Raw genomic sequence first — 57,406 nt, 5'->3', positions numbered from 1 at the left:
ACTAGAGATGATATTCGTGATTCACCACTCTAGTCTCTATGTTCAAAAAGTTAGGTTGCCTCACCAACTAATTTGGGTGTCAATGCACAATGACATTGAGATATAGTATCTACTAGACAACAAGAGAAGATATCTACTTAATACTTGTTATTTCTTCGAAGAACTATTGTAGATCCATTATGTGTCACATATCATATAGGACTCTAAATAATATGCTCGAAAATATCTTGTTGTCATATCTATTGAAGGAGTCTTCGATGGGAGGCAACAAGTCTAGAGTGTTATATGCTCCAAAAAAGATTTTGTATCTCCTCACCGAGAGGGCACCTAACTGTTACTCATGTTTGCAAAAGCAAGTGATGATCATAAGTTGTCAACTCTTGGTAAGTTAAACTTTGCACCTTGAGAGTTACTTATATATTGAGTATTGACACCTTTTCATCACAAATTATTAGTATGTTATTTCAACATGGCCTTCCTTGCCCTTTTTTTCTTTTTTTTGAGAAGTCTTAAAAGGGCCCTCTATCCAATATTAGCAATTTTTGAATTCTACCTAATATTATGATACGTTGGCTTTTTTTTGTGGGTGTCCTCCTTTTAGCGTCAAACTGTTGATGAGATTTTACATTATCAATTAAAATATATAATTTTAAGTTTTACATTAGATAAATTATAATAATAGTGGTTAAAATCAATTAAACAATTTTGTGTACGTTATACAAGAATCAATGAGAATATGAGTGAATTGAAAACAATAAAGTTCTTAACGTGGTGCAGTTAGTTGTTCAAAAGCCTATGTTTATAGTTATGTCATTGATGACTGGGAAAGTGTTATAATAAAGTGCAAACAATATTTACAAAAGAGGTGTCCTGAAAGGAATATATTTTGAAGGGATCTCTTAGCCAAAACAGTTGTATGTATCTAAGAGTTTTCTTATCTATCCTTAGGTGATTATTATGTAATCTTCTATGTCAAACTATAACATTTTTTATCCCTAATGCTTTGGGTCATCTTTTGTATTTATAAGATGAAAGAAAAGGCTACAATATTATTGATATAATTTAAATTTAAATTTTAAAAAATCACCTTCCTTTTTTGTCATATGTGAGATATGGTGACATATAAACCCTAATTTGATAAGAAATTATTGTTTTCCTACATTGACATGAGATAAAGATGAAGTATAGGTTGACAAGTTCGTTTTTCTAGGCAAGGAATGTTTATCTATATATCAAGTTATTGGTCTCTATTTCTATAAGAGGTTGTTTAATTTGATGCCTTTCCATAAGTTGTTTAAAGAGAATTTTTATTGAATAATGAAAGTCGAGGAAATTCCACCTCAACTACATCAATTTTCTAATTTATTTTTTCCTAATTTTAATTTTCTAGTTTTTGTTAGATAAATTTTATGAATAATGAGTTTTGGGTTATAATTTTTAGAATATGATTGGATGATTTATCTTCGTATAATAAGAGCGAATGTTACAGAGATTGGTTATATGCATTATTAAATTTTTTTGATGGGTTAGATGTAAAAAGAATTATATAGAATTTTGTTTGATCCATTGGAAAGCAAACGAAAGGTAAGTGATATAAAGTTGTACTGAAATTAATTGAAAATCAAAAGAAATAGATGAATGAAAACATGGAACGGATTTTGGAGAGAATGAAAAGATTATGAAGTTTGTGTGGGTGAATAAGACAATTTCAACTTTGTTTTCGGTTTTTAAAAATATGAAAGTATCATTTTATTACGTTTAAGAAATTTTTATCAATGGATTTTGACCGTATGGGAATTAACAGTTGCACTTCTAATACCAAGGGAAACACATTACTGAATCGCATACACATGGGTTTTTTGGTATTTATTTTAATTAACAATGTTATATGTATATATTTTTTTTGTATAAAATTTGAGTATCATGTAATTAAGTGTTACTTTGTCTTTAATTGAAAATCATTCAATTATATAATGATATATTATCTATGTACCCAAATTGTGTATCAAAAATATATAAGTATGGTTTTATTATATTTTAATTGCCCAAAACGATTGTTCCCACCCAAGGTTTAGTTCATTGTCAACTTCTACCCATTAAGTTTTGAAAATCTAAATATTTATCTATTAACTGTTAAAGTTAATAAAATCTATTAGTATTAAAAGCATAATCGTCATTTAACTAGAATTATTAAAATAAATAAAAGTTTATCTCATTTCTCCACCTAATTTTTAAAAACTAACAATTTTTTCCTAGTCTAAGTTTTGAAAAGTTACACTCTCTGCCACTCCTAACAACCTATCTTCTCTGGAATCTCCCATATGGTTTTATTTCGAACAAAGACAAAGAGTTGATTCATCTTTCTCATTGACTCTTCACTTCGTCTTCGACATTATCAGCCAAAGATAGACAAATTAGCTCTTTGTCATGCATGAAGACAAAGTTATATCAGGGAGACAAACCTAAACCTGTGGGTAATAGTGATGTCAGGATACAACGCAATATCAGAAAACACAAATCAACTCTTCATCTTTTTTAAAATAAAAACCCTAATAGAGATTTCAAAAAAGATGGGTTGTTGAGAGGGACTAAGAGCGTCAGAGAAAGAAGGTTGTTAAAGGCAACCAGAGCGAAGAAAGAATGTCACTAGAAAATATGTTTTGAGTTAACCGTAATAGGGGAAAAATATAATTTTTTTTAAAACTTAGGTTAAAAAAATTGTCATTTTTTTAAATTAAGGTAAAGAAATAAAATAAAATTTTTTTTTAATATTACTAATTAATTGATAATTATATACTTAATTTTAATAAATTTTGTTAAATTTAATAATTAATAAATAAATAATTAAAATTTTAAAATTTAATTAATGAAAATTCGATAATAAACAAAACCTTTGGTGTCAGGAAGTCTTTCTATCCTATTTTAATATAACCAACCACAATATCTAAATAAATTATAAAACAAAAAATATTATTTATTATTTCATTACAAAACAAAAATTTCCTTTGAGGTTTATTATTCTTAAATTCCTTAAGAGATAAGGACAGGCCCAGAGTTTAATTTCAGTGAGTCTAGTTTAACGAAGATGTATATAGGGGAGTCAAAGTTAAAAGTAATCAGGTAGAACTACATTAAGCAAAATTAATGATTTTTTTTTTAAATGGCCTGAGATATTTTCTTCGTTTTTTTTTTTTTTTAAGTTTGGTCAGTTATGGCCGGAGACACTTTTCACATCTTAAAAGAGAGTAAGAGTACTTGAGGGAGGTAACGGTGGTTCGAAGTCATGAGTTTAAGATTGCCAGATGGCAGAAGAGAAGAGACAATAAGAATAGCCTTACTACATCTCTCATACGTGTAATCCAATCACAACCTTACATCAATATTCCACTTAACAACTCCTTATCTTAAAGAGCGGATGGACGTTGCCGGAGTGTCGTCTTCCTTAGCCAAAAGGACACGTGGAAGCAATATGATGAATGTTAAAAATAATTTAAATAAATAAGAGAGAGAAAGAAAGAAGCTTATGGAAAAGACCTTAGACCTCGCACTTCTGGCGCCTTCCTATCCTCAGTTGGGACCCACCTTCTTTGCCCTTTTCTTCCTTTTTCTTTTTTTCTAATCCACTTTTTATTTCCCTTTCCTTCTCGAACTCACGATTTCTCTTTCTTCCCTCGCCTTATCATTTACTCCACCTCGAACTTTCTAGAAACAACATAACCTAACACGCACGCTCACCTCTCTTCCATCGTCTCCGAGATGAGTCAACGTCCTCTTTCAATTAATCAGGCCGTTCCGGTGTAAGGTCTTTGATTTTGAAGGTTTATGATTGAACTGAACAAAGTTCGTTCGAGTTAATGAAGGTTCTGCCTATACCAGGTACAAGAAAAAAACTATGTTACAGTTAAATTTCATTTATTTGTTTGAATGGTGTCTGATAAAAGTTTGTGATAAGTTAGATTAAGTTAATAGCAAAGTAGAGGAAATAGATTAGAGTTGCGTAATTTGGTTTGAGGGGTTGGGATCTGAAACCTAACCCGATGGCACCGGGTGAGCAAACGAGCGAATCTCCGGCTACCACAGCAGCAGACTCGCAGAGATCTCTTCCGACGCCGTTTTTGACTAAAACTTATCAACTAGTTGATGATCCATCTGTGAATGAACTCATATCGTGGAACGACGACGGTTCAACCTTCATAGTTTGGAGACCGGCTGAATTCGCCAGAGATTTGTTACCTAAATATTTTAAACACAACAATTTCTCTAGTTTCGTCCGCCAGCTCAACACTTACGTAAGTCATTAACTAATTATTAGTTATTTATATATAAGAACAAACTTATCATTCAATTGATACAGGGATTCAGGAAAGTAGTTCCAGATCGATGGGAATTTGCCAATGATTGTTTCCGACGAGGCGAGAAAAGTCTTCTGCGTGACATTCAGCGACGTAAAATCTCGCCAGTAGTCGCTGCAAGCACCGTTACTGTGGCTGCCGTTGCAGGTGCCGTTTCTCCGGCGAACTCCGGCGAGGAGCAGGTTATATCAGCGAATTCATCACCTGTGGCGGCGCCTGTTACTACTATGATTCCTACGACGAGTTGCACGACGATGCCGGAGCTTCTGGAGGAAAACGAAAGGTTAAGAAAAGAGAATATGCAGCTTAATCATGAGTTGTCTCAGTTGAGAGGATTGTGTAATAATATACTTTCGCTAATGACGAACTACGCCGCCGGTCACTTTGATACGGCTAGTTTACCGGAAGGGAAAGCGATGGAGTTGCTGGCAAGGAAGGCTGAGGACGTCGGTGCGAAAGCTGAGGAAGCGGAGGAAGTAGACTTGACGCCGAGGATATTTGGTGTCTCAATTGGAGCAAAGCGTGCAAGGAGAGAAGAAGAGGAGGAGAATAATCAGGTGCATCAACCGGAGCACGAAGGTGTATCAAATGTAAAATCAGAGCCGCTGGATGGTAAATCTGATCATCATGAGGATCCTAGGTGGCTTGAACTGGGTAGTAATTGATAGAAAATCATATGAAAGTGAAAATGGATTAAAATTGATTTGACACGTGTCGGTTAGATGGTTGAAATTTGCCAAATGTAGACGGTCACATGTTTGACACGTGAGGATTATGGTAATGTCTGGGAAAGTAGTCCTTGACTAGTTGTGTTTTGCTGGAAAAAGCATCCGGCACTTTCGATCCAAGAAGGGGCTGGACCATGGATTACAAAATGGCGGAAAAGCGGAAAAGGACCTACAACAAAAAGCCAATTTCTTCAACTTGGGTTTCGAAGATTAATTTTTACGGGTAATGAAAATTAGTTAATTAGCAGGTTTAAGCCTAACAATCGGAGCTGCAACCTGTAATTTGTTGGAATTACTAATGTATCCCTAGCCTAGCTTTGAGTTTGAGTTTGTGTTTGCAATTTCCAGTTTAATTAGATTAATAAGAAGTCAATGTTCGAGTGGATGGTGATTTGAAAATATTCTTTTCTTTTTCCTTTCATTTGGTGTTTTGTGTATAAGCCGTACTATTGCATTTCAAATAGCCTAAGATGGTAACATTGAGGATATGTTAATGGACATTCGGTATGTGTAAGATAAATTAAATGTAAAAAGAATAAATACACAAATAAAAGCATGATTTATCTTAGTAATCAAAGATCCTATACTCATGTTATTTATTGATGTTGATATTATATATCCTAAAATTTGATTGTTTCGTATAATTTTTTAGTAACAAAATTAGAAGATAAGCATAAAGATAGATTAATTTGAACATTAAGGGTGCATTTGGTTGATGGTTTTTAAGTTTACCTTGGTAATTTATCTTTTATTTCCTTATTTGGTTTATCAGTAATAAAATATTACAGTAATCTTCTATTACAAATGCTGACGTGGCAGGTAATATAGGTGGTAATCTGATTACCACTTTCACCTTAGGTATTTAAAGATTACTAGGGTAATCTTGAGTTTATTATAGAAAAATTATTATTTATTAATTTTTTGAGATAAAAATAAATTTATTTTTAATTAATATGATAAATAATATAAAAAATATTTAAAAATAATTATATTTAAAGGCATTTAAGCAAAATAATTTACTAGTAATCTTTTATTACCTTTAACCAAACACAATAATTATTTATACCTATCAAATTTTATCAAACATAGTAATCATTTATACCCAGTAATCTTCTAAGTAATTTATCTTCAAGATAATCTTTCTATTTTAGTAATCAAACATTACCCAAATCAAACGCCCCCTAATGGGTATATATTAATAATGTATTTTGGGTAAATTGATATATATAAATAATGTATAATAGTGTTTATATAGACATCTTTTACTAACTTATTTATATAAATTGATATGATAATTTGTGATTGAGTAATTTTAAAGTGAGAGAAAAAATGAACAATCACATATATTCATGTGAATTTGTAAAGAAGGGTAAAAAAAATCTTTGTATATATAGTATTATTCATGAATAATTGAGTGATGTTATATATACTCATAATGAATATCAATTTTAATATTAACGATGATGTATCATTATATGATTAAGTGTTACTATATCTTAATTAAAAATTATTTAATTACAAAACAACAAATCATTATCGGTATTTATTATAAATAATTATTGTATTTGGTTGATAGTTTTAAAAAAGCAATGAGATATTATTTTGTTTAAATATCTTTAATAAGTTAAATTAAATTGATTAAGTGTAGGTAAAATTGTAATAAAATTAATATTATCTTTATAATTATTCATTATCGACTAATCAAATAAGATAATATCAATAATAATAAATAGATTACATAAGTAGTCTCTTATTCTCCTGAATCAAACGAACACTAAGAAAGATGCAAATTCTAAATGATATATTAATTAGCTTTCTTTACTCTTTCCTCAATTATTTTCATCTTCTCCTTTTTTTTTTTTTTTTTTTTTTTTTTTTTTGGGTTGGGGGGAGGGGGGAGAACACGTGCTAACCCTTTATTTTGTGCTATTTCTTCCTACTTATAGGGAGGAGAGAATGAGTGTTATTCAAATAATAAAATCAAAATATTTCTAATTCAAATAAAATATATTCTTGAGATTGATTCTTATTCTAATTAAAGAATAATCACATCAATGATATGATCCCATTTATGAAAGAAAAGATAGTTTTCCCTGTAGGCATAAAGGAAAGTATGAAAAGTATCATGTTGATGTTAAGGAAATTTCTTATCTTGTAGAGTTCTTGTTGCTGCTTCGGAGTATAAATTTTATTGTTTTTCTTAGACAATTAGTGGATAAAAGTTGTTTCTAGTCACAATTACTGTAGTTAATCGCTGAGCATAATTGTTCAAACTTATTCGAGTAACTTCTCTAATAGATGTTTTACAAATAGGATTTTCTCATATAACAATTGTCTGACAATTTTAGGAAGGCATGGAGAATTTCAAAAACTCTTTGTTTTTCTATATAGGTAGACATATAGAGAGTCAAGGTAGATTATCAAACATTATGATGATGATAACATTCATACGGGTATTCCTACTCCTCTTGATCTTGGGAGCTTGGTGATGACGGTAAGTTGTTTCGTAGCTTTTGTCTTGTGACTTCAATGATAAATGAGTGCATCTCAAGGGATGATAAGGCAAAGTTACAGATGAAGCAAAGAATACTCGTTTAGGATGGCTTCAGGGTAATGTTTTTTATGCTTGTTTTATTTCCATTGGTTATATTGTGAGTGTCAACCTCACTGCCATCTTGATTTTATTTTATCTGCAAGTCCTAAGCATGTTGCCTCTCCTCTAAAAAATAGGGATACCCACATCAATGATAATGGCTCACTCAAAGATAAGTCATCTACCTTCAGAAGGGAACTTCAAGTGGTGGAAAAAAGTTTAGTGGTCGAGGCACAACGTCTTAGGGCCAAGGAGGAGGTTGTTGCGATCAAACTTGTTTCATACAGGCAACGTCTGCTAAGAAGGATTAGTTTCATCAGCCACATTTTCAACTTCATGATTTGAGCAAGAAAGTTTAGACTAAGAAGAAATGTGTTGATAGGTTGGACACTCAAGTGAGTCAATTAGGGCTACTTTAAAAGGTTGTTTAGTAGGATAGCGAGCTGACAAAGAGTGACCATGATCGAAGCCAAGGTGGATGTATTGGCTTCATTTTATGATGTCTTTTATGTTGCTTGGCTTCATTTTCCTAATTGCGACTTCGCCTTCCTTGAGATCTCTCAAGATCGATGCAATAGCCTTTTTTTACGTATATATGTGTGTGTGTGTTTGCTTTAAATCAAATTTTTGTTTATTCCATTTGCATCTTTACGTGTTATGTTAAATATTTTTGGGAATATTATTGCTTAAATAGGCAGCAAATATACAATAGTGAGCCAACTTGATGTAGTCAAACATATCTTTTATATTGCTTTTATCATGAATTCACCGCATTAGTCTAAGAATTGCAAGTAGACATTGCCAAAGTGAATAGTGAATTTAACAAGAGTAAATAAAATTGGTTTATGATAACAAAATTTTTCGAGTAAATAAGCATACAAAATTTATCCTTTGGACATCAAACCTATATGCATTCGAACAACATAATGGGAAGAATATGGACGCCTCTTACCTTCAATTGATTAGAGGTGTTCGTTGCTGAGAGTGAAAGAAGGCAATGCATCTTACTCGTGCTCCCTCATTCACATTTCCTTGGCAAAATTCATGTTGAGGTTCATTAATGCACCACAAGTGATGGATGTTATAACATGCCACCTCAAAGGTCTTGTCTCACGAGATAAAATGTCATTTAGTTTTGTCAAATACAAGGAATCATTTAACTAAATAATCCCAAAATTTTTATTAATAGAGAAAATCAATAATGAACAATCCCAAGCATCTAACTCAAAATCAATGCAAAATAATAACCAATGTGTGTATTAAATGAAATCCAACATCAATGATAATCATGATAATAATAATAACAAGAATTAAGTCTTAAAATGAGTATATCTTTTGCATGTCACTTCATTACTGACCAGTTGTCTCATCATCATCACCTCTACATCTCTCACCTGCAAAATCAAAGGAAATGGTTGGTGACAACACTCAGTAAGTAAGAGTAATCTATCATAGTCAATCAATCATATGTCTCCCTTTCTTTCTCTATTATGTGTTTCCTAAGTTTATTTTCTATTAAATCCTAAGATTGATCAAATCCTGATCAGATGAGAGAAAATTGGTACCCACTCTTATAACCAATCTCTAATGCTCTTTAGTTTTGGTTATCCTATCTACTTGTTAATTGACAGACTCGAGGTCCTAACATTTCAATCTATCAATTGAAAGACTTTACATCCCGGTAAGTCTTAAGCCAATTAATAGACTCATAATCTTGGAAATTATATTTGTGAACACTAATCGATGAACTATCTCTTACCTTATGTACAAGTGTATGCCAATGTCACAGATACTCCTTCATGTCAGTCCAAAATCTTATGTTTCACTACTCTATGGGTGTCAATTTATCTCAGGTTTCATAGGATTATCTAATCCCTAACGATACCCAATCTCCCAGAATCGTATCTTGAATCCTTTATTCTTTTCACTTTACATAGATTCATATATCAATTTTATGTGTTTAGTTCATTTCTCTATATCTTGAGCATTTCTCTACACTTCAACAGGCCTTAATTTCCTTGTAAATCATTTGGTATGGAATCATGCATGACCATTTATAAAGCAATCACAAGTGTAAACAATTTCTTCTATATATGATTGCATATTGACTATGTATGGGCGTGTTCATCTTCTTACATATACACTCACCTTCAAACCTTCACAGGCGTACATGTTATAATCTTCTATGTATAGGCATGCCTCTTCCAAGTGCATGACCGTACATCCTATTTTTATTATTTACTTTTTTCTTTCATTCTTCCAAGGTAACCTTAAGGTTACTATCGTAATATCTAATCACGCACAGTTGTATAGAATCTTGATATACGAACGTACATTACCTCATTTAAACCATATTCAAGTCATGGATTATTGTGCAAGTTCGTCCACCCATGCACCATTATACATTTAATAAGTGTACAATTGTTATATGTCATATAATCTTGTGTTTATGCACAGTTGTTGATAGCCCTAGCATAGTTGTGCATGTTGTCCTAGGTTCAGATATTTCGACTAACCTAATCAATTTTGGTTTGTTTCAATATTACAACCATTCCAACTTTTCATTAAGAATATAATGCATAGAATAATGCAAATAAACATTATGATAACACCACTTAATTAAATATAAATTTGGGTTATTCCCTACTCATCAAGATTCACAATTTAGCATGCTAGTATAATAGTATAGAGGTCAAGTTCATACACAACACAATACCAAGCTTTACAAGATTAACCTAACATGACCATTGTACCAAAATCACCATATTTCTAAAGTAACAGTGAATGTTCTAATACATTTCATCCCTTACACAAGAACTCATGTTATAATTGATATCAACATTATAGTTTCATTAATCAAGATTCAAACACATCATTTTTTTTTTTCAGAATCACGCAAAATCAAGAATCTAACAAAAACCATAAGGTTGACGAATTCCCTACTTACGTCAATTTTCATAACAAGATTTTGCCTTCGTCTTACCTCTTTTGATTCTTGATCACTAGAAACTCGATCACACCAAAACTTGCCACCGACACCTCCAAATGGCTTTCCTCCCTCAAGGGTTCTCTCTCTTATAAGGTTATCTAGTATAAGGTTTATAAAGATTGTGATTAAAATTGGTATAAACATGTCTTTAAATAAGACTCAATCAATAACGTCATGCACAGTCATGTGCTCTAAAGACGCACAGTCGTGTATTTACTTAATTTGCCAATGTGGCAATCCCCATAGATTACTTCCATGATGAGCGGATGTACCAGTGTGCACTCCTTGTTGATGCATAACACCATGCATTAACAAGAAATCTAAAAAGGGTGAGCTAGAAAATACTATTCACTCCAAATTGCACTACTTTATAATTTCTTCCAATTAAGCCCCAAATGTAATTTCAATGCAACCAAGCTTTATACACAAACATTTGTAACACATTAAATTATCATATCATCAAGTGTTGTACAAATATTGATCAAGATAAGGAAATAAAAAATGGAAGAAACCAACAATGGTAATTCTATAATTTTTTATGCAACTCTCTGCCAAAACAAGGAAAACAATTCACACACACACAAAAATGGTACCAAATTGGAACACAAGCACAACCAAGGCATAAAAGATAAATCCACTAACCTTGGAGCTCCACCAACTCTCCCTAAACACAAGAGAATAGATAAAGGAATTGAGAGGTATAAAAGTTTCAAGCTTTTACACTGAAAATGACAAAGTTCTCAAAAGTTCTTTTACATTGGAATGTCTATCCTTTATATAGAATGGGCTTGGTGACAATGCTTGCATAATTCTAGTAAAAAAAAATTTCATTTAGATAAACTAAACTCTTCAAATTAAGCTAAGTCATTCACTTTCTATTTGAGTCATGTCTCATTAATTTGCATGAAGACAAAAGTAGTTTTCTTTTCCTTAAATCTAGGGATTATGTCCCTTAACTTTGGCAACTAATTCCCACTTGGTTCAAGAGTAACTAAATTGCATTGTTTTGGGTTCAATGGGCTTCCTTGTTACCCTTGGATGACTTGGACTCTTGGAGAGGCTTGGACTTTCTTTGGGCCAAGGAAGTAGCTTATTTACTTGGGTCTTGAACCCATTAAAGAGACTATATCCAAAAGAGAGATTGGGCTTGTCTAAGGCTCGAACTCTAACCTTCATGGATACTTGGCTTGCTATGAGGCTTGTGGCTTGCTTGTAACCTAAATTTGGAGAGGGAATTGGATATGCATCACATATACACAGTTGTACCTGAGGTCAAAATCATATCTCAATTCTATATTTAATCATTCCTAATTCATATTTGAATATAACTTTAGGGAAATAACTAAAATGCCCTTAGAGTGTACCTGATAGTGTTACATATACATGGATAAGCATATGAATGAAACAAAAAATGACATTCCATATGTTTAGACTTATGCGCATGTTGTTGACAATGATCTTTCCACAAGTTCACCTCTAAAAGCCTTGTTATGACTTGTTCTTCATCTAAATGATAAGGTTTTATACACTTTTTGTGACGTTAGAAGTAGTGAATTGCTTACATCACCACAAATTGAAGACTTCACTAGACCATTCAAGTGGTATGAGTAATAAGTGGTTTGTACAAAAGGCAAGACAGACAACACAAGCTAATGACTCGTGGCTACTTGAACTTGTTATCTAACGCTATAGACTCTTTCAACTTTGCACGCTTGCAGTCAAGGCATAATGAATCTATTATTTTCTTAAACTGTCTTGACCTAAGTGTTTATAGTCCCTCTAAGAAGTTGGCCACGAAGGGTCACCTTCACATAGATAATGAGCAAGGTAAAGTCCTATTCGTTAACAGAATAAACTAGAAAACTTGTTCCACCAACTAAGAACGATCTTGCACCATCACCTATAGAATCAAGAAAGAGCTCTCACCATGTCAAGCTTTATTATTTCTACACCTAGTATGTTTCGTCTTATTTAATCAAATTATGTTGCAAGTTTTACTCTTGGTTTTATCCTTATATTAATTCCTTTAAGTTTCATTTTTGTAACCATACTCCCTTCATAACCCAAAGACTTTGATTTTCAGTATGGTGTCAAAGAAGTTTTAAAAGCAACATCCACTAATACCATACCAACATTGTTTATAGTTGAGACTAAGATTGTATTTGATCATCTTTTGGCCCCTAATTTTCATTCTTAATTAATAAAAACATCATTGATAAATATTTTTGCAATTGTTTATCTTTCATAAATCCAAGAATTTCACCTTTGACTATGATATATGAATGCCCTTGACTATCCATGCTAATCATTACTTTGATCATTAATGCTAATAGAATAAGACCAAAACCTCGTGATGTTACCCCATGTTGATACATTAATGAATGAAAATTAGGCACCTCCAACCCCAAAACATGCAGATGACCTCAAACCCAAAACTATTGGTCAAAGCTTTGATGTTGGGCATACCATTTAAAACTAGGGTTTCTTTTCTTTTGTTATGTAGTCCTGCATGTTATACTGAGGTGCTAGTGTTGAAATTTTTAGGTCCTTGTCTTCTCTCAAATTAGGAAACTAAAATAAAACTTTATGTGTTGTGTTCTATGAGATTATCATTAATTCCATCACAAAAGCTACTTAAGTACAATAAAAGTAATTTAATTGCTATAATAAACAATACAATGACATGTTTGCCCTTTCAAGGTTGTGGAAAATGTCAAGCATCAAGGTCGGGTCGAACTAAGACAAATAGGAAAAGAAGATTTAAAGAAAAATATATTAATAACAAAGCTAGAGAGAGAACAAAATACTAAAATAGCAGATGAGTTGACCTAAAAAGTATAAAAAAAATAACATACCTACCAATTTTGGAAAACATATTCTATCATGACTCAAAGAAGACACATTAAGCAACAAAGTGAAGACTGATTTCAAAAACGTCAACTACAATGTGAAGATTTAATCTGACAAAGAAACATTGATTCAATCGAGAAGAACAGCTTACCAAGAGTGAGGATTGATTCAATCATCAAGCAAGGAGTAAGTAAGTGAAAGTTAAGGCAAACAATATGGTTCAATCAACAATGTTATTCAACGTTTAAGTTTTTTAATAATAGGAACAAAACGATATCGTTTTCAAAACCACCCAAATTATAAATCGTTTTTCAAAAAATTTTCGACCTAAGTCAAACTATTTTATAATCCAAACCAAAATTTTTGAACGGTTTGATCGAATTTTGCAATTTGAACCAATTTATGTACACTTTTAATAATTATTATTATATTAATAACAACAAGAAGAAGAAGAATTAATAAGATATTTGAAAATTTTCTCAAGTTAATAATTCAATAAACTTGGGTGAGCTAATATGCACTAACACAATAACGTCACTATTGACAAAAGTAATGGAAAGTGCAATAGAAAATGTCTATGTATAATTAATAAAAGCAATAAACAAAAAAAGGAAGAGTTTTTTAAGTAATTCAGTTGTATAAGCAAAACTTATATCTACTATAGTGTTATTACATTTTTTTACAATGAGTTCTTTTGGAACAATATGTCTTTTCGTCTACACAATCATCGTGACACTTGGAGATGTGTACAATGATAATTTTAGAGCTATTTGTTGGATCATTGACACAAGGTCATATGGATGATAAGGACTTTTTTTTGCTTGTAGGTCTTTACTTATAAATTGTCTATTAGAGTAGTTTACCACTTTCATGTTGTCTTCGAAAAGACATTAACAATTCCCTTAGTATTCTGACCTTTAGGTATTGTTATTTTGTAACTTTAGCATTGTGGTTTTAACAATCTCTTTCAAAAACTCCTAAAAAATAACTAAGGTAAATCCATATGGAGTTCATCCACCACTTCTTTAGTTCTCATGACTTTTTTATTTCCACCTCTTTTTCCCCTGTTTTTAAATTACTTAGGGTTTTCCTTACAGTACTTTTCCTAATTTCAAAGTCAACTAGGATTTTTGGTTGAACCACTTTTTCCTAATCTCAAATTTATTACTTTTTTTTTTCCTTTATTAGATTCAACTCATCATGTGATTGCTTTCTCCGTAGTATTAATAATATGTTATCATAAAATAAAGAATTATTTGAAAAACAATATTTCAATTATTTAAAAAAAAAGATTTAGGGTTTATATAAGAATTAAATGTTGAAAATGAAAAAAAATAAAAATTAGAGATGGAGTCTATTTAGAAATTATTTAGTATGTCAAAATATATCTGAAAATGAGAGACTCTAGTAAATTTGGCTTGGGTGAAAAATCACTTCCCATCAAATTAAACAACAATAAAATTATATATACACACTTTTGATACACAATTTGAGTACACAAATGATATAATTAAATGATTTTAAATTAAAGATAAAATAACACCCAATCACATAATGACACATCATCTATATATCTAAATTATATATAAAAAATATATACATATAGTATTATTCTTGTTCATCAACCAAACACAATTATATTACAGTCCATGTATTAATGGATGAGGGATTAAGGAAAGTAAATTAAAGGATGGCTAAATGGGCCCAAGTAATTGGGTCAACCCGCTCGAGACCCCAGAGAGCCGAAACATGAGACTCTTGATAATTCAAAGGCACCCAATTTTCACTACTCATGGGTAATTAAATAAGAGCTACTGAGGAACTTACGAACTTGATCTAAACTAAAACAAATCCACCATCAACCAAAATCAGAACAAAAATATTCAGTGCAACTCTACGGCAACAATGGAAAAACTTTAAATCAGCATCTATATACTGATTAAACATCCAGCAACATTATCACAATGCCTTAACTGCGTCACTATATCTTGGAGACTTTATTGTTAATTCTTGTCAAAGAACAATTCTTTGCATGCTCTTAAGGGATAGTCTGGGTGGCAGAAATATGGGCTTTCATGGTGAAGAGTTTGGATTCAAGTTTCTCCGATGATATATCAAGATAATACTTTTAACTTATCTAATTTAATAATTATAAAATTGGTTCCGATTTAGGTGAAGTTCCTTGCCCAAAAAAAAACACCAATTCTTTGCATGATGATGTAACTCATCATTGTTGGGTAATGTGCGTGGGATGAACAAAAGAGTTGAGTTAGGCAAGAGATGGAAAATTTGATCACTTAAAACAGTGACCTCACCAACCCCTAAAGAGAAAGAGAAAAGAAGATCAGAAGAAAGCCTCAAATCAAAGACGAAATTGGTTAATTAAAAAAGAATTTCCAAAGCAAGTTCACTTCTTTTTAAAAGATGATTAAGTATGTCTGTCTCTATTCATTGAACAAGCCAAAACCAGACATGAGGACCATTTAGCTCACATGGCCGCAATATGTTGCTGCTATGGATGCGTTCACATATTCATAGAAACATTCAACAATTGATCATTTGTAATAATTTTCCAAGTGGGTGTTTGTTTCAAGAGATCTTCCTAGATTCTCCTTTTCCTTTGAGTCAACAAGTCCATGAAGCAGAAAATGAATATAGAGAAACTGATGTTACACGGAAGATGAAAATTCAAGTGGACCATATTGGAAATTGGAAAATGAAATCAAAATGATGTTTTTAATGTATTTCCAGAAATAAACATGCTCCCCATTTTTCTCAGAAAGCGATTGCAATATGCATAGGATAATGTATTTTTAAATGACGCCTTCCTTGTTTTCTTTAATTTGACTTAGTAAAAGCTAATACACACACACACACACACACACACACACACACACACACACACACACACACATATATATATATATATATATATATATATATAGAGAGAGAGAGAGAGAGAGAGAGAGAGAGAGAGAGAGAGAGAGAGAGAGAGGTAGAATAGAAATCAAGTGTAGATGAAAATATGATTAATATAAAATATGGATCAACTAAAATTTAATTATAATTTTGAATATGTAATTGTATGCAATTGAAATATATTAAAATATTAAAAATAATATTAAAAACTAAAATACTTATTACTTGCTAATTTAAAATCTGGAATGAGAAAACTTTAGAGAATTTTATTGAACTTGTTAAAGGAAAGTTAGGTTTTCCAACGAGAACTTATAATCTATTTATAATATGAAATTTGAACTATTACTAAAATATCATTACTACAAGTTTTAATCTTTGTAGGAAATAATTGCACATCTTCGAGAATCTATTTTTGTCAAATTCTTGAAGGCTAACATGGCAACATTGTCAAATTCTCGAACTATGTTTGTCATTATGCATATTTTACCTAGTACGCTTATCGGAAAACATATGTTATATACCCATGAAGCTAAGGGGGGCTTATTAATTTGACAATGCGTTATAGAGGTAAGTGAAATTTAATTACCCATATTTGAGAGGTTTATTGTAATTTTAGTACACGTAGTGGGGATTTAATGCAGTCTAATTACGCAAAACAAGGGTATTTTATATTTTACTGCAGGTATAAATTTTCACCGCACGGATTAGGGGGCTAAGTGTAATATAGCTAAATTATGCATGTGATGACAGTTAATAAAATTCGGTCAATAAAATTATGTGTATTCATTTTAAATATAAAAATATATACATATTTATATATGTTATCACGTGTTTTTATATCTTTTTATATAATTAGATGATTTTAAATTAAAAATAAAACAACATCAAATCTATTTTGCATAGTCTATGTACATACTAGATTTTACTTAACCCTTGGTCATTATTTACCCAATATGCAGACTAATTAACTTTAATATTAGCCAATCAAGAAACCAGTAAATCAATAAAAAAATAAATAATAGAGCCGATCAACCTAATGGATTGTGTAATTTACAGCTAATATTAGTTTTAATACTTGATTAATTTTGGATTTTAAGTTAAAGATATTACTGATGAGACTTTTAAATTTCATAAGTTAGAAATTATTCTATGGTTTTGATACAAATTTAGAGTTGAGGGCATTATCGTATATACAAATTTAGAGACGAGTATAATTCTTGGATTCTCGGTTAGTTTTTTTACCAGAAACGACTTCAGCATCCCCGGTACAGCTGACTGGATGCAAGTTTGAAGGATTCAACGGCGGCGGGCATATACTTATTTTTATGTTTATCATAATATATAAAAACAGAAATAAATATATTTTTTAACGTAATATATTTATTCATTACAGGATATAAAATCGAAACATGTCAACTATAAAAAAAAAAAGTCCAAAAGACTTATACTCACCCTAGGTTTAGTGCAAATTCTAATTTATATTCACTAATTTTTAAAAATATAAATATTAATCTATTTATTAAATTTTATTTTTATTATTAATGATAAAATTGTTATTTAATAAAAATATTATAAATTTATCACTTTTTTAAATTTTGATAGAAAAAATTGTTTTTTTTAATTTAAAGTGAAAATATAATAAATTTATAATTTTTAAATATTTTAATTAAATAATATTTTTATTTTTAGTAATATTAATAAAATTTTACAGTATTTAAATGTTTAAAGATTAATAAATATGAGTTTGGGTTCACACTAATGCGGGTGGGATGGAATAGGTCTTTTGGCTAGGAGAAATGTTAACGTGAATAGTTGACTCAATTTTATAGCAGTGCATTTATTCAACGAGGAAACCGCAACAAGTAAACCTTGAAGCTCCCTAGAACTCTCTTCTTTTTCTCACTCATCCAGTGTAATTTTATTTTCTACACGTTTGTGCTTCTCCTACTTTTATATATATCCAAACCAAATCGCTCATTCTCAACTCATCTTTTCTTCTAAATCCTTTTCAAGAACAACTTACACTCGTACAAACCATCACTTGCCACAATGGAGATTACAGTTTTATCAGCTCAAGGCTTGAAGAACTCTTCTTCTACTCTCTTCTCAAACCGTGTCAGACCCTTCATCAACATCACCACTTACTCACCAACCACAACCTCCGGCGGTGATAAACAGTGCCACGTGTACAAAACAAGAGTTGATGATGAAGGAGGAGTAAATCCGACATGGGGTGACAGGTTTCATCTACCTACAGACAACACCTTCTTTACCAACAGATACTCTTGCATATACTTACAAGTATACACCAAAAGGCTCATTGCCGGTCAAACTCTACTGGGTTGGTGTCAGGTTCCTGTTAACGATATCGGGTTTCCTTCGGTTGGCTCTGTCCGGTACCTCAGTTACAGGCTAAGGGATAGAGACGGGTCCAGAGGTCAAGGAGTTGTCAACCTCGCTGTAAAGTTGGAAAACATAGTCCCGGTAGCCGGTGAGAACTTCACCCAGCCGCTAAATACGGAGGACACGTATCCAGTAATTGGTATACCAATAACAGTATGTACACATGTCAAGGATAGCGTGAGTTGAAATCTGGTAGGAGACATGAAAGTGGGAGAGAAGACAAATCAGCCACGGCCATCATATGCTTAAGCCAAACCAAATGGCTCCTGTTGAATGTCTAGTGTGACAGTTCTCCAAATTTGTTAACAATGTAATGATGGTGACTCCCATTTAATTGTTTTGGTTTTGCCAGTAATTGTCAACAAAAAGGAGGGATAATCTGCATCGCACAATTTAATTGCAACGAATGATTCAAAACCAAGGATATGCACCCATGCGATAAACACTACCTCTATCTAGTCTAGTCCCATCATATGCAGAGTCAAGAGAGCAATGATTTTAAAGCTTTATCTTTTTGGCTCCCGACAGCTATGTAATCACTATTATTAGCTTACAAATTGCACATCTAATCACCGATTAATACATCAGAGTGAAATGTAACTGGGATCATTACCTTCGTGAATTATTAGTGACCACAAATTAACCATAAATAATTTCTTAAATGTCCCACTTCTTGATAAGAATTGTAATCCACATTTCTTAAGTCCTAGTGTGAAAGGCCTGCATTTGAAGCTTTTCAAAATGGTAGTTTTGAGTAGGGTCTGAAATTTTGGTGACAGTGTGGCTGATAATCTTCTTACTTCAGCATCATAATATACCATATCAATGCCTAGTCGTTGATACATGGAGTCTTTTGCCCTTTGGTTTTAGTAAATCAGATTCATCAAGTGTACACATTAACCTGAAGTCCACTACAAATGATTCAAACAATATCTTTTTTTTGGGGTCAGATGACAGCCTTTCACGAACTATAAGGCCAAAAAGTGACATGAATGTGCCTCAATAACTCATTTGACCCCAAGCCATGAATGTGAATTTCGATCTGAAAATAAAAGAGAAACAACATATCTTCACTAACACTGGCAATTACCAGGCTACATTTCTGATGTCTGATGTTGCCTTTTGAAGTCTACTCTTAATTGATCTGAAACTAGCCGAGCCATTATTGGTCCACTGCAATGAGCTGCTTCGCTTAAGAAGATCAAATACCATGGGGGATATCAAAGTTGGATTGTCTGATGGAATATCATCATACTCTGCAGAAGTAAATCAACAAGAAAATCAGTTTAAGCATAGCTGAATACCGTTGGTGTTGCAGGTAAATATTTGTGAGACTTCTAAAATATGTATGAAGCCAAACTCTTAAAGATGTATACTGCTCTTTAAGTATTGCAGTAATTTATAAAAAAAACTAAGCCTTAAATGGTTGTCTACACATAGCATCAGAGTAAATAGAGCTTAGGAAATCTATGGTCGTCATATACTAGGTGGCTCCCCACATTCCTCCTTGTCCAACTTGTGGCACCAAATAATTTTTAATAGTAACAAGTTTGCACTAGTCAACCATGTGCCCAACCCAAAAGGGTTTACACGGTCAATTTCTATCCTAAAAGCACAAATATGGACAGGGCTGACCATCTCAGTCAAATTGCCATCCCTTGAGGCAATGAGGCAATAACGCTGGTGAATTTTCAAATTGTTACATTGTCTTAAATTTTCAAATTGTTACATTGTCTTTGCCAGTAGAGAGAAAATGCAATCGGAAAAGCTGTTCCGTCTACATATGAGGAAAAAAGTAGCAAGAAGCATTGGGTTAAAGCAGACAGGTCACTTGTAAGAAGCATAACCATATAATTTGGCCTCATAAAATTCTTTTTACAGATACATGTGAGAATGCAGAGTCTTTGTTTACAGGTACAATGCAATTGCTAAATTTTGTAGTTTACATATTAGTAGCAAACATTAAGTTTCGATAGAAGAAATATCACCTGAAGATTTGGGAAGCTGATATTGCCTTTTCAAGAACTTGGAGGCCACTTTATCTTTCTTGTGGCATAAGACTCGCACTAAAGTATTGGCATCTTCCAAGTTCCTGCGACCATGTTTTGGTGGATCTAGTTCCAGTGAAATGTGTTCACTTGCGTTCATCAACATCCGGATAAGAGTTTCACTCTGCAAGTGAAGAGATTAATCATCAAGCTGACTATCACACCAATTATTTATAGTGATACAATGCTGCAATATGAACAACCAAACCTGAACAGAAAATAAGCTAAGTATTTCTTCTGCAAATTTTGCTTCTTGATCAACCACTGAGCGGGGTAGGCCTTCTCCACTAGCTACAAAGAAGTCCTAAAAGGTAGAGTTATATTTATATCAGCAAGCCAAACATTACATAATCATTTGATAATGGCAAATACATTCATATCTAGCACGTTCTTTCTTTCCATGCATTTTGTATATGCAAACAACATGGTGAAGATTTTCACTTGGTTTTAAGAGTGGCATCAATTATGAGCTGAATTCATACAGTACAGCGCCAACACCACATTTCACTTGAAGAAACATGTCTTCCCACCCACAAAAGGCCAATGACTGCAACTTACATTCAGTCCATATATTGAACATGAATGTCAAAATAGTCTCAGAACAACTGTAATCTAAAATTGCTTTATGCACAATATGGATCATTCTAGAGAAATTAAATTACTACCATGCAAGTCTCCTAACTACCCCTTTGACTCTACTAGGCAACAGCAATATCAACTCTATCTTGGTTGAATTTATAAAAAATAGAAAAGCCCCATGTCAACTTGGCAGGGAAGAGAATCGTCATTGAACAAAGTATTTTCCATGGAGAAACTTTCTAACTTAACAAAATTTAGTTCAGATCAGAAAGAAGTAAGCCTTAAGACATAAAAAGATAGATGCCATGGTTTTAAAAGGTTTGACAAAGAACAGACATACATGTTAAGATAGTAAAATGATGTAAGAGAATTTACAACAGATACATTATTTTATCAGAGTCATTTATGAATTGTAACCCTATGTTCTCACATTCTACTCTAATTGCTTACACTTCGATCTGAAGAAATATTTACCATCATCTTGTCTAATGCAGAAATTAAGCAAATATGCATCAAAATATTTTCCTTCTGTAATGTTCACATATGCAAGCCCATGAAATCAAAAGACAAGAACATCTAGCCTTCTGAAAGAAGTCTGATCTTAGTAAGAAGACATCATGCTTATATTCCCACGTTTATATTCTTTCAAGATACCTTCAATACATTAAAGTCCTCTTCCATCATCATGATATCTGAATCTGAAAATGCACGAGAAGGACCTCCATCCAACAATATCCAAATATAGCCTTCCTGAACAATAGAAGTATACACAACATGAGCCACCAAGAAAAGCACCTTAACATATTACAAAATTGGTGAGAGAACACACCAAGGATGCTCGACAGATGCTCAAAACCACAAGGTCCCTTAGAGAGTCATCAATCAAACCACAAATTTGGTCAAGGGCCTACATCATTCCATCAAGTTAAGAGAATATTTCTTGATATGAAAAATAATTCTACACTTTGAAAACAAAGTTTAGCAGAAAAGCACATGATATGCACACAGACACAGGAAAGAGAGAGAGACTATATGCTTATGTAACTTACAGTATCAACATGAGGGAGAACACAGTCCAAACGTGCATTTTCCACGTTACCCCGATATAGAGGAAACAGAAACGAGTCTCTCAGATCCCAAAAAACCACTCTTGCTCCTACAAATAATAATTTAGGAACAAATTTAAGGTTAACTCCTAGTAAATTAAACAATAACATTATCTGCTTATGCACACCTTTACAAACAAGGCCAGATTTAGGTACATACTTGCCTTGTGGATCACACAAACACAAATGTATGCATATAAACTTGTTATAATTTGATTAATAATATTATGGAAGCTTCAAAAAGTTTTTATGCCTTTGTCAAACTTACTATGAGATCAATGTTGAGTTACTATGCCAAAAAGCTTCAGCCAATGGAGAACCATGATATTTAAAAAGATTAAACCATCTATTGTCCAATCATAATAGATTCACAGTTTTTGGTAGATAGACAGGAACTCTGTTACAAATGACAAATTTTGATGCATGCAACTTTATTTAGTCAAAGATAATGCCGAGTTATATTAATGTGAACTTGCCAATGGATATGCCTCTAAAGAGCTGTTTCTTGCAACACATTCACAAGCTATAAATGGCCATCAAATCAACATGTGACCAGCAAAACTACTAATCAAGTTTCATTAGCTCACCAATAAAGAAAACATAAAATTAAATTAACCAAAGTGGATGTCTTTCTATTTGCAGTGAGAGGAAACTAAGAATAACAGATAGATATAATAGATACTAATCAAGTTTCATTGGCTCACCAATAAAATCACAAATCATGTTGATGGCAATCTTTGCAGTATCTCTGATGCAGTTTAAGGTGGTTGAAAATAGCTCATCCATTGCTTCACTGCATGATAGAAAATCTCTTTCTGAAGCTTCAGGAGGCTCTTCTTTGGCTGGATGAAAATAAAAAAACTGCTCAAACTATAGTATACCAAGCACTGTAGCCAACGGAATTTTATCTCAGAGAAGTGTAAGAAGAATCTGAGAAACTTAAAATATTTCAAATAATGTCAATCAAATTCTATAGTACCACTAGCATAAATACTGTAGTAAGGCTCCTTGCAAAAAGGAAAGGATACTTAGCTTTACCCTCATTATTCTTGTTAATGCTATGCATAGAAATCTCATGTCTCCACATGATATTCCATTACAAACATATGCAAAGTTCTTATTGGTGGCCACTGCAAGCATGCACACAACTATCAATAGAAATCCTGACCAAAGTCAGCCTAATGGTCGGCCTTAACACTTCATTCTTAAATAAGTATTATTTTTGGTAGGTCTCATGAATGAAATGCATATCAAATTTCAAAATAACTAGCAAGTATATTGGCATCCTTGAGGAGATCTTCAACAATATATTAGTGCAACCGTTTAGCTGCTATCTAGAGAAGAGTTCATCCTCCAAACCCTAATTGTACACTCTATTCAACATCATCAAGAGTTAGATCTAATAAGCTAAACAGGGAAAATGCCACATTTGTGGAGCTAATAAAATTATTAAAGGTCAGTTTCCTGCTGAGAATAAAATACTTACCCCATGATTGGCCAATAGGTGATCTGATAAGTGCCCAGGATTTCCTTATGCCATCTTCTAAAATGCTGATTTGCTTTTGAATATACTGCACAAAGATAAAGAAGATGACAAGAAGAAATAAATTCTACAGATGAAAAAGAGAGATAAATCTAGATTGCTATTGCTGTTAAAAGGTTAGTTCACAAAAGAGGAACCTTCGAGTGAAGTTTTAGGCTTCTTTATGGGTTTATGTCTCCTCAGAGTTCAAGTATCTTTTTTCTTCATTCATCATAATTGGGGAGCTTTAATGTTATAGCTAGATGACTTTTGTTATTATGATTAGGGTCTCTTGTAGGTTTTTGTTTGATTTAATACTTTTAGTATGGTGAATGACCTATCTCAGGTCTACATGGAAAGCTAAACCTATTTTCGTGATTAGTTTGTTCTTTTCTGTATCCTCCTATAGTTTGAATACAATTCTTTTTGTTTGCTAGCAAAAAATAATAATTATAATTACTCCAGAAATAACATCCTTAAAATTATGTTAAAACCACTGGCATGATTATTTGGTTCCACGTAATAGAGAAAAATTCAGTAAAAAATTTTGTATGAGTAACGGGAGCAATAGATAGATCCACAAGACTTACTTGAAGAGTGTTCAACCTGATACAGAGTTTCGGCGTTGTCAATCCTTTTAACTTCATACTCACACTTTCATCCAAAAATGTAAACTCCAGCAGCTTTTTCTTAACCATTGGAAGTACTGCATCCTTGTAACGAGTCAAAGGAGGAGCTGAAGGATACAGATGACTTTTTTCAACTGCAAGATCAGTGTATTATGATCAATTATATTGAATTCCAACAGTATCTGAAAAACTAGTTATTAAGTCTCTTAATCAATCACATGGAAAACAAGTCTTGTCATCAATTGTAAGGGAAATAAATGCAGTAGAAGAAAACAAACAAAATATTAAAACAAATAAACAATGTACTTGAATTTTTTAAAGGAATATATCTTAACCCCAAGATAGAAATGAAAGAGTATTTATGGTGAGAAAATTAAATTAACATCATAAGACATGTCAAGGATGTCAACGTAAAAGTGAGCATATTCAAGGACCATAAGAAGCTTCCTTCTGCGACATAATAACACTTAAGACATCGCAACCCATTAGGATCTTGGATTCTGCCACTCTATATGCCATGTTGCCTTCTATCCTAAGGCATGAATCCCTGAAACTCCATAATGGATGAAGCCAAAAGAACCAATAATTGATTGACATTCACCCTAATTGTCCCCTTGGTTCTTTTGATGTGTCAAATACTCCATAATCCAAGAAATAAAAATTTTCATCCAATTACAAAGACTGCCATTCAGAGTGAGATATAAAGAGATTTCAGACACATCCAACAAGAAATAACAAGAAGATGATGATTCAACAAGCTTGCCAACTTTGTGATAGGCAACAGATGCTTATTGAACATGCTTCATAAATAAAAGACAGGAAACCAAATATATATACATTCATTTAACCATCTTCATGATTTAAGAGAAATTTTATAAGAATGTGACCTTAGTATCATGATATAGAGCAGACCAATTATTATAACTTATAAATCAACCTAGGGAACTACCAGCAAGAAATCATGACAGACGTTATTTTGTAAGTCACTGTCCTGCAAAAAACAAAAGAAAAATGAAAACCTTTATCCTAACTTCTTTCTTTCAGGGAAGGAGGGTTAAGAAATTTGAAACTGACCATAAAAAAAACTGATAAATATGGTGAACCACCCATCCACCTAAAATTAGCCAACTGATAGTGGACAAAATATTCAGAACGTTATTTTGTAACACTCACTGTCCTCCAAAAAACAAAAGAAACATGAAAACCATTATCCTAACTTCTTTCTTTCAGGGAAGGGGGGTTAAGAAATATGAAACTGACCATAATAATAACAGATAAATATGGTGAACCAGTCATCCACCTAAATATAGCCAACTGATAGTGGACCAAATATTCCGAAACAATACAACACTTAAACCAAAACAGCAATTAAATCTCTACAAATCGGCAAAACAGATGTACCATAAAACCGTTCAGAAACTGAAGCCCACAAAGGAGCTATAAAATAAACTCTGTCCCACTATAAACCAGCCCCCTCAATGAAAACCTCTTCAAGACTTATTTTCTTTCTCTCAAATCATACACCTGAAACTTTCAATTTGAAACAGGGAAGGAGACCCTACCAGAAAAAAAATTTCCTCCAGGTACACCTACAAAACTTTCACCTATCTGGCCAACCCCGTAGACCAAAAGCTAAAGGCATGCATGGTGAAGCCTCTTTAGGCTTTCATTAAGCTTTACATTGAATTATTTCAAGCAAAACACAAAACAGCACATACAGTTAGAAAAATGTCCTATCATAAATATGCTAGTTGATAACATGTATGATACCTAACTGGCTCAGCAATCTCTGCAAATAGGCATCCAAGCTGTGGAAAATTATGGATAGAAGAGCTTGTAAATGTGTAACATCCAAAGGGAGATTCAAGCCAAAGAATTGATCCACGGTCTGCGGGTAAAATAAAATATCACAGGAGTTCAACAAAACAAGACTACAAGTTACTCAAAATAATTATATAAATAAATAAAAAAACAATGGTGAATAAAAAATTTAAAGATGAAATTGTGACAGTAAATTCAGCATTACAGGTCCCATAATGATTGTGTAAATTCAGCAGGGAGCAATGACTATTTTTATATAGGCATGCTGTTTACAGGTCCCATAATCAGAAAAAAAAATAAAATAGATAACTTGAGCAAGAACAAAGAAATTGCTAATAGAAAAGACACACAGCAACAGCAACTTCTTTGCAAGGCAGTATCTTGATAATCTTTCTTACTGAATGACAAGAATATATATTATATAACTAGTTTGAAATCAGAAATGCCAAATAACTGTTTTAGAATATTACATACCTCCTCTATAATCCTAAATACTTCAATTACCGATGCTGCTTTTCTTTGCTGTAAGGACAAAGGTTCCCAATCCTACACATACACAATCATTTTAATTTCAAACAATTCAAAAGACCAAATGCATGCTATAATGCCTAATGTGTTGTATTTGACATTATGCTGCTATGCATTAGTTTGATAAATCATGGTTAGACAAACACAATATTACACAGCATCCCAGCAGATGAAAAGGGGATTGAAATCTGTCTGTCCCACCTCCCATTCAAATATTGATCAGAAATGATGGTATGGTATGTCCATAAATTCCGAATAAAAAACCCCTTCGTTCACACAGTTTTATGTTAAACTTTCTCGTTTTTAGTTCTCCTCATCTACTTTCTAGTTTCACATATATGACTAGATGGCAGGAGAAACTTAACCAAAAGAACATCATCTCACTTAGTATGGAACCAACCTCAAGATCAAATGCACGTCCAGTCCATTCAAGTATATGAGCATGCTGTGCAATCACCCAATCAAGAATGATCGGTTTGCAAACTTCTCCAATCTGCATAAAAGGAACTTGTCATCCTCCAGATCATGCCAAAGCACAGAAAGCATCACATTACAACCCAAAAAAATATATCTATACAATTATACTTTTCCGAAACACAAGTATGTTCAACAAAAGTTGAAAACCAACACCTCAGTATTAATTCTGTTTGTTATGTAGGAATTGGGAACAAAAAACCTTCACAATAAAATTCCAGTTCAATAATATCAAATTAAAGCTGACATTTATTTTGCATGGATCAGACTCTCATCATCACTAATAACCACTAACGGGTAAGCTCCAACATTTGCAGGTAAAAAATGCCTTGAGCACCAGTATCTATGTGAATGACAAGGGTGAGATTTTAAGAAAAAATCACGAAGATGTGAAATGCAACAAGAAAACTACGTTGGATGATAGAAATTCCTGAGATTTAATATAATTTAATGATCACTCTTCATCTGCATAAAACAAAACAAACGCAAGCAAGCAACATGTCATGACAAGACGGACAAAGCAAACAAAACAGCAAAAAGAATTAAAATCTGATTGTACATGTGTCAAAACATGGTAAATACCAAACAAGACTTGTAGACTCATTGTCATATGCCATTAAGAAATGCAACACCAAAACCTTTAATACAATATTGTTTCCATGACTTCAGAAATACAGATCCTAACCTGATAATGGTCCAATTCTTTTCTGATAGGGTGATGGGACTTATTTTCTTTCAGACCAGAAGTATACAGTTGATTCAAGTAATGATCCAACACATCAGCTGCAGGAAGCACCAATTTAGCATCTTCAGACAGAGAAGACACCCCCTTGAGGAATGGTTTCTACATATTTGGGAAAAGCAAACAATTACCTAACATATAATACAGTGTATTGGTAAATTTATACCAACTGCAATATACACGCTTCAATTAAGTTATGGAAACAAACCAGTCTTTCCCCATAAAACTGATGCACTAGCATGGATGAGATCGTCAATGCTTCAGGGAATAAATGACATAATACCGGCCAATACTCTCTGAACTCTCTCTCCACAATTAATTTTAGTTCATTTGCCAACAGAGCCAAAGGATGAGTCTTTTCTACCTTCAATTCAAGATCTATGGTATTTGCAACCTGCGAAGAAATAAATCAACCTCATTTGAATTATGAATAAGAAAGAAAACTTGTATTGAAGTGGATTCAACTTTGTCTAACACCATGGTATTTGCCAGTTAACAATAATATGATATCAAGCCATCATTAATTTAAGCAAAAATAAACTTTGAAGATAAAATACTAACCCGCATGCAGGCAGCTTCAATGGACTTCTTGACATATCTTTTAAGTTTTCTAGTAGCTTTGTCATTTGAAGCATTCAATGTGGTCAACTGCATGGGTAAAGTAAAGTTTTTGTATGAGACAATAGCAAATATTAGTTCTAATGGTAGTCTCCCCATATTACAGTAACATGTGAAAGAAGGCCTTGCATCAGAATGCAACAAGAACAATTCCTTAATATATACTCAATATATGCTATACATGCGTTTAAACACCAAGTATAATTTCAATAATGTATTGTTGGATTTAAAATTCAGCACAACCTTCTTTGTCCAAGAATCAACGCAATTTTCCTTTTCGAAAAAATTCATTCAGGATCAACAAAAAGCCTAGTAATAAAGATCTACTGCTTTGTTGAAGTTGCAATTAGCATATACAGTAACTTAGTAAAAATAATATTAAAAGAAAAAACAGTGCAAGAAAACAATTTTTTGCAATACATTTCTTGTACGGAAGCTACTTTTTTTAAAAAAAAAAAAGGCAGCAATTTAAGAACATATCTAACCATGGTAACTCATGATAACCACCAAATATATATTTAATCAGCTTACTGCACCAGACCTAACCTTAGTTCCAGAACAATTGCCAGAAGAAAGCAATCCAACTGCTGATGCCAAGGCCATCACCCTCTTGAAGTTAGAAGGTTGCTGAAAAAAAAAATGATTTAGCTTATAAGAAAATCCCAGGAAATAAAGGTTCATTTTACAAGGTATGAAAAGAACAATATAACATAAAGCAAAAGTCATTTAAGTTCAACTAATAACCCAAATTCATGCGGTAGTCAAACAGAATAAAGATCCTAGAAAGATTTAAAAGAGCTTGGTCACCCATATTGGAACAATCAAAATATATATGATAGGAAACAAATAAAAAGTAGCAATTGACCTAACCTGATTAAAATGCAGGTGGTAGTCCTGCAGTTTATTGTCACACCAAATGCTTAATGAGAGGAAAATAGCCTGCACCAGACTCAATTTAACTTCTCTATCATTGCATTGCCTTGAACATACAAGACTATTCATGTATTGTCCTTCCTTCTCATCATATTCTTCAGCAGTTGAAATTTTCTGCAACTGAATAACAGCATGTTCCACTAGCATGCCCTCACCAGTAGCTACAAACTTCAACCGGGAAATGTTCCTTAGTGAAAAGATTAAAATAATATTAAAGCATGCTCCTAAAATTTGCCGAGTCATATGTCACGTGAACTTTACATGGAAGGTGACACTAAGGAATAGGGATGGCTTTTCCCCAATTTGAAGTTAGGACTATTAAACCTGCACTTCAGAAAGGGAAGTTTTGGGGTATGCTTTTGGAGGTTAGGTGACACAGTGGTGACAGAGAATGATACTAAACACTTTGCTATTGCAAGTTAGACTAATAATTCCCAAATGGACCTAGCACATACCCAAAACCAAATTAAGAAGGGCTAATCAAACACAGATTGAGTTATATGACTGCATAAGGAAACACCATATAAATATAATGATTTTGGGATGATAAATGTACCTGCTGAAAAAGAACCCACCCAAATATAGCGTGGTGCATTTTCGGAGTGATCCCCAATGTTGGCCAGGTCAAATTGATAAATGACTGCATAGTATCGAATTCCTAATACCAGCCAGAAGCAGAAAAATGAGAACCATTCAAAGTAAAACTAAAAGCAAAACATCAGATTACATGCCAAACTGAAGAACATGCTATATTAGCTTCTACCTCAATGAACTGGCATTCATCAAGAATGTCAAACATGCCAAAAAGTAATTTTTCATAAAGTTTAATGTTCAGATGATAGCAAGCAGTCCAGTAGTGGGTTTCACTCTGGAGACCAATTTTTCCAGGTAGAGATGATAGCCTTAATGCTAACTTTCGAACAGATGACAGAACCTCTACACGTTCAGAAGCAGACATTTGTAAGTCCCACTCCTACAACATAGAATAAATATGGTGGTGGTAAATATCTGGAAAGAAGTCAATCAAGCCATTGCAAGATCATGCAAACATCAAAAGTCTACAAAGAGGGCATACCTTTGTATCTCTTATCTTTTCAAGGCAACCTCTAATATTTAGATGTTCAGAATTTGCAACATTAGTGGAAAAATAAAGAAGCTCTTCTAAGATATTAACCTGCAAAAACAGTTACACAATGGTAAGATAAGATCAGTGCTTTTATAACATACTTGAAAATAAAAAATTAATCATCACCTGTCTATTTTTCCATTGCATATAGGATTTTTCATTAAGAAAATCAGACTTGAAAGTGCCAAGCAGAAGTCCCAATGATATTTGAGGAAGATCAACTTGCCCACATGATCTCCTTGCAGCCAACTGAATCAAATTTCTCTTAGTGCACTCACCCATTGCTTCTGAAATCTAGTGAGCAAACAATATTTACAACAGAGATCAGCCAAAAAAGACAAACATGAAAGTACAGAGAGACTTGCACTCCTTAAATGATAAAGATCAACTGAAACATATTTTTTTGACAAATATTAAGCTAAACCCCACCTTTTCCTACATGAGACTGTAAAAAACCTTTGCTTGTAATTAATCATACTCCTATGTTCTTTTTCAAGCACACAAGAATTACAGCTAAAATTACGTTTTAAAAAAAAAACAATTATAGCTTACCTGCATCTGAACCCGAACAGTATCGAAGTGCTTTGAATGTTTCTCTGAAGATTGAGATTGTAAATGTAATTTATCCTTCTTACTCTTAAACCCTGACAAAAATTTTGAACTCTTTTCTTTCTTCCAGTCCTCAACTGGATTAACCTCAACCCTAGTCATGGGAAAGAAAGCGTAAAAATGAAAAGACAAGGAAGAAAAACACACCAACTGTACAAAAAATCTAGAGGTGTAGGAACTATTGTATATATACTAAAGAGGGCATGGTACAATATGAAAACCCAGGATGGCTCCATCAGTAAGTGCAAGAGTGATTACCAGGAAAATAACATAGATGCAACCAATAATTCATAAGCTGATTCCCGCAAATCATCATCCAACAATCCTTCAAAAGTCCTGAAGTTATGTATCAGTTTGCTCAAGATGAAAGAAAACAACTTCATTATACAAATATAAAAAAAAAAACATGTAAAATAAAGAACCAGATTATGGAAAAAACAGAGAAATATAAAGATATGCATAATCCTCCACCAAATTTTAATGTGCAAAATCTTTCCACCAAATTTTGATATGCATAATCTTTCCACCAAATTTTGATATGCATAATCTTTCACCACATTTTGTTAAACTACATTATTGCATCAGATTTTAAGTCCTGAAGGAACATAAGTAAACAGATCAATACCTGTCTTCAGACTGGGTAAACCTAAAGGAGGAATTCCAGAAACAACCATAGGCATTGTAGGAGCAGTAAGAGTTGCTTTACTAAAGCCATAGTCAGTCCTAGATGTTGCAAAATTCTCAGCAACTGCCGGATCCCTCAGACTAGATAAGCCTGATGCAGAGTTTCCAGTTTGCTTGACACTGATTGGAGGCGGCACACGTCGAGGAGGAGATCCAGCCAAATCTGGATCAGAAATAAGAAAATACGAATCCCCTAATTGGGAATTAATCTGCATTAGAAAATAAATAATACATAAGAAAGAACATATTGATGTCGAAAAAAAGACATATATTCATAAACTTATAAACACTGTCCAGACATCACATTTTTATTCTTTTTCATATTTATAGGAAACCATATATTGCATAACACCTCATAAAACTTTCTTCAATGAATGCACAGAACTTGATGCACACACTATTATGTCTTTACTTGCATCTACAATACACATAATATTTGCAAACTTTTTCAAAATTTATGCTGTCCTAATTCCATTTGCATTTCAAAAACATATTATTCAGGGCTACTAAACCTATAGGCCAGAACCTAAAACAACACTTCAAACCTGTTGAATACGTTAATTAAGCAACTATAAAAAATGACCATTAAATAGATTGAAATATGCATATAACAATAAATCCCGTAACTCGGCAGAAATCTCCCCTAAGAAAACTTATCAGAATTCAAAAGTTGCATATTTTCCAAAGCAGAAGGGTCTACCTAAACCTAAGTCACCTCTAGTAACGTGAATGAAACTAAGCCGCAATAAATATCATATGTCTCAAGATAATTAATATAAAAAAATAAAACCTCTAAATGCTCTTACAGTACAATGAAAAGATAAAATATAAACAAACGCATAAACACATATACAAATAGATTTTTTTTTCAAAAATGAAGCATGGTACAAGGACTCAACACTCAAAATCTAGAACGGTAAGCTGTTGATTACCAAAATTGGATAAGCCGAATCCTCGACATACTTCTTAGTCGCTTCAGAAACATTAACCACTCCACCTGAAGACAACAACAAACTTACAACTCACGCAACCAGAACCAAATTTACTTTTAAAAAAATTTGAAAAGAACGAGACGCAAAATTCTAAGCTCAGTTAAGCTTCCGAGAAAAGCTAGGGTGAGTTTTCTTGAAGTCTTATAACGATGCGATTAAAACTTTTTCCGCCAATAATTAAAGCGAAAGCCAAACAGAACACCAGGAAGGAAAAAAGAGAAACCTGATTTAACGCAGTGGAGGATGTAGTCGGCGCTGAGAGAGTCGTAATCGATGTTAGAGAGAGAAGTGACGGGTCCAAAAGAAGTACGAATCTCCTTAATCAATCCTGATGAGAGAAGGAACTGTATGAGCTGCCGGCGATCTCGACGGTACCGTTCTAACAGAGAAAGCTGCCTTTCCATCCGAATAATTTAGGTACCATTCAACAGCTGAAGAGAAGAGAAAGAGAAAGCCGCGTGGTGATACATAGAGTGAAAGGGAAAGGTCCACTTCGGTTCGGGGAGCGCGAAAAGCCGAGACCGAAAAGACAAGTTGATGGTTTTACTCTTATCACAAATCAGATGCTTTTAAGTTTTAACTAGTGTCGCGCGGTTGGCTGTTCATTCTTTTGATTTATTCCTTTTTCCTCGAGGTTCGTGTAATTTATTTTAATTATCTTACCTCCGTACTTGTTCTTTTCTTTTCAACCACGAGCAAGAGAAGTGACTCCTTCCAAAAATATGGTCTCCTTTTTTAATTCATCAATTAAATATTGAGTGAGAACAACGTTTTTTTCTTCTTTTAAATAAGAAACTCAAATGCAACATCTACAATGTTTTTCTTCCTTTATTGAATTTATTATCTCTTCACGTTCTTATAATCAAGAACATCATAATCCCCTTCTACTGTTTTTGTCATTGCTTTGCTTCTTTAAAAGCATTCTGCGCCGAATACGTTTAAAACTGAATTGGGAGTCACGTCCAACAAACTAATGCCACATTTTTTAGTAGGAGTTTTGTTGAAAGAAATGGAAAACAGAAAAGAACTTAGATTGTACAGAGAATAAAGAAGGGAACTAATTATAATTATATGTTCCAAAACATTAACAACAGAAACCTTTGTTCGGTTTTATCAAGCAAGATTTATTAACATTATATACCTAGTAGGAAAAGAGAAACTCGTAAGGGTTATGAAATGGTCATCAAACACATTTTACAAGTGAAACTTGGACACGACACACAAGCACTTAAATAACAGCAAACAAATTCAATAACAGTTGGCTACCGAGAACAAAACAGAGAAACGCTGGAAAAAAAAAAAGCTACACCACGTTTGAATAGTGCTGCGGAGAGGCACTGGCCAATGCTAATATGTACACAAGACTCAGGAAAGCCAGCGCAAAGACAAGCACTGGACCACAACCACAACAACAATAACAAAGCTTGTATTGAGAACACTGCAATGCTGCAATTAAAATGCTCACAAGCTAGAATGGTATGCAGCGGCCAGGGAAATGATCATGCACAATTATTTGAATTTATCTTATATCTCCACTGTATCTTGGTTACTGCTCTTCAAAATATTGTACTTGCAGAGAGGACAGGTAGCATTTATATATAACCACTTATCCACGCAGCTACAGTGAAAATGGTGACCACAAGGGAGTTCCCGCAGCTCAACCCCATCTTCATATGCTGAGAGGCAGATGCAACACTCCTACCCATTACCACAAGCACAATATTAGTTGCACAACAATCTGAAATACATGTCTTTTCTAAACTATTAAATTATAACAAGAATTACAAGTCCCACTGTCACATTAAAGAGTGGAAATAAAATCAAAGCTCATGATGCCACATACATTCAAGCAAATATAAAATTACATCATAGGAAATTTATCACATTAAAAGTTGAAACTTACTGCATCCTCCTGAGACAGAACATGCTCACTAGGTGTATCGGTGCCACACTCAGTCATTATTCCCCCATGAGAACCTTGTGCATCACTATTAAGTTTCTCATTACCAACAACTCTAAGGAATTTGTATTTTGACAGCCGCTCAATATCTTCTCTGGTAGCTCCTTCCTGGTTTTGTAGATCAATGAAGTCAAATAAGAAAACAAAGCAACATATTTACACATAAGACAATTAAGGAAACCCCAATAATTCCTACACAACAACCTAAGAGTAAACTGCAGAAATTTTAAAAAAAAAAATTACCTGGAGTAATCACGAAACATATTACATGCACACTTTAATTTTCCAGTGTATATACCTTTTTCCAGTCAAAAATATTTGCTGTTAACTCCTACCTCAAATCTTAATTTTTACAAGAAATGAGTTTCATTTGAAGGAAACCTAAAAGCAGCATATGATGATCACTGAAAAAGGAAGATGACTCATAACTCTAAGAGACTGAAAAAGTGTAGTAATGAACAAAGCAAATGGATAAAGCATGCCTATCATTTTTTTTAAGTGATACTGTACTTAAATAACACAAAAAGGACATATTCATTCATCTGATTGTGTTCAACAGGTGATTTGAACTCTCCTTTTCCATTACAAGCTTAAGCAGGGCAAAACTAGAAGAGCACCCAAAATAAATAGGTTCTAATTAAGTATTGCACTACTCTAGTTAAGACATAAACACCAGTTTCCTCAACATATAAATACCACCAGCCTAAAAGCAACCCATTATATATCCCATACATTTGCAGAATCCATTTCACACACCAGAAAATAAATGGGGGGAATGAAGGTCACCCCACCTCTATCCCCTTCCCCCTACGCAAAGAGAGAGATACTGAAGAATATAATGCTAAGTGGATACAAATACCATAGAAGGAACACAAATGGTAGTATATGAAACCTACCTGGTCTGCAACAGCATATAAGATGGCAATAATACATGGAAGACAGCAGCAAACAGCAATGCCAATGATACATGCCAGAGCAACACAGAAAACGACAAAGAACACATCAAAACCGAGGAATATTATACAAAGCCTGCAAACAAACTCACATTACAGATGTTAGAAAGTTAGAATCCAGTACAAAAAAGCCTAATTTTAAATTGCAATGGATAAAAGAAAAAAATGATGACAAACCAGTAAAGCAGAGGAGAATCACGAGCCAACACTTGACCACCTGCAGATACCCAATAGAATCCAATGATCCACCAGATGAATGAAAACATTGTATTTGCAGATTCCAGATGCTTTGCAACACTGCTGAAAGAATAAAAGTAAAATAGATGATCATGTTATTAGTGTTCGACTGTCTCAAATAAATATCACAAGAATATTTTCTGCTCAATATGATATCAAACAACAAGATGAATTTTGTCAAACTAGTTGTTAAATACCTAGAAACTAAATCAACTTGCTGAAAAAATTACAGAAAAAAGAAGTATGCTAAACTAGATTTACAAATTATGTTATATATAGCCTTATAATAGAAGAAACTAAACCCAGTGGCAGCAACTATTTCTCTAAATTTCAGAAAAATTTTCATCTCTGTAACATAAATTGTCCTGTTTTCTGCTCTTTATTTGCTTAACTAAGCACTCTGAAAATAATTTCAAGAACACTCATTATATTCCATTCTGCATGTCAAAGTGTTTTCAAGCATTCCACCATAAAGATGCAAACATAGTAATGGTGTTCAAGAAGCCCATTACTCATTTGTTAAAAAAGAGCCAAACTCGGGCTCAATTTGATTAATTCTAATTTATGGTGCTTCAGCTGAAAGACTACAGTAACAATATAAATTTACATACAACTTCATGTAATATTATAGCACAAGATTAATTTGAGACACTGACCCATAATATCAGTAACATACAAAGTTACATATATAATCCTTATCATTTGATGACCAATACGATAGTTCTGCCATTACCAAATTATTATGCTACATCCATTCAATTCAATCAAGGTAAGAACATAATCTCAATCACAACAACCACTAAACTAATAACTATGCAATTTTCCCAACAATGCAATAAAAACGTAAAATACCTCGTCCCTTCCTCCTCAATTTGAGTTGCTAAGCTAACATACTCCCCTGACTCTCCTCCTCTAGCTGACCCTGGTCTCAAATTCCCTTCCTCGATCGCACTAAACGACGAACCTCTCCGTCGTCTCCTCCTTTTATACTCAACGCATACACAAACCATATGCAAAATGCATTGTAACGCGTACCCAACTATCCACAGCCTCAACGGCATGTTCGGACTCTCGTATCTGCTCAAAATTAAAACCGTTACGGCAACGGCCACAAAAGCCAGATTCCAGATTATGTCCAGGACCACCACCGGCTTCGAATAGGCCCAGTCGCTCTGGCGCTCCTCCAACTGCTCTGCCGCCGTCTCCCGAACAACCATTGACGGCTCCCGCATCATCCGGCGGCTGCTCGCCCTCCGCAAGAATCTCGCCGCCCCGCGTAGGCTCTGCCTCCTGGTGGATCGACGGCTCTGATTGTAGGTGCTGTCGTCGTTCGAAGAGTTGGGGGACAGAAACGGGGTCGTGTCGACGATGTCATCAGCGGATCGGGTAGAAGTTGTATTAGTGGCGGACATGTTTGAAATTTCAGAAACTTGTGGGGACTAAATTAAGAATCAGATGGAATGGAATCAGTCCATGGAAAGGTGCAGAAGAAGGATTGATTTGCTTAGGGTTTGCCTTTTTTTTTTTAATTTTTCTACTCGAGTTGTGTGTATGTGTGTGGAAGCTCACAGATATAACGATGACGATGATAACGTGGGAACTTTGTTTTTTGTCGGGTGAGAAATGTTACAGTGCGTGCGGTTAGTGGATGGATGAGATCAACTGGCACAACATTATTATTTTTAATTATGGTTAACAACTCCGAAAGAGGAAAATATATTTGTTTATTACAGATTTCAATTAATTATTGAAATAACAGATCCCTGAGAAATCGTGGATTGATGACATGAAATAGAAAACGCGTATCCTTCAGGGTTGAAGGTAGTGTGGATGATGATGATTTCTTTAGAAAATGGATGGTTTAACTTTAGTCTGAGAGTTTCAAATAGATCTTTTGACGTCGGAGTGGGAGTGGGGTGGGACATTCAATTTTCACACACTGCCGCACTCATTTGACAATGGCCAATGTATTTCTAAATTTTTATAGGCTAAGTTTTAAAAACTGGAATTTCATTTTTTTTTTTATAAAATGAAATTTATTATTTAAAATTAAAAATAAATATATCATTTAATTAAAATTATTAAAAAAATTAAAATTTTATTATATTTATCTTCTTTAATTTATAAATTTATTTTTTTTCACCAAAATTTGTTAAGTAATCATTTCCAAGAATTTTTTTTTCTCTCCTAAAGGAAGAGAGAGAGGTGGGACATTTTTAACTTTCACACAATGCCGCACTCATTTGTAATTGACTGCAACGTTGGCAATTTTATTGAAATAAACTCCCAAAAACAATATTAAAAATCAATATATTTTATGCAAAAATAAAATTAATTTTACTATCTAAGGTAAAGGTGATAATCAGATTACCACTTATATTACTTGTTACATCAACATTGGTAATAAAAAATTATTGTAATTTTTTATTACTGACAAACCAAACAAGATAATAAAATATAGATTACCAAGATAATTTTTAAATCTTTGAACCAAACTACCCCTAAGATATGTTTAATCATTATTAATTTATCATTGTAACTAACTTGATCACGATTATTCCAGTTTATTTGCATAGTAAGATATTTCTCAGGCAAATGGTTTTGTTAAAATGAATATATCGTAAAACATTTATTATTTATAATTTTTATTTTTTTAGTTAGAATGATTTTATGATTTTTTTTCTTTGTTTTTATGCAATTATTAACTTTAATTTCTTCGTTTTTATTTACTATTTTGAGGATTTAAAAATTAAAAATTAATTAAAATACATAGAAATGAATCTTAACAATTTAAATAATATAATTATAATTTTTTTATCAGTTTAAAATCACTCAATATAACTTAATAAAATTTGTTCTCGTATAAAGTATTACTTGTCATTTTATTTTGCCTTGGAAACGTATTTAGATTTTGAGAAATTAAAGTAATTGACCATTTTATCCCTTTTAAGTAAAAATGTCTATTTTTCTTATTTTTAAACAAAAATATCTATTTTTCAAAATTTTAAACAAAAATATCCTAAATATTTTTTAAAATATCAAAACTACTCTTCCTTTCTTCTTTTTGGTTTTTAGTCCAGTTCTACTGACTTCAATCAATTCTTTGTGGCTGTAACATGGAATTACGACTTGTTGCACTGATATAATTTAGTGTAGTTTTTGGTGAAATAGTGACAAATTTTATCAAACCCTAATACTAGTTTAGACTATGTTTGATGAAGTATGTCCAAGCAGAAACTCTCCGCATAGAGACTGTTGTGTTTCTCTTTATTTACAAGTAGGTGAAACGGAAGGGACTTGGGTTGTAAAGCTGACTGAATTTAATAACTTCATGAGTATTTGACTTACCTTCAGTGTGTCCATTTACACCGAAAACATATCTTCCTATTTTTGCTCTGCTGAAGTGTTTCTTTTTTTTCATTCATTTATTTTTTAATTCATCTGTTAACAACTTAGAAAATGGCAAACGGCTAGTCCTTTCTATTTGTTAATTTCACTCTTTGATAGATCCTCAGGGTCCTCCTGGAACTGGTAAAACTGCAAGTATTTTGGCTCTTCCACATGAGCTGTTGGGGCCAAACTATAAGGAGGCTGTTTTGGAGCTAAATGCCTCAGATGATAGGTTAGTAAAATTGGGGATTCTTTTTATGGAGCTATAGTGTTCTCTTGTATTTTTTGTCTCCTTTTCACATGTAATATAATTAATTTAATTTTCTTGTGCAGGGGTATAGATGTTGTGAGAAATAAAATTAAGATGTTTGCCCAAAAGAAAGTGACATTGCCTCCTGGGAAGCACAAAATAGTAATTCTTGATGAGGCCGATAGGATAGGTAAGAAAGATGATTATATCACATGGTGTGGATGTGCTAACTTATTTTTCCAAATTTTGTTGGCTCTGGCTTGTTGGCCAGGTTTCGGTAAATTATCAATTATTCTTTTGTTGGAACAGAGAGAACTAGATGTTGTAATAAATGTTAAACTATAAGGAGGCTGTTTTAAGCTTCTTAATGTTTCTTTTAGGTTACAATGTATTTAGCTAATACTCTGTTGGTTCCTTTTTTTTTTTGGGCTTTGCATTGGCTTAAATATAGTATGACATCTGGTGCTCAACAAGCCTTGAGGCGGACAATGGAAATTTATTCAAATTCTACTCGTTTTGCTCTTGCATGCAATACCTCTTCTAAAGTTATTGAGCCAATTCAGAGTAGATGTGCCATTGTTCGATTTTCAAGATTATCTGATCAAGAGATACTTGGCCGACTCATGGTGGTGGTTCAAGCAGAACGGGTACTCTTTTTTTCACCATTTGTGAACTGTATCAAACTCCATATTTTAGCTAAAATCTGTATCTTGTTAAGAGCACAATGCTTCATATGCTATTCCTATACAGGTTTGTTGTTACTGATTGAATTTTATGCTTTTGACCTAATTGCTTTTATTTGAGCGTCAATCTTTCTGAACTGCTGTTGTTTGTTTGAGACTTTTTTTTTCTTAAACCATTAGGTATAATTGATGTGTCTTTTTGATTGAAGGTTCCTTATGTGCCTGAAGGTCTTGAAGCAATTATTTTCACAGCTGGTGGTGATATGAGACAGGCATTGAATAACTTGCAAGCTACACACAGTGGATTTCGGTTTGTTAACCCAGAAAATGTTTTCAAGGTAACAACTTAGAAATATATTTTGTCTTTTTAGCTATGTTACGCCATCATCTTAACTATATGGTAATTGGTTTATAGGTCTGTGACCAGCCTCACCCATTGCATGTCAAGAATATGGTCCGCAATGTGCTTGAGGGGAAATATGATGATGCTTGTTCTGGTCTAAAGCAGCTCTATGATCTGGGTTATTCCCTAACTGATATTATCACCACCCTTTTCCGCATCATAAAGAACTCTGAGATGGCTGAGTATCTAAAATTGGAATTCATGAAGGTACATGTATCCTGCCAGGCTCTAGATTTACCTACTGCTTGCTGGTCACCTATATTATCAAACTGTAATACTTTTTTTACTGTCGGAAACTGGGTTTGCCCATATGAGAATATGTGATGGAGTTGGTTCATATCTTCAGCTCCGTGGTCTTTTAGCTAAGTTGTCTCTAGTTCGTGAAAGCTGCATAATTGGTTGTAATAGGAATTAGTATATACTATGCTCTAGCTTTTGTAACTTTGAGAATGGAGAGCATGTTTTTAGCTTTTAAAAAATATTTCCAATGAATAGTTTGAGTCTTCTATTGCACCTCTATGAAGATTCTTGTTGGAATGGGTTCATTCCAATACATGTTGGTATCTACATGCTCTTTCTTGCACATCCTCCACAAATCAATTTCCAAGTTCATGAAGTCCTTCAATCCATTGACATATTTAGAGTCCTAGTATTTCAAGAAATCGAACATTTCCCTTCCACTTAATCATACAATTCACAAGTAAACACACTATTCTTTAACATTTCATCCAACAATTCCTTGCTTCAAAAAAAGCTCACCAATATGAATAACAACTAATCAAATTATTTTGTATAAAAATGTTATCACTTAGCCCCAACTTCGGACACGACCATGAACCTATTTATCCTCTAAATGAAGTTTTTTAACTTTTGGCATGGTTAATGTTGGTGTGGAAGTCCATTGAATCCAGAGGAACTTAGAGTAAAAATATGAAAAGACAGCAAATTAAAGGGAGAGTTGATTTTAATGTAATTCAATTAAAAAGTTGTAGAGCTTACATCCACGTTATTACTATTAATATAAGATTATAAATTGTGTTTTACATTAAATGTCTTTCTTGTTTCCACTGTTCAAAATTTAGTGGTAGAAGTTATGGTTACATATATAAAAGTAGGCCAAAAGACTAGATCGCACCCAAGTTTTGATGTAATCCCAAGTCACACCCTCTAACTTTCAAAAACTCAAACACGCACTGATGAGTCAATTTTTGTTAAAAATATCAATTAAAATTAGAGATAAAATCATTATAATAAAAATTTTTATAAAATTAAAGTTTTATCAAAATTTCTCCCTAGGTTTAAAAATCTATCATCCCCCCCCCCCCCTTCATTCACACCTAAGGTTTAAAAAATAAATATTTCTCTTTTATGGTTTGTTGTTTTGTCTTCCTGTTGCTCATTGGCGCTCCTCCCTCTCCCGAACGATCACAAATCGTCGGCACATCTCTTATTAGCCAATGATTCATCATCGTTCGGGAGAGGGATAAGTGTTGGTATGGTGGTTGGTCGGCTCCAATTACCGAAGGAGCAACAACAAGGCAAAACAACAAACTATAAGGGGGAAATATTTATTTTTCAAACCTTTGGTGGGGGGATAATAGTTTTTAAACCTAGAGAGAAAAATATAATAAAACTTTAATTTTATGAGATTTTTTATTAAATAAAGATTTTACTCTTATTTTTAACTGATATTTTTAACAAAAATTATCTCATGAGTGAATATTTTGGTTTTTCAAATTTAGAGGATAGGATTTTAAAATTATATCAAGTCTTGGGTAAGAACAAGCCTTTTGGCCATAAAAGTATTCCATAGTATGATACTAAATGGTTTGATTGGTATGACCTGAATGTGATAAAAAAGTAATTGTATTTCAATTGTAATTACTAAATTTGAAGAGATTATTCACTTCTAATAAGAAACAATTATTTCATCTTACATATTGGAAAAACTTTTCAATGATGACATAAGGGTTTAATACATATTGTCATCCTTAAATTATCATCCAAACTTTTTTATTTTCAATTTAACAAACAAGAGTATCCAATTAATAATTTTAAGATATATTTTCAATTGCTGCAAATAAACCATGTAATAAATAGGCATAAAAAACACTTTATGTCATGCTTTGATGCCAATATGAGAAATGTGCCTAGGTTGTTTTGCCATTTTGTCTTTTCTGTTTTATTACATATTTACTTCGAAAAAAAAAAAAAAAACTCAAAAGCATTGACAGAGTGCTTCACAATGCATGTTTCCTCCATGATGGGACTTAAAATTCGAATTCTCATAAAACACTACAGTGTCTTGGCAAAATATTCTCCAACTTTATCCCACTGTCACTCTCAACTTTGTCTTCCATTTTCATAAATCAATCTCAACCTCTTCAACTTCATTTTTGAAAAAAATCGAACCACCCACTTGTAACAAAATCTTCCGCTTCGAAAATAAAGTATATACTTACAAGATTTCTTCATTATTTATCATCGTCACTTATCGTTGATTGATATTCCCTACATGATCATTTACCATTTTCAGAAATTTGAAGTGATTTCGAGACTACATATCCTATTGACATTCAATAATAGTTTTAGTAATATTTTTATTTTTAAGAATTTAATTTGTTATTAAATTAATCCCTTAAGACATTTGATTTGAAAAATATTTTATTACTAAAATTGAAGAATTACCTTAAAAATAAATTAATTTAAAGATTACTTAACATAAATTATTACTATATTTGATAAGATTTGATAAAATTGAATAAATACAAATAATTATTATATTTTGTGAGAGATAATAAAAAATATTAAGAAAATAAAAATTAAGATTATCTTGATGAATGATAATAAGATTATCTCTTATATTTAAATCAAATAAAATAATATAAATAATAAATTACTAAAGTAATTTTTAATCTTTTTTAATTATACACCGTTTTAGAGTTTGACACTTAACTCTGCCAATGAGGAACATATAAATAATGCCCTTCTTAAAGTAAGGTAAGGTTAAAAATGGAAAAAAAATTATGATATAAATTCATAAATTAAAAAATCGTAAGAACTTGATGTAAAATGAGGTTTATACAAATTTTGATTAGGACTTAAATAATAACAAAATTTTAATTTTTGAAAAATAATAATAAGAATTAAAAGGAGTTGTATTGGATCTTAAAAATGGCTATTGTTGGAAAGTGGGACCATAGGATGAAAGTGGGCCAGATAGATCCAGATTTGTTACTGGACCAAAAACCCATCTTAACCTCCGCTGGAAGAATAGAACTTTCGTATCCGACGTCGTGGATTCGGTAAGCTGTTAAATTGGCCGGTTGGGGCTAGGGTTTCTGAGATTTAGAAGAGGACGCCACCAACATCAGCAGCCATGGTGCTCAAGTACGTAGTTTCACTCTTTCTCTCATCTATTATTACTTGTGCTCTCTGCTATTTTACATTCTCTCATATTTCTGTAATCATAAATATTTACTTTCATAAAGAAGCTTTATATAATTTTGATTCTAGATGATTCATTTTCATAAACCTATAACAGAATAGTACTGTGGATCTCAAAATGAAAAAAGTAAGGTTAAATCCACCGGTATATGTAGAATATAAACTTTTAGTTTAACTTTGTGTAATACACTGAGATGATCGCTTGCAATTTATTTATTGATGTGTGGTCGTTGCTTATGCTGCAATTTTAGAACTCATTTTTACTTATTTGTTGCTTAAGGACTGAGCTTTGCCGATTCAGTGGTGCCAAGATATACCCTGGTAAGGGTATTAGATTTGTTCGCTCTGATTCTCAGGTACGCTCTTACAATTATTGTATTTTATAGACAAATCTTGGTAAACAATTTTTCAAATCAGCACTTTGGTGATTCTTCTTGCATGATTTTATCATGTTGTAGAATTTGATCATGTACAGACAGTTGATTAAATGATTGTGTGAATTGGTTTTTTTAGCACTATAATATATGCCAGAGTAAACCCTGTTTACTGAAAAAAAAATATGAGATGGAGGTATTTGTCACCCACAGTTGAAGTAATGTATTTAGAAAAGTGAAGATCTCTTTGTTATTTATGTAGGTTTTCCTCTTTGCCAATTCAAAATGCAAGAGGTACTTCCACAACCGCCTGAAGCCATCAAAGCTTACATGGACAGCCATGTACAGGAAACAACATAAGAAGGTACTTTCATGTGTGGAAATGCTCCTTCTCATATATGTGGATGAAAATTAAAGGTTGATCTCATTGAATTCCTTCTTCATCACTTGTTACATTAGATTTTAGTTGTCAATGTCTTTTATTTGCTATTCTTAGGACATTGCTGCTGAGGCTGTGAAAAAGAAGCGCAGAACCACCAAGAAGCCATATTCAAGGTCCATTGTTGGTGCCACCTTGGAAGTCATTCAGAAGAGGAGGACTGAGAAGCCGGAAGTCCGAGATGCTGCAAGGGAGGCTGCACTTCGGTATGTTCTTAATGTCCAATTATTATGATTTACCATTATGGGTATTCTGAATAAATTTTTGTGTGCAGCTAACCTTGCAAACTCTGAATATGTTTTATGATTATTAGTGAAATCAAGGAGAGGATCAAGAAGACTAAGGATGAAAAGAAGGCTAAGAAAGCAGAGGTGATGGCCAAGACACAGAAGACCAAGGGTAGCAGTGGCTTGCCTAAAGGTCCTGCACAAAAGGGCCCCAAGCTTGGTGGCGGTGGTGGAAAGCGATGATTTACTTCATCTATTGCCTTCTTCAATGAGTAATTTAAACAGTCAAGATTTTGTTTATGTTTTTCATGAATGGATCCATTCATAATTATGGCCAGATCTTTTTATTGTTTTGTTTATGATTTTTGTTGGGAGTTATATTTGCTTATGATTTATCTAAATCAAAGTTTTCTTATGCATCATTTGCCCTGGTTTTGAGTTTATTATCTTTGATTGATGGTGTTTTGGTCTTCAGCTTTATCACATCTACTAGATTTTTTTACAGCATACAATTTTCGCAGATATCCTTGAATGATCTCCCTTACGCATCCATTTCAATTGTGAAGTCAAAATGAAAAGGATACATGAGGCATCATGTTGTAGTTGTAAAACTGTATGATTAATGCGGAGGAATGGCACTGTGTTATTGAATTGGTTGCTTATTTCATATGTATAATTTTTTTCTTCGGCCATAAAACATGGCATGTGCAGTGAGCCAGTGACAATTGAAAAGCTTTATTGAGCTTTCACTCAATGAGTAAATATTGGCAATTTGTTCAACTTAACAACGAAATCAGATTCGACTGTAAATTCCTGAACTTTTACTGTTCTATCAACCATCTCGTTCGCATTCATCATTTCAAATTCAAAGTTATCAAGTCCTCCATTTCCATGGCCCAAATGAACAAGCTCATCAATCCTAGCATATGTTTCATCTTCCTCTAATAACACCTTGTACATTACCATCGATCGAACTGTTCCATTTAACAACACTATTCTTCAAACAAACGCCTTTCTTGCACCAAAAACCGGTTTTTGTTTGGAGTGTAGTGTTATTTTGGTTCTTTTTTTTCTTCCTATGTACTTGTATTCCAAATCTGAGTGATTAATATTTTCTCACCAAGCTTTGGGCTTAAAGCATTGTTAAAAGTATATGAAGTTCATACATTTGTATTCAAAAGCTTCACATGGTTTAACCCAATGCATATAGACTCTAGAAGTGTTTGTATCCTAAAACCTCCATTTTAGTGATTCAAGACTTATCAACCCTACACAGGTAAATTACACAACAACTATATCAAAATGAAGTGCTCAGTTCTTGTTTATTGGTTGCGAACATCATTCAAGCTACGATAAAATTTCGTATCTCACATGTCTGATTATTTCATATAAATATAGATTTTATCGTATACAACATTTTGAACCTTTATTGTTGGTGTAAATATATCCATATATGTATTATTAAAGAGATTATAATGGTAATATATATAAAACGTTTTTATTTATTAAATAATTGTTTACATTAATTCAAAAACACCTAGAGTGTAACCCTAATACAATCAACATAAGTTGAAACATTCACAAACTCACTTCATAAGGGACTATTACAAAAGTATGAGGGCACATTTCTCATTGTCAAGAGGGTTGGAAACATCTGTTATCTCAATTAAACTACTACTAAGAATCGACTTTCACTCATATTTCATATTAGTTGTTTAAAGCGTATCATATAGACATGGAAGATCTTAGTAGAACCAACCTCAAACTAATATCATTTGGTACCACTTCTTTCTAAGGACATAAGGCCATTATCAACACAATGGTGGTTTATACACATGATTACATATCATTCGTTGAGTATTGGTGAAGTGGAATGCTTTGTTGATTGAAAACTAGTTGGGAACTTGAGTGTACACTTTGATAATTTGAAAACAAGATTTGAGAGTTTCAAGACGTGGCTTCACAATATAGGCATTACACAATTATATAGAGAAGAATATCACGTTTGACCCAACAATAAGTTCGTATAAGACCCAAATCTTAATCTAAAAGTTTGATCCAAAAATATATAAAAATACGTTAAAGTGTCCTTTCTATAAGATTCTAAAATAATTTTTTATCAAACAGGTTGGTAAATTGTATTAGGAATTCTACTTTCGTAAGACAAATTTTAGCCATCTATCTAAATGGATATGGATCATCAAACATCTATTTAGAATTGTATAAATAATTAGCTTTACTTGATATATTTTTATTCAATTTTAAATATTAAGCATTGTATTTAATTGAAAGTAATACAATTGAATTTTCTTTTTATCACGCTATTCAATGTACTCTTCGTGTTTTAGAGAGTTATCTTACAATTTGTGGGTTTTGTAAAATTACTTAGTGTTTAATCGTGTGTCTGTGCACTAAATTTATATGATTCAAACAGGGTTATGACACCATACATTTGTTTTTATTTGTCCCAATAATGTAAGTGTCAATCTATAACCATTCGCCTTGATTTTAAGTGAAATGTAATAACACATCCATAACCATTCACCTTGCACCCAAAACAACCGAATGTAATAAAGAATCAATAGCCATTTACCTTAATCCAAAAGAACCAAATGTAAAAAATAATCCATAACCATTCACTTTGATCCAAAACAACTAAATGATAAGAAGTTGTGAGTATGCTTACAATGGCCAATCGACGAGCTTTGTGTTCAATTCTTCCATATGTAGGAATAATTCTAATACATCTCTATATCCATTTGCTCTTGCTTGCATGGCCATCACTCGTCAAATTCGTGGTTATGAAATCCTTCATTTCCGTTAAACTACCCATTATCCTAGCATTTTAAGATATCAAACCTTTCCTTCCGCTTGATCAAACAATTCCCCTGCTTTCTCTAATAATCTCTCCTTCCAGTGACCACCAATCAAACAATTGCTTTGTTATCCTCCCTTCAAGAATTCTTGAGAAGATTGCTACAGGCTTGACAGCTCTCTTTTGGCGGGTGTGGATCTTAACAAGCACAGATTATGTGAACAAAACACCACATTTTATAATTTAAGTGGGATTTTTGGGCCCAATGACAATAGTGACCAGATTTGTTATTGGGCCCAAAAACCCATATTAAAACCCACTGGAGCAAGAGAACCTGCGTGCATCGTGCTTTCAGTAGTCTGGTTGAAACCACTGTTAAATTGGGTTGTTGGGGCTAGGGTTTCTGAGATTTAGAAGAGGGAGTTAAGCCGCGGCACCAACATCAGCAACCATGGTTCTCAAGTACGTCGTCTTACTGATTCCTTCATCTGTTATTACTTGTGATCATTCTTGTTCTCTGCTATTTTACATTCTCTCATATTTCTCTAATCATAATTTTATATTTTCATAAAGAAACGTTATATGATTTTGATTCTAGCTGAGTCATTTCGTACGCATATAACACAATAACACAATAATACGGTGGTTTCAAAATACTAAGTTAAAATCTGCAGGTATTGTAGAAAAGAAGCTTTTATTTGTGTATGTGTAATACTTTGAGATAATTACTTGGAATTCATCTATTGCCGTGTGGTTATTGCAATTTTAGAACTCATTTTTACTTATTTGTTGCCTAAGGACTGAGCTTTGCCGATTCAGTGGTGCCAAGATATACCCTGGTAAGGGTATCAGATTTGTTCGCTCTGATTCTCAGGTAGGCTCTAACATTTGTTGAGTTTTGTAGACTAATCTTGTTCAAAGAAATTCAAATCATCCCTTTGGTGATTCTTCGTGCATGTTTTTATCATGTTGTAGAATTTGATCGTGTACAAACTTTTGTTAATTGATTGTTTTTTTTATTGTTATAATATATTTCAGAGTAAACCTTGGTTAGTGAAAAAAATTATGAGATGGAGGGATTTGATACCCACATTTTGACTACATTAATTAATGGATATAGAAAGTGATGCCCTCTTTGTTATTTATTTAGGTTTTCCTCTTTGCTAATTCAAAATGCAAGAGGTATTTCCACAACCGCCTGAAGCCTTCAAAGCTTACTTGGACAGCCATGTACAGGAAACAACATAAGAAGGTACACTTTCTTGTGTGAAAATGTTCTTTCTCATATATGGATGACAATTAAAGGTTGATCTTGTTGAGTTCCTTCTTCATCACTAGTTACATTAGATTTTAGTTGTCATTATCTTTTCTTTACCATTCTTAGGACATTGCTGCTGAGGCTGTGAAAAAGAAGCGCAGAACCACCAAGAAGCCATATTCAAGGTCTATTGTTGGTGCCACCTTGGAAGTCATTCAGAAGAGGAGGACTGAGAAGCCAGAAGTCCGAGATGCTGCAAGGGAGGCTGCACTTCGGTATGTTCTTAATGTCCAATTATCATGATTTACCATTATAGGTATTCTGAATAAATTTTTGTGTGCAGCTAACTTTGCAAACTCTGAATATGTTTTATGATTATTAGTGAAATCAAGGAGAGGATCAAGAAGACTAAGGATGAAAAGAAGGCTAAGAAAGCAGAGGTGATGGCCAAGACACAGAAGACCAAGGGTAGCAGTGGCATGCCTAAAGGTCCTGCACAAAAGGGCCCCAAGCTTGGTGGCGGTGGTGGAAAGCGATGATTTACTTCATCTATTGCCTTCTTCAATGAGTAGTATAAACAGCTAAGATTTTGTTTATGTTTTTCATGAATGGATCCATTAATCATTATGGCCAGATCTTTTCATTGCTTTTAGGATTTTTGTTGGGAGTTATATTTGCCTACGATTTATTTAAATCAAAAGTTTTCTAATGCATCATTTGTTACTGTTTTGAGTTATCATCTTGATGGAAGGTGTTTGATGGTATGATCTTCTGATATGCCATATCTGCTTAAATTTTTCCAGATACTAGTGATTAACGTTTCCTTCCTCAGGCTGCCATTTGGGTAGGTTTTGTTATTTGATTATCACATTTCACTCTGAAATTTAATTCTGAAACTTTAATGAAAAATGTTTTATCAAGCTGTATTTGTAGAACTGTATGGTTAATGCAGAGGATTAGTGCTTTGTTAGTGAAATGATTGCGTAAGATTTTATGTTTAATTTCATTTTTGTCAATAAAACATGGAATGTGCAGTGACAATTGAGAACCTTGATTGAGCTTTCACTTGGGGACGCAGTGTTGGCACTTTGTTCAACTTAATTCCACTGTAAATTCCTCAACTACGTTGATACGATTGAGATTTTCATGTTCTGATAAACCATCTTCTCTTGCACATCCGCCACCCGCCATTTTCTAAGTTCAAAAACCCTTCATTTCCATTAGACCAATTAACTTAACCACCGAGGATACTGGTATTTTTCATGATATCATCTTGCTTCCTCTGATAACCCCTCTCACATTACCATAAACCAACAATTCCAATTCAAAGACCATTCTTTAAATAATCAAACTAACTTCCTCCTAGAGCCAGTTTTTGCCTTTAAACTTGTGTTATTTTGCTTTCTTTTCTTCTTCCACACAACTCCATTTATTTTGTAGATATAGATCTTTCTTATTAAGTTTTATAATTTATAAATTATAACTGTTAAGAATTACAAAATTATTCAATATAATCAGGGAATGGAAAATTGATTAGAATAACCAAATATTACTAATACATAAATGAAGCAAGAGATTTATTTAGTTTCTGAATTTATTGTAATACGTAGTCGAAATAGAGTATAACAAAAAATATTAATTATAATTTTTTTTAAATTCATCTGTAATAACCATGACTAGGAGATGGTAACTTAATTAATTAATTAGGATTAAGGATATTAATTAAAAGAAATAAACATTAGGGCTTTATAAAAAATAGTCATGCCTCTTTTTTACACTTACATATATATCAAATATCAGTTTGAGCTCGAGTAAAGTACCTGTATAAATTTAATTTTCAATTTTGTTACACTATTTTCAAATTTCACTCATAACCTACTCCATACACTTTCCGGCCAAAATCCAGCCATATTCAATAAATCAACCTTCTGCATTCAAAATTTAACTTGAATTTCGAAATTGTGTTTGCCTTTCTTTGTTGTTATTTATCATAAATTGCAATTCTCTTTTATTTGATGTATCCCTACGTTTTTAAAGTCTTTTTTACCCTGCAAAATGGGAAAGAAAGGTAGTTGTGATGGTTTTCTAGCTACGTTATGCACATTTCATGATTAAATACTAGTTTTCTTGCATTTTTTGAAGTTTTAAGGTTTTTTTTTTAAATAAAGAGTTAGGGTTTGAGGTTTATATGTTAGATTCTACTGCTGTTATGGTGATTGATATTGTGAATGTTGTTGGATTGAAGAGAATACAATTGCTTTTTGATTGTGGATGATGCAAATACATGGTTTGACATAATATTATGGAGTTTGAATTTGAGTTCACGTATTTTTATGCCAACTCAAGTATTGACTTGAGAAATACCCAATTAGCATATAAATTACTCCAACCCATGATATGTATTTGAATCTTACAGGTTTTTTACCGTTAATTAATGAGTTTTTTGTATACTTTACTTGCAAAACAAAAACTTTTGGAGAAGGAAGAAAATATGAGAGTTCAGAAGGATAACTCTCTTAAGTGGTTGAGAAGTTTCTAGCTTCTTATATTTTCAAAACCAAATAACTGTAAAAGGGCATAAAAATGCAATGACGGAGGTAAGTAAAAGGTTAAACAATTATAAAAAACGAATGTATAGGGAGACATGTTTTGAGATATTCCTTGATTTTGACACCAAAAGATTCATCATTATATTGACTCATTTAGTATACTACGATAAATGAAAAAGCGAAACTTTATCTAAATGAGGTGAATGCACAATTTGACTTGTACAAATTCACTTATTGACAGGTTTGAGATCTAATCACTATATTAACCCATCATCGTACATTTCCTTTTTAGCACGAGACGTATTTTTCAATTAAGATCTTAGTGACATACTATGACTTCATGTCTGTTTTTGAGGAAGGTACGAAGGGGCAGTGATGAAGACACAATGAAACTTGCATTACTTTCATCATATGAAACTTTAGGCACTAATTAATGATGGATACAGAGTCTCTAGTTTTTCCTCTCTTGCTTCGGAGCAAATGTTCTAAAGTTGGAACAATCGTTCCCTCGTTTTTACTGTGACATGCATTTCTCCTGTTGATACTGCAAATACGAGTTAGAGTTTGATGCAATGATTCTTACTTGATTTTAAATTTTAGATGTGAGATATCTCAAATAAAATTTAGAGTTCAATTGGGTTGAGAGTTTAGTTTAGAGTTTGGTTGATAGAGATGAAGACAAACTTATATTGGTATTAGGTTAAAATTATTAGTTCTTACTATATGAAAGTAATATTATGTACACGTATAATGATCATTAATTTAAATATCATTAATAATATGTTATCACATAATTTTTTAATTTAAAATAATTAATATACATTATTATTATATAATTTATTATTTGTATAAATATTTTAAAAATATTATTTTAATTTTTTTTAAATATATATTATGATAAATGTATTTGAACATTGAGATGAATAATTCAAATAAAGAATTTTTAATCTAAAGAATTCAGTTTTTTCCTTCCTGTTTTTGTTTATGAAGATGAGGAAGAAGAGAGAGTGATTCCTTTATCACTTTGAAAGAAGAGGAGGAAGAGAGAAAAAAGTTTCAGAGAAAAAGAGAGAGAATTTGTGCATGAAAGATCAAAGAGGGGTATTTTGAAAAAGGTGAGTACTGTTGTGGTATATTTGTTAAAACTTTAGTATAGGTGATATTTTTGTATACACGAAATAAAAAAGTAGTAAAAATTTCAATTTTCCCAAATAAAATGTATACGGTACCTAATAATTTATTTAATTTAGTAATGTGAAGGTACGTTTGCTTAAAGGGCAGGGATTAACAGATGGCAGTTGAAATTGGTATGGTAGTTGATAGTTACATTGTCAATTCTTTCAAATTCAAACGACAGCCAGTCTCAGTAACTGGGGCTCTAAGAGGGTTGTACGGTACCTGAATTCGCCATTTTCTTTTCTTTAAGAAGGGACAAAGGTTAGTCCAAAAAGTAGCTATTATTGTTTGGTGAATTTTTGATACAAAGTCAACTGAATTCTTTCAGGTTTCAACTATATACTAACCAATAGGGCATAAGATTATGTTTAGTACAAGTTTTAGTTTAATTTTAAAATTATATCTATAATAGATAAAAATTTATATTTATCTATGAACTAATTATTAGTAAATTTTTTTATTAGAACTATTAAAATTAAAAAAATATAAAATTTATTATATTTTTTCTTCTAAGTTTTAAAAACTAATAATTTTATTACTATTTAAATTTTTCAAATTTTAAAAAATAATATTTTTTCTTCCCAAGTTTAGAGTTTCCATATTTTTAAAACTTAATTACCCCCTAAAACTTTCAAAAACAGTAGTTTCACCTCACTTATGAACTTTACTTTTCAACATTCTTCCGACGTTCTCCTTCGCCTGAGTCGATAGTAAACATTGATACGACGAAGAGATATTTTTTCGTCTCACGATGGTGTAACAGAGAGACTTTTTTCGTCGCACTTTTTCGATTGGCTTAGGTGAAAGAAGACACTGGAGAGGACATCAAAAGCTGAAGTCCAATAATGGGGGTGAAACTGTTGTTTTTTAAAGTTTTGAGGGTGACATAGAGTAAAAAAAGATGAAGGGGAAAGTTACTTTTTAAAGCTTGAAAACTTTAAGTAGAAATGAAATTGTTAGTTTTTAAAATATAAGAGAAAAATATAAAAAATTAATAACAATTGAATCATAAATAAGTGTTTACGTTTTTCAATTATCTTGATTATATTTTTGATATTAAACTAAAATTTGGATTAAAAATACCCCTCTGCCCTAACCAAAATTACCAACTTTACAAACAAGTTTTATCCATCATCACTAAGTAAATTTAGTTTCGTCTAAACATAGAAGATTAAATCAAGGCTACATTTCCAAAACCAACTGAGGAATTTTTATTTAAAAAAAGAAAAAACATTCTTCTTGGTTGAGTGGAGAAATTTTATTAAAAAATAATATTAAAATATTAAAATGGTGGATAAGGAGTGAGGGCCAGATGGCAGTAAAAGAGGGGGGTGGCTTAAAAGCAAGCGATGTAAGCAACAACCCACTGCCAACTCACCCAACACATTTTCGCGTCTCCACCCACTACGCCTTATTCTACACCTTCTCATCATTTTATTTTTATTTTAATTAATTTTCTCCATCTAATTACCATCTTACCCCTCACTCACCCATTTGATTCCGTGTGGACCAATTCCTGTTTAATACTATTACTTTAGGGTAAAAAATTATTCCTCATTTAAGTTTTACTTTAATCTTAAAAATATATTCGTGTGATAATTTAAAATTTTAAATATTTATTTATAAATTAATTTTTATTAGAGATAAAAATAAAATTATTATTTTACTATTAAACCTTAAAATTGATATCATTTGATTTATTTAGTTTAAAAAATTAATAATTTTTTATTATGAGTAAACTTTAAAAAGTGATATTTTCTCTTTAAGATTTCAAATTTTTATGATAATTTTTCAATGAACGACGATTGCTCTCTGTCTTTTGGACACATTCTCTCTATTCGAAACTCTCTTTCTCCAATCAATGTCATCTGAATTCGAAGTTAACTCATGAATGAGTGTTTACAGTTTTGAACTACTGTAAATATATTTTTACTTTTGAAATTACGTTAAAACTTGGATGAGAAATAGTCCTTTGGCCAATTACTTTAATTACAACAATAATAAATTCTCATTAACACAAACATTCAATAACCCTTTAACCTCCATTTTCTCTTTCAATAATCATCCAATTTTCAAGTCAAATCTTCAACTTGACCCAATCAAACAGTTGAAATATTATTATCAACATGTTTGAAAAAACAAATGCATTCAAAATCTTCAACATTGAATAAAATAATATTTCAATACTAACAAAAACTTTCTTATTTTTAATGTATCCTTAGAGTTATACGATATAATAGATTAATACATATAATCTAATTATTTCTTTATGATTTACTTACCATAAAAAAAATTAAACGTCATGAATCAATTTGACATACAGGTTGATTGGATACAAATTTTTGCTAATGATTCATCTAGGGCTAAGAGTTTGGAGGGAGCACTAATATGAGAGATTGGTTGGAAAATGATCGCCAAAGAAGTAGGGAAAAATGAAACCTTAAAAAGAAAAATGTAATTTTTTAAAATTATTGAAAAAAGAATAATGTTAGATTTTTAATTAACGAGAAAAAATATGATAAAATTTTAATTTTTTAAATAATTTTAATTAAATCATATTTTAACTCTTAACCTTAAAAAATAAAAGTTTATAACTTTACGAATGAAAGTTTGAAAATACACTAAACTTACAAAAAAGAGTCTTTTGGCCATCATTCTGATACAAAACAAAATCTAATCACATGGTTTAATACCAACGGGCAAAAAAATTAATAAATTGATATTAAAAACATAAAAAAAAAAAAAAACAAATTCAAAAGTTGCCCATCTTTATCTAATCAAAAAGCTACATCACACAACTAAAACTTTCAGGCATCCTAGGACTCTCCTAAATATAACTTTCAACTAAAAAGTTACCATTATGTTATGTCCTTTTTCTTGGGTAAGCTGTTATGTCATTTTATTTGACAAGCAAAAAATAATAAAGATTAACATTTTTTTAATTAAATTAATAAAAAAATAAATTTATATTTTCTAACCAAGCTGTCAGCAATTGTTCTTGCAAAAAATTCTATTATGATGATGGTGATCTGTCCTATCAAACTGACTCTAAAACTAATTGATAAAAATATGTGAAAATGTTGAGTAGGGGTAAAGAAGTAATAACACATTGAGTCTTATTCTCTTCCACCGCCAAACAAATAACAACAGTAAAAACAGAAACAAAGTTAGTAGTTTCAACGGTTAAACCTAGCTAGCAATCTTCATCTTTCTGACACAAAGCAAACGAAAACTAGAAGATAAGAACTTGTTGTGTTAGGCCGTTGAAAAACTCCCTTACAAGACACTTCACAATCTTTCTTTCTGCAATCTTTGTTCTAATAGAAACAACCTCCACCAACATTAAAGAAAGACAAAGCTCTGTTCTATCGACATGGCGGACGCAGATCTTGAACGGGGAAAGAATAGAACCAATGCCTATACTTCAGCTTCTTATTATGTTGAATCCAATGATCATCAATGGACTTCTTGGTTGATCCCCATGTTTGTGGTGGCTAATGTTGCTGTGTTCATTGTAGCCATGTATGTCAACAATTGTCCCAAGCATACGGATGGTTCTTGTGTAGCTAAGTTTCTTGGTAGGCTATCGTTTGAGCCCCTTAAAGAAAATCCCCTCTTTGGTCCTTCGTCTTCTACGTGAGTTCTCTTTCTTTCACAATCGCAAACTTCTTGTTTTTTTTATGTGTTTATTTGTTGTTCTTGATGTGGGCTTGGTTTGGTTTCTTGATTGATGCTTCGGGATTTGGTTTGGATTTTTGAGATTGCGAGTATAGTTTGTATATCTCTAATTTTTTTATTTGAAAAGTAGTCTGAGAGTCTAAATTTTGATGTCAGTGTTTTTGATGATGTTAGTTCTAAACTAAATGTTTTATTGTTTTGATTTGGTTTGTGAATGTGATAGTGTTTTTTCCTTGGAAATTCTGTATTACTTTAGCTGTTGTTCTTAAGTGGGAGGTTAGATGTTTAAGGGAAGATCTTGGTTGAAATAGTCCTGTTTCAT

The 57,406-nt window shown here is 32.5% G+C and overlaps 8 protein-coding genes across 14 annotated transcripts in view; 6 read left to right on the top strand and 2 right to left on the bottom strand.

Moving 5' to 3' along the window:
- The first annotated feature begins 3,629 nt into the window (after positions 1 to 3,629).
- Positions 3,630 to 5,501, top strand: LOC123212072 (heat stress transcription factor B-2b). 2 transcript variants are annotated; one of them, XM_044631110.1, is made up of 3 exons: positions 3,631 to 3,876; positions 3,957 to 4,289; positions 4,355 to 5,501. In XM_044631110.1, the coding sequence occupies exons 2-3, from the start codon at positions 4,038 to 4,040 to the stop codon at positions 5,015 to 5,017; spliced, it is 915 nt and encodes a 304-aa protein (XP_044487045.1). In that variant the 5' UTR covers positions 3,631 to 3,876; positions 3,957 to 4,037; the 3' UTR covers positions 5,018 to 5,501. The 2 variants fall into 2 exon arrangements, with proteins under 2 accessions (XP_044487044.1, XP_044487045.1); XM_044631109.1 differs by having other exon boundaries at positions 3,630 to 4,289.
- A 12,773-nt stretch (positions 5,502 to 18,274) lies between these two features.
- Positions 18,275 to 19,290, top strand: LOC123211296. Its single transcript, XM_044629921.1, has one exon. The coding sequence runs from the start codon at positions 18,481 to 18,483 to the stop codon at positions 19,018 to 19,020; it is 540 nt and encodes a 179-aa protein (XP_044485856.1). The 5' UTR covers positions 18,275 to 18,480; the 3' UTR covers positions 19,021 to 19,290.
- Positions 19,291 to 19,670: 380 nt separating this feature from the next.
- LOC123211295 (protein unc-13 homolog) lies at positions 19,671 to 33,868 on the bottom strand. 4 transcript variants are annotated; one of them, XM_044629917.1, is made up of 26 exons: positions 33,469 to 33,868; positions 33,186 to 33,250; positions 32,195 to 32,462; positions 31,828 to 31,894; positions 31,513 to 31,663; positions 31,087 to 31,254; positions 30,910 to 31,008; positions 30,598 to 30,807; positions 30,391 to 30,492; positions 29,772 to 30,002; positions 29,448 to 29,528; positions 28,845 to 28,931; positions 28,492 to 28,677; positions 28,227 to 28,385; positions 27,468 to 27,560; positions 27,014 to 27,085; positions 26,489 to 26,606; positions 24,680 to 24,852; positions 24,054 to 24,138; positions 23,272 to 23,409; positions 22,511 to 22,617; positions 22,291 to 22,368; positions 22,116 to 22,211; positions 21,091 to 21,186; positions 20,823 to 21,006; positions 19,671 to 20,090 (listed from the first exon to the last, which is right to left on the bottom strand). In XM_044629917.1, the coding sequence occupies exons 1-26, from the start codon at positions 33,647 to 33,649 to the stop codon at positions 19,921 to 19,923; spliced, it is 3,465 nt and encodes a 1,154-aa protein (XP_044485852.1). In that variant the 5' UTR covers positions 33,650 to 33,868; the 3' UTR covers positions 19,671 to 19,920. The 4 variants fall into 4 exon arrangements, with proteins under 4 accessions (XP_044485852.1, XP_044485853.1, XP_044485855.1 ...); XM_044629918.1 differs by having other exon boundaries at positions 32,195 to 32,446; positions 33,469 to 33,523; XM_044629920.1 differs by having other exon boundaries at positions 31,828 to 31,905; positions 32,195 to 32,446; positions 33,469 to 33,522.
- A 584-nt stretch (positions 33,869 to 34,452) lies between these two features.
- LOC123212054 (E3 ubiquitin-protein ligase At1g12760-like) lies at positions 34,453 to 38,274 on the bottom strand. Of its 2 annotated transcripts, none has more exons than XM_044631085.1 (5): positions 37,248 to 38,274; positions 36,336 to 36,455; positions 36,102 to 36,234; positions 35,149 to 35,313; positions 34,453 to 34,943 (listed from the first exon to the last, which is right to left on the bottom strand). In XM_044631085.1, exons 1-5 carry the CDS (start codon positions 37,805 to 37,807, stop codon positions 34,770 to 34,772), a joined length of 1,152 nt encoding a protein of 383 aa, XP_044487020.1. In that variant the 5' UTR covers positions 37,808 to 38,274; the 3' UTR covers positions 34,453 to 34,769. The 2 variants fall into 2 exon arrangements, with proteins under 2 accessions (XP_044487020.1, XP_044487019.1); XM_044631084.1 differs by having other exon boundaries at positions 36,336 to 36,458; positions 37,248 to 38,251.
- A 351-nt stretch (positions 38,275 to 38,625) lies between these two features.
- Positions 38,626 to 41,536, top strand: LOC123211108 (replication factor C subunit 2-like). Its single transcript, XM_044629647.1, has 8 exons — positions 38,626 to 38,640; positions 38,745 to 38,780; positions 39,911 to 40,017; positions 40,119 to 40,216; positions 40,483 to 40,682; positions 40,928 to 41,056; positions 41,134 to 41,327; positions 41,413 to 41,536. Exons 1-8 carry the CDS (start codon positions 38,626 to 38,628, stop codon positions 41,534 to 41,536), a joined length of 903 nt encoding a protein of 300 aa, XP_044485582.1.
- Positions 41,537 to 44,370: 2,834 nt separating this feature from the next.
- On the top strand, positions 44,371 to 46,030 carry LOC123212070 (60S ribosomal protein L24). Its single transcript, XM_044631105.1, has 5 exons — positions 44,371 to 44,511; positions 44,849 to 44,924; positions 45,205 to 45,306; positions 45,439 to 45,587; positions 45,695 to 46,030. The coding sequence occupies exons 1-5, from the start codon at positions 44,501 to 44,503 to the stop codon at positions 45,849 to 45,851; spliced, it is 495 nt and encodes a 164-aa protein (XP_044487040.1). The 5' UTR covers positions 44,371 to 44,500; the 3' UTR covers positions 45,852 to 46,030.
- Positions 44,380 to 50,397, top strand: LOC123212071 (60S ribosomal protein L24-like). Of its 2 annotated transcripts, none has more exons than XM_044631107.1 (5): positions 44,380 to 44,511; positions 49,222 to 49,297; positions 49,574 to 49,675; positions 49,808 to 49,956; positions 50,064 to 50,397. In XM_044631107.1, exons 1-5 carry the CDS (start codon positions 44,501 to 44,503, stop codon positions 50,218 to 50,220), a joined length of 495 nt encoding a protein of 164 aa, XP_044487042.1. In that variant the 5' UTR covers positions 44,380 to 44,500; the 3' UTR covers positions 50,221 to 50,397. The 2 variants fall into 2 exon arrangements, with proteins under 2 accessions (XP_044487042.1, XP_044487041.1); XM_044631106.1 differs by lacking the exon at positions 44,380 to 44,511 and adding an exon at positions 48,733 to 48,885.
- Positions 50,398 to 56,566: 6,169 nt separating this feature from the next.
- The window catches only part of LOC123210279 (RHOMBOID-like protein 2), a 3,461-nt gene continuing 2,621 nt past the window's right edge, over positions 56,567 to 57,406 (top strand). The window contains exon 1 of the mRNA XM_044628544.1: positions 56,567 to 57,042. Within this exon, the coding sequence (XP_044484479.1) occupies positions 56,780 to 57,042 (263 nt within the window). The 5' untranslated portion in view covers positions 56,567 to 56,779. The remainder of the gene's footprint in view (positions 57,043 to 57,406) is intronic.

Source organism: Mangifera indica, chromosome 3 (assembly GCF_011075055.1).
Source record: "Mangifera indica cultivar Alphonso chromosome 3, CATAS_Mindica_2.1, whole genome shotgun sequence".
Taxonomy (NCBI): domain Eukaryota; kingdom Viridiplantae; phylum Streptophyta; class Magnoliopsida; order Sapindales; family Anacardiaceae; genus Mangifera; species Mangifera indica.
This window is presented reverse-complemented; position numbering and strand designations above follow the sequence as displayed.

Coding starts and splice junctions, on each gene's coding strand:
- LOC123212071 (XM_044631107.1), top strand. Junction 49,298..49,573: donor TTGTTCGCTCTGATTCTCAG/GTAGGCTCTAAC, acceptor TTATTTATTTAG/GTTTTCCTCTTTGCTAATTC. Junction 49,957..50,063: donor GCAAGGGAGGCTGCACTTCG/GTATGTTCTTAA, acceptor TATGATTATTAG/TGAAATCAAGGAGAGGATCA.
- LOC123212070 (XM_044631105.1), top strand. Junction 44,925..45,204: donor TTGTTCGCTCTGATTCTCAG/GTACGCTCTTAC, acceptor TTATTTATGTAG/GTTTTCCTCTTTGCCAATTC. Junction 45,307..45,438: donor ACAGGAAACAACATAAGAAG/GTACTTTCATGT, acceptor TGCTATTCTTAG/GACATTGCTGCTGAGGCTGT.
- LOC123211296 (XM_044629921.1), top strand. CDS start 18,481: ATGGAGATTACAGTTTTATCAGCTCAAGGCTTGAAGAACTCTTCTTCT.
- LOC123212054 (XM_044631084.1), bottom strand. CDS start 37,807: ATGTCCGCCACTAATACAACTTCTACCCGATCCGCTGATGACATCGTC. Junction 35,314..36,101: donor TATATGCTGTTGCAGACCAG/GTAGGTTTCATA, acceptor CTACAAAACCAG/GAAGGAGCTACCAGAGAAGA. Junction 34,944..35,148: donor TTCTGTCTCAGGAGGATGCA/GTAAGTTTCAAC, acceptor GGTAATGGGTAG/GAGTGTTGCATCTGCCTCTC.
- LOC123212072 (XM_044631109.1), top strand. CDS start 4,038: ATGGCACCGGGTGAGCAAACGAGCGAATCTCCGGCTACCACAGCAGCA. Junction 4,290..4,354: donor TCCGCCAGCTCAACACTTAC/GTAAGTCATTAA, acceptor CAATTGATACAG/GGATTCAGGAAAGTAGTTCC.
- LOC123211108 (XM_044629647.1), top strand. Junction 40,018..40,118: donor CTAAATGCCTCAGATGATAG/GTTAGTAAAATT, acceptor TTTCTTGTGCAG/GGGTATAGATGTTGTGAGAA. Junction 40,217..40,482: donor AGTAATTCTTGATGAGGCCG/ATAGGATAGGTA, acceptor ATTGGCTTAAAT/ATAGTATGACATCTGGTGCT.
- LOC123211295 (XM_044629917.1), bottom strand. CDS start 33,649: ATGGAAAGGCAGCTTTCTCTGTTAGAACGGTACCGTCGAGATCGCCGG. Junction 33,251..33,468: donor CCTCCACTGCGTTAAATCAG/GTTTCTCTTTTT, acceptor TGTTGTCTTCAG/GTGGAGTGGTTAATGTTTCT. Junction 21,187..22,115: donor AGGACTTTAATGTATTGAAG/GTATCTTGAAAG, acceptor TCTACCTTTTAG/GACTTCTTTGTAGCTAGTGG.